General features: G+C 42.4%; 5 protein-coding genes across 27 annotated transcripts in view; 2 read left to right on the top strand and 3 right to left on the bottom strand.

Annotated features, from left to right (window-relative positions):
- The window catches only part of LOC109903872 (zinc finger protein 292), a 21,798-nt gene extending 21,102 nt beyond the window's left edge, over positions 1–696 (bottom strand). Inside the window, exon 1 of the mRNA XM_020500867.2 lies at positions 459–696. Coding sequence (XP_020356456.1) covers positions 459–608 — 150 coding nt within the window. The 5' untranslated portion in view covers positions 609–696. The remainder of the gene's footprint in view (positions 1–458) is intronic.
- A 796-nt stretch (positions 697–1,492) lies between these two features.
- Positions 1,493–2,920, bottom strand: LOC109903873 (glycoprotein hormones alpha chain 1-like). The gene is made up of 4 exons (XM_020500869.2): positions 2,856–2,920; positions 2,638–2,750; positions 2,189–2,376; positions 1,493–1,993 (listed from the first exon to the last, which is right to left on the bottom strand). The coding sequence occupies exons 2-4, from the start codon at positions 2,729–2,731 to the stop codon at positions 1,919–1,921; spliced, it is 357 nt and encodes a 118-aa protein (XP_020356458.1). The 5' UTR covers positions 2,732–2,750; positions 2,856–2,920; the 3' UTR covers positions 1,493–1,918.
- Positions 2,921–4,079: 1,159 nt separating this feature from the next.
- LOC109904497 (5-hydroxytryptamine receptor 1E-like) lies at positions 4,080–5,658 on the bottom strand. Its single transcript, XM_020501720.2, has one exon. The coding sequence runs from the start codon at positions 5,492–5,494 to the stop codon at positions 4,430–4,432; it is 1,065 nt and encodes a 354-aa protein (XP_020357309.2). The 5' UTR covers positions 5,495–5,658; the 3' UTR covers positions 4,080–4,429.
- Positions 5,659–26,670: 21,012 nt separating this feature from the next.
- On the top strand, positions 26,671–35,656 carry LOC109903874 (heterogeneous nuclear ribonucleoprotein Q). Of its 8 annotated transcripts, none has more exons than XM_020500870.2 (12): positions 26,671–26,877; positions 28,388–28,547; positions 29,314–29,432; positions 29,540–29,647; positions 29,764–29,877; positions 30,114–30,290; positions 30,399–30,534; positions 31,181–31,386; positions 31,602–31,751; positions 31,851–31,972; positions 32,159–32,529; positions 34,343–35,656. In XM_020500870.2, the coding sequence occupies exons 2-12, from the start codon at positions 28,400–28,402 to the stop codon at positions 34,369–34,371; spliced, it is 1,680 nt and encodes a 559-aa protein (XP_020356459.1). In that variant the 5' UTR covers positions 26,671–26,877; positions 28,388–28,399; the 3' UTR covers positions 34,372–35,656. The 8 variants fall into 8 exon arrangements, with proteins under 8 accessions (XP_020356459.1, XP_020356461.1, XP_031644247.1 ...); XM_020500872.2 differs by having other exon boundaries at positions 26,698–26,877; positions 32,159–32,502; positions 34,346–35,656; XM_031788387.1 differs by having other exon boundaries at positions 26,720–26,877; positions 34,346–35,656.
- Positions 35,657–36,087: 431 nt separating this feature from the next.
- On the top strand, positions 36,088–62,986 carry LOC109903875 (sorting nexin-14). 16 transcript variants are annotated; one of them, XM_031788375.1, is made up of 30 exons: positions 36,101–36,388; positions 36,585–36,707; positions 36,933–37,053; positions 38,610–38,683; positions 40,599–40,677; positions 40,771–40,814; positions 40,920–41,007; positions 41,095–41,179; positions 41,277–41,433; positions 41,656–41,731; positions 43,900–44,025; positions 44,114–44,228; positions 47,964–48,119; positions 48,401–48,525; positions 50,117–50,175; positions 50,745–50,771; positions 51,343–51,501; positions 52,090–52,222; positions 54,065–54,251; positions 58,679–58,762; positions 59,006–59,106; positions 59,592–59,703; positions 59,868–59,908; positions 60,185–60,304; positions 60,715–60,838; positions 61,116–61,280; positions 61,445–61,540; positions 61,735–61,826; positions 62,325–62,381; positions 62,672–62,986. In XM_031788375.1, the coding sequence occupies exons 2-30, from the start codon at positions 36,601–36,603 to the stop codon at positions 62,714–62,716; spliced, it is 2,955 nt and encodes a 984-aa protein (XP_031644235.1). In that variant the 5' UTR covers positions 36,101–36,388; positions 36,585–36,600; the 3' UTR covers positions 62,717–62,986. The 16 variants fall into 16 exon arrangements, with proteins under 16 accessions (XP_031644242.1, XP_031644235.1, XP_031644233.1 ...); XM_031788373.1 differs by having other exon boundaries at positions 36,479–36,707; positions 38,613–38,683; XM_031788374.1 differs by having other exon boundaries at positions 36,479–36,707; positions 62,675–62,986.
- The last annotated feature ends 7,653 nt before the right edge of the window (positions 62,987–70,639 follow it).

The following is a 70,639-nucleotide window of genomic DNA, read 5'->3' as shown; positions in this document are numbered from 1 at the left end:
GACATAATTTAAAGTAAAATATGGACGTTTACATGGATGAATGATGTTTCGTCTCGTGCAAAACCTAAAACACTAACAGCTAGAGCATGTGAATACAAGTCTGCACAAAACGCTAACTAGCTCTTCCCAGCATTAAGGAGCCTTAACTAGCTAGCTAGCCAGCCAGCATTCAACTAGCAACTCGCTAACTAGCTTGGGAAAATTAGTGATGCTCGGGTATAATTCGAAAGTAAGGGAATTAACTAAATATCGGAAAACACGTATGGTGTATATAGTTCACTAACTACTATCGTTGGAAGTTAAAACGGGGAGTAATTGTGTTTTTTTTTGGTTCTGATGTGGCTAGCGCGAGCTAGCTACATTGTTGTACCTAACGTACACGCGCATCATCAGGCTGGAAGCTGGATGGAAGACTGCAAACCACTAGGATGGGTAGTTGGAAGAAAAAAAATGCTGACCTGGCAGAATTCCTGGCAGAAACGCAAAGAGGCCTCAGACAGTGATTCCGAGCTTTCTTTTAGCGTTGCGGTCAATTCCTGGAACCGTTCTCGGAGCCCTTCGATAGCTTTCCTTGTGTCATATTCCTTCTCTGTCTCTCCCCCCGCCATCTTCACAACAATCACGACCGCGTACGCACAGATGTTACGCTGCCAGACTTGCACACGCACGGACAGGGGGAGGGGAGAGACGACGATAAAAGGGCTACATCGGTGTCACCGGCATAAGCGTGCATGACCTTATATAAAAATAAGATAAACCAAAAATGCATAATACATTACTTATTAATTGAAAGATTCAAATAAGATGTTGACAATGATGTTAATATGCCTACTAGATATAACCTAGACTACAAATTGCGCATTGCCCATCAGCCAAGACCTGTGGTGGTAATCGAATAATGTTCCCCACATGCAATCTAATACCACAAAGTTCTGAAGTATTTCAGTAAATACCATGCTTAACCTACAGCTTGTTAGGCTACTTGAGGAAATATAAACTCATAGTATGGCCACTAGGCCTACCTGAGGCTGTGTCATTATGCACATTTTATGTTGATCCATATGCTATTGAGTGTGGTGTAGTTTGGGAGAGGAACAATATTTTTATTTCTCATAAAACCATAAACCATTGGTTTTACTCAAGGCATTAGTTTCTCAAAAAAGAAGCAGAGGAGAGATCATGTGTCAAAATAATATGCATGTTAAGGACATTTGAATAATTATTCAATTTATACAGTAAAGTATTTTGTTGATCAACACAGTACAAGAATACAACTTTATATAATTGTGACCATTAGAGCACTATAAATATTCTCAGCAGACTATCCCCTTTGGTGGATCACAATGATTTCCTAATATGAGATTTCCCTTGATGGTCCAATGCAGCTGTTTTTATTGCAATATCACATAATTTCAGGGTAACAATTAAGTATCTTAATGTGATTGTTTTCAATTAAAATGGTCAAAAATAAACAAAAATAGCTTCTTAGCAAAGAGCAATTTCTCAAGCAAGAATTTGCTAGGACTGCCTGGGAGGGGTCTGAGTGGAAGGGTAACATTTTAAACTAGCTGTTATTGGCAGAGAAGTTTGGAACTCTCTTATTTGTCTATTAACTAATTTACCGTCTGGTGACATTACCAGGCAGGCCCAAATCCATCCCACCAAAACAGGCTGACATTTCAGGTGGTCTTTTCAAACACCTTACACTAAAAGGGCATTATCATAATTTTCAGTTTCACAGTATTATTCCAACCTCGTAGTGTGAAAACATATATAAAAGACAGGAAAATCACATTTTTGACTGCACTGGGCTTTTAAAACACAAGGAACTTCAGGAATGAGTTGTGTAAAATATATAGTATCTGGTGCCAAGCTTTTACTTCTGCAAACAATGAGATTTCCAGCCCTCACAGAGAGTTTATGACTTATGGTGATAACAAGTGCTGCAGTGACACTCTGTATGATTCGTCAGCTTGATGTTGTCGACCAACACCTGAGAAGAGAGAGAGAATCGAGAGACAGAGAGATGGTTTAAAAAAACCACATTTGGTAAATTTGAGTTGTTCTTAAATATTACGTTTAGATGTTATGTGATACTAGGAATGTCGTCATGTCAGATGGTCAAACTTTGTGTAGCTGAAGATATCAATCCCAACTCCTATACTGAAATAGCTTGTCATTGTCTTACCCTTTTCCCTTCTTTTGCAACGCAGCATGTGGCTTCAGAGGTGATGTTCTTTGGGACCAACATGGTTTTCTTGGACCGTAGTGGGGTTGGATAAGCTCTGGAGAAGCAACAGCCTGTACACTGATAGACAGGGGCGCCCGGGTTTGAGAAGACTTTGTTCTCCCTCAGTTTGCATTCCTCACAGCCCACTGTAAAGATAATAAAGACATAAATTAATAGAAAATCTATTGAACAGTCTGATCTGTAAACTTGATGCACCATGCAACACCAATGTGTTGTCTCTCTTAATTGTAAGCACACACTTTTTGGGAGTAAGGAGGTCATGTACCAATTTATATTCTCTCTAATGACAACCTACTCCAAGAACAACTCACCGGTCATTTTGTTTCCAAAACATGTAGACCATTAATAAAAACAGTACTTTCAAAGTAATGTCACGTAAAACGTACTGTTTGTCATGTCGCTGTTTGGATAAGAGTCTGCGATATTCAGAAGTATGGACAGGATGAGGGACACTCCAGTTAATTTAAACAAGCACATCATAGTGGCGGGTGGCAATAACCTGACAAGAAAAATGAAGAAAACCATAGTTGAAAACTCATAAACACAAAAACAGCAGTGAAACAATACAATGGAAACCCAATATATTGAGTGGAAAAAGCAATACCTGTTGTATGTGTCTCTTGGTGGAAGCCTGTTCAGTGTTCAGTGAAGAGCCTACTGCTCCCACCATTAACTTTTATACTGCTGTCCCTCTGCCCATGTGCTCAACGGGGATTAAGTGAACCCCTCCAACCTTATCAGTGATCTCTGCGAGGCATTGACCACTTAGCTACCTGCCTCATAATCCTTGAAATGAAAAAAGGTACAGCACACGCGGTCACAAGTCAAAACACACTTCCATCCTTCCATCCTGACTCTGGATGGGAGCTTTTAATCCCTTAAACAGATGGGATGCTGTTACTAGATAACTGCTGTTATGTCTCAGAGGGCGAGGCAGGGTCATTGGTTCAGTAGTTTAACTTATGTTCATGGTCTTTTGCTTTGTAAATCATTAAATCTAAAGTCATTTTTAATACTTTGAATATCTGATTCCTCTTTCCATGCAGGATTATAACCCCCCAAAAATAAGTAAATATATACACACAAAAGTGAAAGATTTGTCGTGAAATAAATGGGGTTTCTTATATAAACCATGAGGACTAGTCCCTGGCCGAGCTTTGTAATCCTCTGGGACAGAGCTAACATGAATGCAAGCAATGAATACTGTATGTGAAATAATGAACGTTGAATATTAAAGGGGCAATCTGTGATTGCGACATACATTTTTTAACTTTTATATTTGTGATAAACACTGAGTGTACAAAACATTAAGAACACCTTCCTAATATTGACCTCCCCCCTCTCTCAAACCCGGGCGCCCCTGTCTATCAGTGTACAGGCTGTTGCTTCTCCAGAGCTTCTCCAACCCCACTACAGTCCAAGAAAACCATGTTGGTCCCAAAGAACATCACCTCTGAAGCCACATGCTGCGTTGCAAAAGAAGGGAAAAGGGTAAGACAATGATAAGCTATTTCGGTATAGGAGTTGGGATTGATATCTTCAGCTACACAAAGCTTGATCATCTCACATGACAACATTCCTAGTATCAAATAACATCTAAACGTAATAATTCAACTGTTGTACCCCATCAGAACCCAAAATATAAGCTTGTTTTACTCCATTGTTTGTAAACAAAGTAATTGTAAACAAACCCTTTATAGTCTCAAAACATAGATATAACTATAATATTGATATCGTGGATGGTCAGTCCTTGCATCCATTGCTCTGTCTATGAATTTGAGTGTTTACACTTCTCCAGCCCCATCCTTCAGCTGTTTACCAAAAAAAGTGGTGGGGTGTCCGCTTTGTTATTGTTTAAACTGCTGTTTGCCCCTTTAAGATGCAGTACTATCTCTTCATCTTTCTGTTTACCGGTGTGTTTTTAAATCTCCCGGCCTTGGTTGCGTTGGAGACTAGACCTGGCAGATGTAACTCAATAAGCATTGAGGATAGCACATGAAATGTCTGAGATTTAAAGGCTCTTTTTAGCTTATGGCGCAGTCATGTCATGACTCATAAATATTCTTTACTCCACTCTTACAGTAATTGTATTCTAGGATTCAGAATGTTAATTGGCTTCTTTAATACATGTTCTACAGCCAATCAACAATCAGACCAGACACAGCCAAGAAAGCAGTCCTATTTGCGCTTGTTACATCGGAGCAGTTTCTTAAAAGCCTTTTTGAAGTCCTCATTGAAACTGGTGTAGAGCAGGGGGTTGATGAGTGAGTTAACATATCCCAGCCACGTGAGGAAGTCCGACACCTGTGCTGAGGCATGAAACACCTGGATGCCCACCAGCAACTCTTTAACAAAGAAAGGCAGCCAGCATAGGGTAAAAGCCCCCAGGATGAGGCCCAGTGTGCGGGCAGCCTTCCTCTCTCTGGAGGCACAGATCTGGGTCCTCTCATCACAAGTCCCCCAGTTCCCCGCTACCTGGCTTGGGCCGGTGGGATCGTTGACTCTATTCAGCTCTGTGTTTAGCACGGGATCCGAGGTAGACAGCTCAGACGCACAGAGAGACGTTGGTGCGATGCGGCAGCTACTGAGGCATTTGTGGCTGCTAGCTCTCCTCTTACACAGGCTCCCAGAGGAGCTCCGTTTGTGGTACAAGGTCCGGGCAGCAATGAAGATCCTGTAGTAGAAGATGAGAATGAGGGCCATGGGGATGTAGAAGGCCCCGAAGGTGGAGTAGATGGTGTAGCCAATGTGGTCATGCTCGATGATACACTTGGTGTAGTTACCAAAGTTGTCATCCCCGCTGTGCCTCCAGAACAGAGGCGGCACTGAGATGAGGATGGAGATGGTCCACACGATGGTGACCATGATGGCAGCGCGGCGCGGGGATCTCTTGCAGGCGTACTGCAGGGCGTTGGTGATGGCCCAGTGGCGGTCCAGGGCGATGGCACATAGATGCAGGATGGAGCAGGTGCAGCAGATCATGTCCACGCTCAGCCACGCCTCACAGACTACACATCCCAACATCCACCTCTTTGTGGCGATGTAGAGGACGCTTAGGGGCATCACCAAGATGGCCACCAGGAAGTCTGTGACAGCCAAAGAACAGATCAGGTAGTTGGCGGGCATGTGGAGTTTTTTGGTGTTCATGATCGCAAGTATGACTGAAATGTTCAGTAAGGCAGTGATCAGGGTCACAATGCTGAGGAGGGTCACAACCAGCACCATATCATTCTCTGGTTTCATTTAAAAGCAGCCTGCAGTTTCTGACATGCAGTTTGTTTAAACTTTTAAGCTCTAAAACTATCCATCATATATTCCTCTTTCTCTCATTAGGATACATTTGGCTGTGTCCCTAGTCCAATGCAGATCCTTTTCTCTCTCTTACTTCCATGCTTTCCCTTATTTGGAGCCAACTGTGAAGGGGAAAAAAAATATTTGGGGTTTATTATTTATTATTATTTTTTGTCTGAAAAAACATTGATTTGAGTAAGTTATGTATAACACAGTAAATTGAATAAGATACATGTTTAAGTTATTTGTACTCAAAATGTCACTTCTTCTCGATGAGTAGATCACTCAGACCTTTTTCCACACGGTGGCAGAACTGATCAGGGAATCTTTGAGCCAAGTAAATCAGTGAGCCAAATATTCAGTCATATTGGAGGCAGTTATGCTCAGCATCCTAACTCATTGCAGACCCATGACATCAATGTCAATACTCAGCATAAAGCCCTGAATGTAACAATTTTGCCCTAAACTCAATTTAGGAGTATGGGGAGCACACACAATTGTATTATTACGTACTAAGGAGCAGGAGTAGATGGCTGTTTTGCATACAGGGCTTTAAAAACCATGTTAAAAATAACACATTTCAGTCAGAGTGACACTTCCAAAGGTTTCAACTGTTGATACAAAAACAACAATTATGAAAAGACAATTGACAAACACGTCTAGCCTGATGTGTGTATCCATTGAGCAAAGGAAGCCTAATATGAACAATATTCAAATGGTTTTGTAATGCGATGCTACTAGCGGCAGAGAAGTCAGGCGCAGGAGAGCGGAAACGGATTTACAACGGTTGAGTTTAATAACCATAAACCACCGTCAACAGAATAATAATAATAAATATGTCAAACAAAACCTGTGAAATACCAGCATACCGGGCACAAGCACTACAAGAAACAATTACTGACAAGGACATGGGGGGAGAACAGAGGGTTAAATACACAACATGTAATTGATGGAACTGGAACCAGGTGTGATGGATGACAAGACAAAATCATTGGAAAATTGAAAGTGGATCGGCAATGGCTAGAAGGTCGGTGACTTCGACCGCCGAACGCCGTCCGAACAAGGAGAGGGACCAACTTCGGCGGAAGTCGTGACAGGTTTCTTGTGCATATGCCACTTTCCCTTTCAAATAAAGAATTTATATCTGCCCTGTGCAATCAAGTGTTCTTCAAATAATTGAATGGTGTCATAACTATGTAATTTCAGCTAGTAGCTCTTCAAGTTTAACCACTTTGTTGAGTAGAAATACCTGCCATTACATAGTGTGGCTTACACTATTGCTTTTCAACTACTTGGTCAAGGCAGCAGCTGAGCTGAGTTCGATTTTCATTTTGGAAGTCAATCCAAGCCGCTCTGTGGCATAACATCAATGGTCATACTGTGCCCCATACTCTGCAAACATTGTGTCCACAAGTGACTGACATGACTCATGCTAAAAAGATTGGTCATACAAGGTCATCACCCTTCATCACTTTGTCTACTGCTCAAACATACACATGCAGTTCACTCAGTCACTCCAGTTGATATATATTAAATATTTGTGCTGGGTGTTACTTGACTTTTCCTAAATTATTTTTCATTTGCACACATTGGACGTACAGGTGTTAGGACTTTAACTTAAAGTTCACATTTGTGGCATGCATGCCTTCTATTCTAGACATTGCAGCACCTGCACCACCTGTGCCATGGTGAAAGCTTGGGATCGTCTTGCTTGAGTTGGTCCTGATATTTCTCATTAAACTCAAGAACCTATATTGTAGAGGTTATTACTTACCATTTTTGCTTCTGGCAATGGCATAATGCATTCAAAGATTAAATGAAGAAGATGAAGGAGCAAAATAAAAGCACAAAAACGAGAGCTGATCCCAAACCAACATACCGTAACAACATAAAAAAAATAGGCTACATATAAATATTATATTTTATAATATGATAGTGGCATATAGCCTCATTATGATCAAATGAAACTATAAGGGGGAAAAAATCGTTATCTAATATGGTATGCTACCAAATTGGGCAATATAAGTCAGGCTACCAATGTGGGCACATAGCCTACCTTCTGAATTGTTCAATCTTCGTGTATCCATTACAACAAATGTTGTGTGTTGGTGATGGGACTCTCAAATATGTCTGAAGTCGGCAGTATTAGTCGCTAGTGCGTCCGTACCCCGAAATATTCCTCATCTCAGGAGTAAGGACAGGTCAGACGGACATCCAACACTTCAGAGGAATGCACGAAATCGCAAGTGCAGGAGTTTGACACTGTCCAACTGCCGCGCGCGCGCCAATGAGGGAGCATTTTTTTCCGAACGGAGTAAGGGTAGGGCTCTCTGTCTCCTGGAATACAAAATGTGACTTTAGGCTACTCCATAGCGTGAGATGCTGGCAACATAGCCATGTTTGTGCGTTGGTGATGGATGGAACTTTCCCGCCATGCCATAAAAGTATGTGCATAATACAGTAGTAGCATTTGTGTTCATTTGCGCATCTCATGCATATGCATGACATTACTACTAATGAACATCAACTTCATGCAGATGAGCATCAATGATCACCCATTGGATATCGGCTATTGTCAGTGTTATAGTCAAAACAGGGGTTCCCAAACCTTTCCCCCCAGGGCCCCTTTTTTTTTTACATTTGAGAAGTTCACAAAATAACCAATTGGGGAGAAAAGGGGGTAAAAAGTACCCAAAAAAATTAAGATTAACCAAGTCCAATTTCTTTGACTCCTTGACTTGAGAAGGTCTTAACTCAGCTTCTGAATGTCATGGAAATCAAGATGTTCCCCTGTGCATAAGAGTCATGTCTTCCTCTGGCATTTTACAGCGTGTTTAGCCTAAAGCATCTCGGATGTATGCAGCGTTTAAGATCGGTATAAACAATCTCAAACAATCTCTACAAAATCTCTATATTAAAATATACATCTTTAATTGAAAATCAAGGAAGATCCCGCCCCCTAGGTTGGAAATCCCTGAGTCAGAGAATCTACCCCTACAATATGCAGGTCATCCCAACCAAAGCCCAAAATAATGTTGCTGAGTAAGGTAGCTGTCTGAGTCCAGTACACTATTGTATAAGTGTATAATGTAGCTCTTTTCCCATCTGTCACTGACCTAAATGGCATCCCTGAACTCATTCTTGCCAACATTCAGGCTCTTTCTTGATGCTTAATGTTCCATAATAGCTAGGAGACATAATCGGATACATTCTCTGATCCCTGAAAAGTGTGAGTTTCCAAAACATTTTCCCCTTAGTCAGCAGTTCATGGGCATGTTGGAAAGGATAGTGGTTCCAGTCCCAGATGGTATCCTTGATCTAAGGTACTTAGTCTGAATTTCCTCAGTAAGCATCCTGCTGTATAAATGAATATGGAGACCAGTAATGAGATATAAATTGTCCATGGATGAGTAGCCTACTTGTGTGGCTACTAATCCTACTTGTCTTTGCAATGTGGGTCTTCAGAGGATATTTGATGAATACAAATTATTTGCCCCCTTGATTAATAAGAGCAAAAAAGACTGCATAAAATAAATAATGCAAAATACATTTTATGCAAACAAAGGGGAAATTATATTATACTAACACAATTGCTCTAAGAAATACTTTAGATTTTATTTAAATTATACTTTTTTCTCAAAAAGAAATGGGTCACAATTATTGGCACCCCTATTTTAAATACTCGGGCACCCTCCCCCTGCGAGGATCAAGGCACTGTGTCACGATCGTCGTAATGATTAGACCAAGGCTCAGCGTGCATAGAGTTCCACATATTTAATATAAACTGAAACTCATCAAAACAAAACAAACAAACGAAAGGAGAAGCTACTGGTGCACACAGGCACCTATCCGTAGACAAGATCCCACGAATAACAATGGGGAAATGGCTACCTAAATATGATCCTCAATCAGAGACAACGATAAACAGCTGCCTCTGATTGGGAACCATATCAGGCCACCATAGAAATACATTTCACCTAGATGACCCAACCAAGTCACCATCACGCCCCAACCAACACAGAGAATAAACAGCTTACTATGGTCAGGGCGTGACAGTACCCCCCCCCCCCCAAAGGTGCGGACTCCGACTGCAAAACCTGACTCAATAGGGGAGGGTCCGGGTGGGCATCTATGATGGATGACACAGGGCATCGGGGGCAGTTCCAGTGCGCTCCGCACTGGAACTGCCCCCGATGCCCTGTGGTCCGGAAGCTCCGGACCATGGGTCGTCGCTGGAGATACCGGACCGTGGATGTTCGCTGGAGGCTCCAGGCCGTGGATCGTCAACAGAAGGAACCGGACCGTAGATCGTCGCAGGAGGCTCTGGACTGAGAACCCCTGCTGAAGTCTCTGAACTGCAGACCGTCGCTGGCGGCTCTGGACCGCAGACCCTCGCTGGAGGTTCCAGGCAGGAGGTTCCGAACCGTAGACCGTCTCAGGAGGTTCCGGACCGTGGACCGTCTCAGAAGGTTCCGGACCGTGGACCGTCTCAGGAGGTTCCGGAATGTGGACCGTCTCAGGAGGTTCCAGACCGTGGACCGTCTCAGAAGGTTCCGGACCGTGGACCGTCGTTGGAGGTTCCGGACCGTGGACCGTCGTTGGAGGTTCCGGACTGGGAACCGTCGCCGAAAGCTCTGGACTGTGGAGGCGCACTGGATACCTGATGTGTGGTGCTGGCACTGGTGGTACCGGGCTGGTAACACGCACCTCTGGGCGAGTGCGGGGAAGAGGAACAGGACGGACCTAACTGGGGACACGCACTTGAGGGAGAGTGCGAGGAGCAGGAACAGGACACACCTGCCTGGGAAAGCGATCATGAGGGAGAGTACGAGGAGTTGGCACAGGACGCACTGGGTTGTGAAGGTACACTGGAGACCTGGTGTGTATAGCCGGCATCAATTGTTCCGGAACTTTAACACACGTTTCAGGACGAGTACGGGGAGCTGACTCAGGTGGCACCAAACTGACAACACGTTCCCTTATTCCAAATCCGTGCGTCCTCCACCAACTCAACAACTCCCCCATTTCTCTCTCCTCCGAATTCTCCTTCTTCTACCAGACTAGCTCTGGTTCACTCCTCGGTTCTGCCAACTGCTCCTCGGTTCCCCCCAAAAAAGATTATTGGGGTTTCTGTGGCCTACCTCCCCGACTTCGTCGATGTCCCTCCTTCGCTGCTTCCGCCTGCTTCCATGGCAGGCTCTTCTCTCCTGCTATAATGTCGTCCCAAGTCCAGGATGTTCTCTCCCTAATCTCCTCCACAGACCAGGATGCCATTATCTCCCGGGCACGCTGCTTGGTCCGTTGTTGGTGGGATCTTCTGTCACGATCGTCGTAATGATTAGACCAAGGCGCAGCGTGCGTAGAGTTCCACATATTTCATATAAACCTAAACTCAGCAAAACAAAATAAGCACAGACAAGCACAAACAAGCACAAACGAAAAGTGAAGCTACTGGTGCACACAGGCAACTATCCGTAAACAAGATCCCACGAATAACAATGGGGAAATGGCTACCTAAATATGATCCCTAATCAGAGACAACGATAAACAGCTGCCATTGATTTGGAACCATATTAGGCCACCATAGAAATACATTTCATCTAGATGACCCACCCAAGTCACTATCACGCCCCAACCAACACAGAGAATAAACAGCTTACTATGGTCAGGGTGTGACACACTGAGCCTTTTTCTAAAATGTTTTATGAGATTGGAGAACACATTGGGAGGGATCATAGACCATTCCTCCATACAGGAATCCGGAGACTGAGATGGCCATTTCAAAAAGCAGATTTTGTGGTCAATTAACCATTTCCTTGAGGAGTTTGATGTGTGCTTCGGTTTATTGTCTTGCTAGAAGATCCACTTGTGATCAAGTTTCAGACACCTGGCAGAAGCAACCAGGTTTTTGGCTAGGCATAGTTTATACATTTTGGACCTGACTACAGTGCCTTGCGAAAGTATTCGGACCCCTTGAACTTTGCGACCTTTTGCCACATTTCAGGCATCAAACATAAAGATATAAAACTGTATTTTTTTGTGAAGAATCAACAACAAGTTGGACACAATCATGAAGTGGAACGACATTTATTGGATATTTCAAACTTTTTTAACAAATCAAAAACTGAAAAATTGGGCATGCAAAATTATTCAGCCCCTTTACTTTCAGTGCAGCAAACTCTCTCCAGAAGTTCAGTGAGGATCTCTGAATGATCCAATGTTGACCTAAATGACTAATGATGATAAATACAATCCACCTGTGTGTAATCAAGTCTCCGTATAAATGCACCTGCACTGTGATAGTCTCAGAGGTCCGTTAAAAGCGCAGAGAGCATCATGAAGAACAAGGAACACACCAGGCAGGTCCGAGATACAGTTGTGAAGAAGTTTAAAGCCGGATTTGGATACAAAAAGATTTCCCAAGCTTTAAACATCCCAAGGAGCACTGTGCAAGCTATAATATTGAAATGGAAGGAGTATCAGACCACTGCAAATCTACCAAGACCTGGCCGTCCCTCTAAACTTTCAGCTCATACAAGGAGAAGACTGATCAGAGATGCAGCCAAGAGGCCCATGATCACTCTGGATGAACTGCAGAGATCTACAGCTGAGGTGGGAGACTCTGTCCATAGGACAACAATCAGTCGTATATTGCACAAATCTGGCCTTTATGGAAGAGTGGCAAGAAGAAAGCCATTTCTTAAAGATATCCATAAAAGGTGTTGTTTAAAGTTTGCCACAAGCCACCTGGGAGACACACCAAACATGTGGAAGAAGGTGCTCTGGTCAGATGAAACCAAAATGGAACTTTTTGGCAACAATGCAAAACGTTATGCTTGGCGTAAAAGCAACACAGCTCATCACCCTGAACACACCATCCCCACTGTCAAACATGGTGGTGGCAGCATCATGGTTTGGGCCTGCTTTTCTTCAGCAGGGACAGGGAAGATGGTTCAAATTGATGGGAAGATGGATGGAGACAAATACAGGACCATTCTGGAAGAAAACCAGATGGAGTCTGCAAAAGACCTGAGACTGGGACGGAGATTTGTCTTCCAACAAGACAATGATCCAAAACATTATTTATTTTTTATTTATTTTTATTTATGATCCAAAACATAGAGCAAAATCTACAATGGAATGGTTCAAAAATAAACATATCCAGGTATTAGAATGGCCATGTCAAAGTCCAGACCTGAATCCAATCGAGAATCTGTGGAAAGAACTGAAAACTGCTGTTCACAAATGCTCTCCATCCAACCTCACTGAGCTCGAGCTGTTTTGCAAGGAGGAATGGGAAAAAATTTCAGTCTCTCGATGTGCAAAACTGATAGAGACATACCCCAAGCGACTTACAGCTGTAATCGCAGCAAAAGGTGGCGCTACAAAGTATTAACTTAAGGGGGCTGAATAATTTTGCACGCCCAATTTTTCAGTTTTTGATTTGTTAAAAAAGTTTGAAATATCCAATAAATGTCGTTCCACTTCATGATTGTGTCCCACTTGTTGTTGATTCTTCACAAAAAAATACAGTTTTATATCCTTATGTTTGAAGCCTGAAATGTGGCAAAAGGTCGCAAAGTTCAAGGGGGCCGAATACTTTCGCAAGGCACTGTATATGTGCATTTTCAGAGTCCTTAGGCAGGAAATGTGTGAGAACACTATCATCTCTCGTTCTCTCATATACACTACATGTTGAACATCTCAATCCAAAATCATGGGCATTAATATGGAGTTTGTCCCTCCTTTGCTGCTATAACAGCCTCCACTCTTCTGGGAAAGAGATGTTGGACTAGATGTTGGAACATTGGTTCCATTCAGCCACAAGAGCATTAGTGAGGTCGGGCACTGATGTTGGGCGATTAGGTCTGGCTCACAGTCTGTGTTCCAATTCATCCCAAAGGTGTTCAAAGGGGTTGAGGTCAGAGCTCTGTGCAGGTCAGTCAAGTCTTTCCACACTGATCTCAACAAACTATTTCTGTATGGACCTCGCTTTGTGCACGGGAGCATTGTCATCCTTAAACAGGAAATTGCCTTCCCCAAACTGTTGCCAGAAAGTTGGAAGCACAGAATCGTCTAGAACAGTGGTTCCCAAACGTTTTATTGTCCCATACCCCTTCAAACATTCAACCATTAGCTGGTTACTGTCACACCTTGGTCATTGTATTTTGTGTTTTCGTTATATATTTGGTCAGGCCAGGGTGTGACAGGGGTTTATGTTATTGTATTTCGTATTGGGGTTTGTAGTATTTGGATCGCGGCTGATTAGGGGTGTTGTATAGGCTTGGCTGCCTGAGGCGGTTCTCAATCAGCAGTCAGGTGATTCTCGTTGCCTCTGATTGGGAACCGTATTTAGGTAGCCTGAGTTTCGCTTTGTCTTTCGTGGGTGATTGTTCCTGTCTCTGTGTAGTTTCACCAGATAGGCTGTAATTAGGTTTCACGTGTTTGTTGTTTTTGTATTTATTTAGTTAGTTCATGTATCGTTCTGTCATTTGTTTCATTAAAGATCATGATTAACCACCACGCTGCATTTCGGTCCTCTCTTTCAACAAACGAAGAATGCCGTTACAGTTACCCTCTAGCACCAGGGTCAGCGCAATCTCAAATTTAGTTTTTTGTCATCATTGTAAGCCTGCCACACACCCTATACAATATATTTATTAAACATAAGAATGAGTGTGAGTTTTTGTCACAACCCGGCTCATGGGAAGTGACAAAAAGCTCTTATAGGACCAGGGCACAAATAATAATATAATAATAATCAATAATTTTGCTCTTAATCTAACCATCTTACATAGAAAACCTTATTTGTTCATCGAAAATTGTGAATAACTTGCCACAGGTTAATGAGAAGGGTGTGCTTGAAAGGATGCACATAACTCTGCAATGTAGGGTTGTATTGGAGAGAATCTCAGTCTTAAATAATTTTCCACACACAGTCTGTGCCAGTATTTAGTTTTCATACTAGTGAGAGCCGAGAATCCACTCTCACATAGGTACGTGGTTGTAAAGGGCATCAGTGTCTTGACAGCGTGATTTGGCAAGGCAAGAAACTCTGAGCGCAGCCCAATCCAGAAATCTGGCAGTGGCTTCTGATTAAATTACATTTTCACAGAACCGCTTGTTGCAATTTCAATGAGGCACTCTTGTTCAGATATCGGTAAATGGACTGGAGACAGGGCATGAAAGGGATAACGAATCCAGTTGTTTGTGTCGTCCGTTTCGGGAAAGTACCTGCGGAATTGCGCACCCAGCTCACTCAGCTTCGCTATATCACATTCGACATTGTCTGTAAACTTGAGTTCATTTGCACACAAAAAATAATACAATGATGAAAAGACCTGTGTGTTGTCCTTGTTAATGGAGACAGAGAAGAGCTCCAACTTCTTTATCATAGCCTCAATTTTGTCCCGCACATTGAATATCAACTCAGCAAAAAAAGAAACGTCCTCTCTCTGTCAACTGCGTTTATTTTCAGCAAACTTAACATGTGTAAATATTTGTATGAACATAACAAGATTCATCAACTGAGACATAAACTGAACAAGATCCACAGACATGTGACTAACAGAAATTGAATAATGTGTCCCTGACCATAGGGGGGGGGTGTCAAAATCAAAAGTAACAGTCAGTAACTGGTGTGGTCACCAGCTGCATTAAGTACTGCAGTGCATCACCTCCTCATGGACTGCACCAGATTCGCCAGTTCTTGCTGTGAGATGTTACCCCACTCTCCCACCAAGGCACCTGCAAGTTCCTGGACATTTCTCGGGGGGAATGGCCCTAGCCCTCACCCTTCGATCCAACAGGTCCTAGACGTGCTCAATGGGATTGAGATCCGGGCTCTTCGCTGGCCATGGCAGAATACTGACATTCCTGTCTTGCAGGAAATGACGCACAGAACGAGTAGTATGGCTGGTGGCATTGTCAAGCTGGAGGGTCATGTCAGGATGAGCCTGCAGGAAGGGTACCACATGAGGGAGGTCTTCCCTGTAAAGCACAGGGTTGAGATTGCCTGCAATGACAACTTGCTCAGTCCGATGATGCTGTGACACACTGCCCCAGACCATGACGGACCCTCCACCTCCAAATCAATCCCGCTCCAGAGTACAGGCCTCGGTGTAACGCTCATTCCTTCGACGATAAACGCGAATCCGACCATTGCCCCTGGTGAGACAAACCCGCGACTCGTCAGTGAAGAACACTTTTTGCCAGTCCCGTCTGGTCCAGCGAAGGTGAGGACCTGCCTTACAACAGGCCTACAAGCCCCCAGTCCAGCCTCTCTCAGCCTATTGCGGACAGTCTGAGCACTGATGGAGGAATTGTGTGTTCCTGGTGTAACTCGGGCAGTTGTTGTTGCCATCCTGTACCTGTCCCGCAGGTGTGATGTTCGGATGTACCGATCCTGTGCAGGTGTTGTTACACGTGGTCTGCCACTGTGATGACGATCAGCTTTCCGTCCTGTCTCCCTGTAGCACTGTCTTAGGCGTCTCACAGTACTGACATTGCAATTTATTGCCCTGGCCACATCTGCAGTCCTCATGCCTCCTTGCAGCATGCCTAAAGCATGTTCTTGCAGATGAGGCCTCTTTAGTGTCCTAAGTTTTCATAACTTTGATCTTAATTGCCCACCGCCTGTAAGCTTAGTGTCTTAACGACAGTTCCACAGGTGTATGTTCATTAATTATTTATAGTTCAGCGAACAAGCATGGGAAACAGTGTTTAAACCCTTTACAATGAAGATCTGTGAAGTTATTAGGATTTTTACGAATGATCTTTGAAAGACAGGGGCCTGAAAAAGGGATGTTTGTTTTTTTGCTGAGCTTATTTACTTTTATAGTAAATCTTCTTAATTTAAACTCTTGAGATGTCTGTTAAGAAGTTAAATATCAGCTCTTTATGACAGAATGTTAAAATTAAGGTTAAATAAATTGTTATTTTTGACAATATTCATAGAATGATCCAGTTCTATAAAGCACTGAATGAAAATACGTATTGGCAAACTGACTGAATAGAGATCTTGACAAAGCTGTCTGCTTTCATGTCATAAACACTTACTAATTGTGATGCATGATGAACATTACAAAACCCTGTCTCTCTGCATCACCGTGCCGTGGTGAATCCTGCCCCTTCCGAAGGTATTCGCCAAGGCCTCTTTCATTGACTTCAGAGTAGGTTTCCAGGCTTCGGCTGCATAGCGTGTCCATGTACTTGCACTTGCTCGATTGAGGCTGTCAGTGTGAGGGAAATAGCTAACCTCTCTAATTTTATACCACCTCCAGCCACAGAGTAGAGGGCTCAGGCATGAAATATCATACATTAAACTGTTTCAACAGCCCTTTGCCTAAAATTCCATACTCATCGTTGTGGATGATGATGAGTAGAGTTGTGGTTAATTCAATTAAGGGAAGCTTTTGTCACCTATATCAATCACAGCTATCACTCAGCTCAATGATAGTGTCTACTCCTGTTTCACCCCATTGGGTCTGAATGAAATTAGTCATTAAATGCATGGATTATTACTTTTTTCAGAAGTCATGGACAAGGAATTATCTATATCCTATAATTGTGGATGTTGGCACGACCATGCATATTTTATATAGCCTAACCAAGGTGTTACTTCAACTTTGCTGCTTGATAATGTTGCGATTTGAGAAGGACACAAAGAAGTCCCAATTTACAGGGACAGCAATGCTTAGATGAATTTGGTTTGGCTTTGTTCTGTCGAATACATGGGTCCCTACATCCCAAATGTAATCCAGAAAGTCTAAGCATTGGTGGAGATGACACAGCATGCAGTTAGGAGGCCCATCATTCTGCCAGTACATTAAGAGCCACTTCAGATAAAGAAGAGAATATGCTTCCCTTGACAGGAACAGCCTGTTCTCCTGATGAAATCCAGTTTGAGTTATGTTCGTACCTCAACGTCAGGTGCCATTAAAAGTAGATGGCAGTTGGCCATTACATCAACCATTACATTAACATCAAAGTTCCAAGACCTTTTCATTCGAAGGTCACCTAGGAAGAAATTTGTAGGTCAGTGTGATTACCCAAGTGCCCCCGGGACTGGCCATCAGCAAGGGTAAATGTTTGTTTCTGACATGGAGACAACAGCACTGCCTCTGGCTCCCAGACTTCCAAAGACTTTCTTGGATCAGTGAGGAGGTACTGCCAGTATAAATCAGGAGAGGTTCTGTCATCTCTCAACTTTATATGCTGACTTGTAGGCAAAGCTCTTTGAATTGCTGGAGCTAAACTCTGATGTCCTTCGATCACCTTTAGAGGTCTTCTTTTAAGAGTTGTTCTTTGCATCATTGATCTTGGTCCAGTGTTCTTTCACGTTAGATAAATTATGTTCCATCATGTTCCCAGTCTATCAGCTCTGTAATGTAAATATCCCCACTGTGCCTCAGAAGGCAGCAGACATCTTGGGGTTGGCAGTTCAATTAAATTCACATTATTATAATCTTATACACCAAAAATTAGTTCCTAGCCAAATAGCCTCATGACTCAAAAACATTTTTATCAGCAAGGCTTTTAAACTTCTCAATATTGGCCTACGTTGGGTCCAGGCATTCATTGAGTTTGTATTCACCTAGATCTCACCTATTTCCTCAATAAGTTTGTTTGAAAGGAACAGAATTTCAAAGGAGTTTCACATTACTGGAATGCATAAAATGTGATTGGACTAAGGTTTTGTGTAATGTATTCATCATGAAGCCACGTCATGAAACAGAATCAGTGGTTATGATCAGCCTCAGCTTTGTATGTGTTATGTTATTCCACCACTAAATTCATTTAGTGATGACTAGCCCAGACAAGAGCCCAAAATCATGTGGGCTGTAGTGACTTCCCACTGGGCACACACTGGTTGAATCAACGTTGTTTCCACATCATTTTGACGTTGAAACAATGTGCAATAGACTTTAAATTGACGTCTATAACCAGTGGGTTGAGACTGTAGTTAGACCTAACCCCTAGTCCCATATAATTTAGAGGTAATTTGTATCACAGAAAGATATAAAACATGAACGGAAAGGTGAACGGAAAGGCTCTGGAGCAACGAACCGCCCTTGCTGTCTCTGCCTGGCCGGTTCCCCTCTTTCCACTGGGATTCTCTGCCTCTAACCCTATTACAGGGGCTGAGTCACTGGCTTACTGGGGCTCTCTCATGCCGTCCCTGGAAGGGGTGCGTCACCTGAGTGGGTTGATTCACTGATGTGGTCATCCTGTCTGGGTTGGTGCCCCCCCCTTGGGTTGTGCCATGGCAGAGATCTTTGTGGGCTATACTCAGCCTTGTCTCAGGATGGTAAGTTGGTGGTTGAAGATATCCCTCTAGTGGTGTGGGGGCTGTGCTTTGGCAAAGTGGGTGGGGTTATATGCTTCCTGTTTGGCACGGTCCGGGGGTGTCCTCGGATGGGGCCACAGTGTCTCCTGACCCCTCCTGTCTCAGCCTCCAGTATTTATGCTGCAGTAGTTTATGTGTCAGGGGGCTAGGGTCAGTTTGTAATATCTGGAGTACTTCTCCTGTCCTATTCGGTATCCTGTGTGAATCTAAGTGTGCGTTCTCTAATTCTCTCCTTCTCTCTTTCTCTCTCTCGGAGGACCTGAGCCCTAGGACCATGCCCCAGGACTACCTGACATGATGACTCCTTGCTGTCCCCAGTCCACCTGGCCGTGCTGCTGCTCCAGTTTCAACTGTTCTGCCTTATTATTATTCGACCATGCTGGTAATTTATGAACATTTGAACATCTTGGCCATGTTCTGTTAAAATCTCCACCTGGCACAGCCAGAAAAGGACTGGTCACCCCACATATGCTCTCTCTAATTCTCTCTTTCTTTCTCTCTCTCGGAGGACCTGAGCCCTAGGACCATGCCCCAGGACTACCTGACATGATGACTCCTTGCTGTCCCCAGTCCATCTGACCGTGCTGCTGCTCCAGTTTCAACTGTTCTGCCTTATTATTATTCGACCATGCTGGTCATTTATGAACATTTGAACATCTTGGCCCTGTTCTGTTATAATCTCCACCCGGCACAGCCAGAAGAGGACTGGCCACCCCACATAGCCTGGTTCCTCTCTAGGTTTCTTCCTAGGTTTTGGCCTTTCTAGGGAGTTTTTCCTAGCCACCGTGCTTCTACACCTGCATTGCTTGCTGTTTGGGGTTTTAGGCTGGGTTTCTGTACAGCACTTTGAGATATCAGCTGATGTACGAAGGGCTATATAAATAAATATGATTTGATTTGATTTGAACATTAATGTCAACAATATGTTAATATGACTCAATACTTGGATCAATTTATGATGTGTCATGCAGCTTCAGGCCCAAATATGGCCTGGATGGTACAGTATCTTCGGGCTGTCCTTCAATGTACTTTCTCAGTTTATTATTTTATTTATTTATTTCACCAGGTAGGCAATTTGAGAACACGTTCTCATTTACAATTGCGACCTGGCCAAGATAAGCAAAGCAGTTCGACACGTACAACAACACAGAGTTACACATGGAGTAAAACAAACATACAGTCAATAATACAGTAGAAAAATAAGTCTATATACAATGTGAGCAAGTGAGGTGAGATAAGGGAGGTAAAGGCAAAAAAAGGCCATGGTGGTGAAGTAAATACAATATACACTGCTCAAAAAAATAAAGGGACACTAAAATAATACATCCTAGATCTGAATTAATTAAATATTCTTATTAAATACTTTTTTCTTTACATAGTTGAATGTGCTGACAACACAATCACACAAAAATGATCAATGGAAATCAAATGTATCAACCCATGGAGGTCTGGATTTGGAGTCACACTCAAAATTCAAGTGGAAAACCACACTACAGGCTGATCCAACTTTGATGTAATGTCCTTAAAACAAGTCAAAATGAGGCTCAGTAGTGTGTGTGGCCTCCACATGCCTGTATGACCTCCCTACAACGCTTGGGCATGCTCCTGATGAGGTGGCGGATGGTCTCCTGAGGGATCTCCTCCCAGACCTGGACTAAAGCATCCGCCAACTCCTGAACAGTCTGGCAGGCCAGTCCATAGCATCAATGCCTTCCTCTTGCAGGAACTGCTGACACACTCCAGCCACATGAGGTCTAGCATTGTCTTGCATTAGGAGGAACCCAGGGCCAACCGCACCAGCATATGGTCTCACAAGGGATCTGAGGATCTCATCTCGGTACCTAATGGCAGTCAGGCTACCTCTGGCGAGCACATGGAGGGCTGTGCGGCCCCCCAAAGAAATGCCACCCCACACCATGACTGACCCACTGCCAAACCGGTCATGCTGGAGGATGTTGCAGGCAACAGAACGTTCTCCATGGCGTCTCCAGACTCTGTCACGTCTGTCACATGTGCTCAGTGTGAACCTGCTTTCATCTGTGAAGAGCACAGGGCGCCAGTGGCGAATTTGCCAATCTTGGTGTTCTCTGGCAAATGCCAAACATCCTGCACGGTGTTGGGCTGTAAGCACAACCCCCACCTGTGGATGTCGGGCCCTCATACCACCCTCATGGAGTCTGTTTCTGACCGTTTGAGCAGACACATGCATAATTGTGGCCTGCTGGAGGTCATTTTGCAGGGCTCTGGCAGTGCTCCTCCTGCTCCTCCTTGCACAAAGGCGGAGGTAGCGGTCCTGCTGCTGGGTTGTTGCCCTCTTGCGGCCTCCTCCACGTCTCCTGATGTACTGGCCTGTCTCCTGGTAGCGCCTCCATGCTCTGGACACTACGCTGACAGACACAGCAAACCTTCTTGCCACAGCTTGCATTGATGTGCCATCCTGGATGTGCTGCACTACCTGAGCCACTTGTGTGGGTTGTAGACTCCGTCTCATGCTACCACTAGAGTGAAAGCACCGCCAGCATTCAAAAGTGACCAAAACATCAGCCAGGAAGCATAGGACCTGAGAAATGGTCTGTGGTCACCACCTGCAGAACCACTGCTTTATTGGGGGTGTCTTGCTAATTGCCTATAAATTCCACCTGTTGTCTATTCCATTTGCACAACAGCATGTGAAATTTATTGTCAATCAGTGTTGCTTCCTAAGTGGACAGTTTGATTTCACAGAAGTGTGATTGACTTGGATTTACATTGTGTTGTTTAAGTGTTCCCTTTATTTTTTTGAGCAGTGTAGCAAGTAAAACACTGGAATGGTTGATTTGCAGTGGAAGAATGTGCAAAGTAGAGATAGAAATAATGGGGTGCAAAGGAGCAAAATAAATAAATACAGTTGGAAAGAGGTAGTTGTTTTTGGCTAAATTATAGATGGGCTGTGTACAGCTGCAGTAATCTGTGAGCTGCTCTGACAGCTGGTGCTTAAAGCTAGTGAGGGAGATAAGTGTTTCCAGTTTCAGAGATTTTTGTAGTTTGTTCCAGTCATCAGCAGCAGAGAACTGGAAGGAGAGGCGGCCAAAGGAAGAATTGGTTTTGGGGGTGACCAGAGAGATATACCTGCTGGAGCGAGTGCTACAGGTGGGTGCTGCTATGGTGACCAGCGAGCTGAGATAAGGGGGGACTTTACCTAGCAGGGTCTTGTAGATGTATTATTCTTATTGGTTGGTAGAAAAACTGTTAATGCATAGCACATACAGTACATTACTCCATTGGCCAAAAAGCTGGAGTAATGCATAGCCCTCTCGTGGACAATAGTTACCTTTAGTGTCTACTCATGAAGGTATCTTCTGTCTGGAAGAGTTTTGTTAAGAGTCCCTACGCGCATTCTGAGCATTAACACGCAACGCTTGCGGTGCGGTTTTGGAAACACAAGGAACATATCTTTCATATCACTGAGAAATATATATTTTTTAAACTAAAAGTTCAATTACTACACACCTTTATAGAGTTAGGGTTAGTTTTCCCACACTGCCATATCTCCATGTTGCAGCGCTTGTTTACGGAAGACAGAGACGACCACCTGTGCTAATGAGCTATCTAACGTGCTTGAACACCTGTGTGTAAGTGTAGTTCCTTGGCTGGAGGCACACAGCCATATGCAGGCTCTAGCCTTTTGGGGGCCCTAAGCGAGATTTGGTTGGATGGATCTGTGCAAACCTGCTACAATAAATGTATATTTTTTATTTGAAAGATTCTTTCTCGCTGTTATGAAAAAATAAGTTACATGTTTCAAAAGCCGTATCGCAAGCAATGATTATTGACGTTTCTAAATGTTAAAACAGAGCATTGGGATCGTAGTTCACATGATCCCAACGGTAAACTGTGCTTATAGCTGAGAACCTTTGGGATGAAGCAGAATGCCTTGTTAATGCCTTGGGTTCTCGAGAGCAAGAGTAATGCACTGCCTTGGGTTCTCGAGAGCTAGAGTAATGCATATCAGAGCCAACACGCTCATTACACATAATAGAGCTGACAACTTTCAAGGAACTCTTTGACTTTCATGCTATTTATTATGTTTTTTAATCTAATGTAAAAGATCAAAGGGGACTTGAACAGAAACTAAAAGAACTAAAGCCCTTCTGCCAAATCATCATTTAAATTACAAATGCACAGCCTAAACTGTAAGATGAGGAGAGTAATGATTAATGATATAGCAAGCCCATAGCATAGGGGGAAAACATATTAATCAAATCTATTTATCCTACAATACTTGAAAATAGTTAATCACTTACTTTCTCTACACAAATGACTTGTTCATAGTAGTGATGGGGGGGCAAAATCGATATTTTTCACGATATATTGTATCGTATCGTTTATACAATATCGGAATATTAGTTTTGCGCTAGTTTGCTGTACCTGCACCAAAACTCCAGTATTTTCCCTTCATACGCTATATATACAAAAGTATGTAGACACCCCTTCAAATTAGTGGATTCGGCTATTTCAGCCACACCAGTTGCTAACAGGTGTATAAAATCGAGCACACAGCCATGCAATCTCCATAAACAAACATTGGCAGTAGAATGGCCTTACTGAAGATCTCCGTGACTTTCAACGTGGCACTGTCATGGGATGCCACCTTTCCAACAAGTCAGTTCATCAAATTTCTGCCCTACTAGAGCTGCCCCAGTCAACTGTAAGTGCTGTTATTGTGAAGTGGAAATATCTAGGAGAAACAACGACTCAGCTGTAAAGTGGTAGGCCACAAAAGCTCACAGAACGGGACGTCTGAGGCACGTAGAGCTTAAAATTAGTCTGTCCTCGGTGGCAACATTCATTACCGACTTCCAAACTGCCTCTGGATGCAATGTCAGCACAATAACTGTTTCTCAGGAGCTTCGTGAAATAGGTTTCCATGGCCGAGCAGCCGCACACAAGTCTAAGATCAACATGCGCAATGCCATGCGTCAGCTGGAGTGGTGTAATGCTCACCTCCATTGGACTCTGGAGCAATGGAAACACATTCTCTGGAGTGATGAATCAAACTTCACCATCTGGCAATCCGACGGCCGAATCTGAGTTTGGCGTATTGCCAGAAGAATGCTATCTGCCCGACTGCATAGTGCCCACTGCAAAGTTTGGTGGAGGAGGAATATTGGTCTGGGGCTGTTTTTCATTGTTTGGTCTAGGCCCCTTAGTTCCAGTGAAGGGAAATCTTAACGCTACAGCATACAATAACATTCTAGACATTTCTGTGCTTCCAACTTTGTGGTAACAGTTTGGGGAAGGCCCTTTCCTGTTTCAGCATGGCAATTCCCCTGTGCACAAAGTGAGGTCACTACTGAAATTATCTGTTGAGATCGATGTGGAAGAACTTGACTGACCTGCAAAGAGCCCTGACCTCAACCTTTGGGATGAATTGGAACACTGACTAATGGCGCAACATCAGTGCCCGACCTCACTAATGCTCTGCGGCTGAATGGAAGCAAGTCCCCGCATCAATGTTCCAACATCTAGTGGAAAGCCTTCCCAGAAGAGTGGAGGCTGTTATAGCAACAAAGAATGGACCTACTCCATATTTAAACGTCCATGACTTTGGAATGAGATGTTCGGCGAGCAGGTGCCCACATATTTTTGGTCATGTAGTGTAGCTTGTTCTCCATCTTCTTTTTAAACAGGGAGACAAATTATTTTCAGCCCTTTTATTTCCATGACTGATCAAAACCCGTTTTCGCATGTCTCTTTGTCGTCCGTCTGCAGCAGACATATCGTGAGCAATATGTTTGGAACATCGAATCGCAAATATCACAGTATCGAATCTCAACCCATAAGAATCGTGATAATTGCAATACATATCCTATTGGTATCGTGAAAATATCGTATAGTGAGATCTCTGGCAATTCTCAGCCCTAATTCGTAGGTACCATCCTAAACTGTCCAAACAGTCATACTTTTAGCTTGTCATACACAATATAAACAGTTCGTAAATGACAAAACTAAACAGCTGATGGAGAATTGTATACTTTTGTAATTGAATAACAATGCTGCAGTTGTTAATAATTAGTGTAACTAATGCTTTGTAATAACTAGAGTATAAAACAATGTTATACCTACGGTAGTACAAACTTATGCTTAGCTCTATCTGTGCAAGGATTCCCATTCCAGAGGGACGGTGGAAAGCAAACCCTAGGAGATATGGAGAGTTTTCGGATATGATTGCTGTAGAGTCAGGTCACCAAGCTCAGCTTTACCTGTCGATAAAGCACTGCGGTGTGGGGGCATATAGTGGGCCTATGTGCATATTTATGAAGCTCAGAAAGTCCTTCCAACCACCCCTTCCAGCAACGGAAATTGATTATGAGTGTGACATATTCAGAAAAAATGGCATATTTTACAATGACGGCTCCTTTATCCATAAGGCTTCTGTCTGCCAAGTGAATAAATTAGGTACAAACCTATCATTAGGGTCCTGTCTTCCTCAAATGGTGATCCTAGAGCTCATGAATGACAAGGGCACTGCATAATGACATTGGTCATGCCCTTTGCTCATGCTCCATAGCTTATGAATGAGGAAAGGTCATGCTAAAAATTGCTCTGGTAAAATATGAAACTCTGGGCATTCGAGCCAACTCCTCATAGCAACAGTAAGTGATAAGATTGTGGTGGAGTATCATGCAATCTTGATAGGATAGAGGCTAGGATAAAAATTTGATAAAGCCAAGCATTAGCCTTACTGAGAAAAGGTCTGTCGGAGGAGTGAAAAGCATAAATCCAGCATGTGCTCACAAGTGCCAGTTCAGCAGGTTTTTTAAATATTTTTTTAGAACCAATGACTATCAAAGCTGTTCATCCGCAAATCCTCATCTACTCAAACTATACTGGGTTTTGTGAACACTGTATAGGCCTGGTTGTTTGTTTTGTTGAAGTTCTTTGTTCACATCATAAGTGTATGAAACAAGCCAATGAAGAGGGTGACACGCTGTGGTGGAAAAAGGCATTTTCAAGGGTGTTTCTTTACTACGGCTCTCTCTCAACCAATGATGATTTCAACTCACTAGAAGCAGGGTCATATTCATTATAGGCACCAAACTGAAGAAAACAGACTGAACTTGTCCAATAAGAAACAGGTGTTTTCCGTTTTGCAACATTTTCAGTGTGCACTGGGGATTAAAACCCATGCTGATTTACCAGGACAGTTTGACTGAGAGAACAATACCGGCCTCTACGCCTCAGGGGTTTGCACAAATCAGTGTGCCTGATTGTTCTTCTAAAATATTCAGTGGAATTCAATAGAATCTGAACTGTGTAAAAACATAACTGAGACACTATTTGAGAAACTAGTTATGTCTAAAAAATTGTAATAAAGTTAGCCCATCACAATGGTCTCAAGAACAGCCAACCAGTTTATAAAATATTTGAAAAGGGTTAAGGTTTATTAAATGTAAAATCTGGCATTTCAGGAATAGTTTCAAATTTTAATTCAAGAACTGTAAAGTTCCACAATTTAAATTTCATTGGATATTTTTAAATTCCAAAACTTCCTGAATGGACCCAAAACATAAAAAGACTGATATCCTGTTAACAAATATTTAGAATTCTAACAATACTTTAGGCTAAGGTGCTGAACATTGTTATGATAGCCTATTGTTCAAAAGCTATCTTTACAGAAATGTTGAGTTTTAATCCTCGCCTCTCTCTTGTCATTCAAGCCATTTGATGCAAAATCAGAGGCAAAATATCACTGTAGCACTACATACAAATCATTTCCCAATCTACTGTAGAGTAAAGGCATAGAAGGCAAGCCCGTGCATGGGTGTCTAAGAAACCCCATTGACGAGACAAAACTCGCAGCGTGAACGTGGCAGCCATTTTACATCCTCAAGAGTGAATGAGTGGAGCCGAACTAGTGCCGGGAGTTGTACACTTTTCCTCTTGTAATTATCAAAATTTCCTTCCGAAATAATCAACACCATACAAGTTGGTGATCCATCGGCAGGTATGATGAATACTACTAACTGGTCACGTGATCATAGCACAATTTATAGCTAAAGTAGTTGAGCGTGTGGCGTTTCAAACAATGTGGAAACGGGTGGTTGGGACGGGTTCTCCAGACCGGCTTTTTGAAAATGGACTCTCCCTATGTGGCGGCACGTTGACAAACCACGAAGCTAGCTAGTTACCATACTACAAGGCCTCTCTCTGCTCCACATATGGACATGTCGAGCCGAATTAAGTCAACCATCAAACTATATATGAGCTTTCGCGGTTTTAATGGTGTCGCTAGTTAACTCAGCCAAGTGGGATAATTATGCTACATCATGAATGACTTGATCGTTGTCACTACCTAACTGAACCAGCCAACCAGGGAGCTAACCTCTGAGCGTGTAAACTTCGAGATAATTGCCTTTGTCAGATAGTTCGCGAGTTGAATCAAAACTAACGTTAGTTTAGCGTAACCAATTTGGCTAGCAGAACATTTGGTCGTCACTCCGCTAACGCTGCCTAGCTAGTATGGATAACTAGCTAGGTTTGTTATTGTGACTTGACAGGGTTGGAGGACCGTGATTATTTAACTTGGCGTGCTATTATTTAGCTGGCTGCTGGGTAGCTAACGTTATGGATAACGCAGCTAGGTGACGTTGGCTAACAATGTCTGAACACTTGTGGTTATAGCTAGCTAAATTATTAAGTTAAATATGAAAACGTAACGATGTTGCATGTCAGGTTTAGCTAGAGAATTGGGTAACCGTTAGCTAGTTCGCAAACGTTACGTTAGTTGGCTGCAATTAATACTTTTTGCATGAGCACAAACTGAAATGGCTTCGCGTTAGACTGCTTCCTTTTCCCTAACTAGCCAAATTTGCTATCAGTGGTTTGCGACACGTTATCAAAATGTTTAACTAGATAGATGTAACGTTAGTCTACCACACCATGTAATTTGCTCCTGCACAAATACTTGCGGACTGCCTTATTAGTTACCGGAAACGGCTGGCTTAGAAACTCTGTCGCGGTACTCTACCGAAGGAACACGTGTATCAGCTAGCTAGTTAGTGCTGAAGTCTGCAATCAGTAGGCTAATTTATAATTTAGCAATCAGGCCATGCCATTGTACGCAGCGGGAGATTAACGTAATGTTAGCAGCCATAGTGTTGTGCAAAGTTGTTATTCTAACACAGTCAAAGGCGGGAAATGTGTCATTACGTGTACACATTTCACCATGTAGCCTATGCTAACTCTCCTCATACATTGCACATGCAAACGAAAATAAGTATAAGGTATGCAGTTATCATACATAGCAATTGATACTTTTATTGGGTGTCAGCATTTTCAAAATTGATACAGACTTGCAAATTCCAATATCGTAATTGAAATGTGACCTGATTCCACTCTTAATGGACCACATGAACCCACATGTGTGCCTGTTGCACATGACACCTCCCCCCCAAAAAGCTATCAACAGTCTTGCACTTGAACCAGGATTAATTTGGCTCATTGCATTTGCACAGATTTCTGGAGACATGGCCACAGAACATATTAATGGAAATGGTCCAGAAGAACCAATGGACACCACTGCTGCAGTTACCCATTCTGAACACTTCCAGACTTTATTAGAAGCTGGTTTACCACAGAAAGTTGCTGAAAAACTAGATGAAATTTACATAGCAGGTAAGGCACATTGAATATCTAGCATATTCGTACACAAATTATACTTTTGCTATTGCATGTGCTGTCATATTTTACATTAACTTTGAATGTGGGAATTGGGATCCTCAAGCAACTTTTTGTGGTTTCCTACCAAAATGGGTACTGCAGTGTAATGGACAAAAGAGAATTCATACACCACCAATATCGATGTGAAATAAATGTTTTTGGTACATGTCCATTGTCTTAAAGGTATATCTGGGCAGAGCACTGGTGTCACGGACACTTTGTGTTCTCAATAATTAAAGTGTATCAGCACAGATGAGCAAAGAGTTAGGCCACAGTTCAGCGGAGGTCTCTGGAAAGTCTCAGGCAGAGAGTGCAGCCAGATGGGCACATGCAGCAACAATGGCAGCAGCTGTCGGTGGCTGGGACAGGTGATGGGCCCTCCAAGAGCAGAATGTGCACAAGCTCATTAGGGGCGTACAGTGCACAGGACTGCCATATCAAGTTAAAACATCACGTCTGTTGTGATGAGTTCTGCAGAGGTTGAAGAAAGTGCTTTTACTCAATGCACTTTGTCCATTTTAAAATATCGGTCTCCTGAGATGGTTCCTTTTCTCTGATTATGTTATGCAAATTATTCAAATTTAAGCAATCCGTAAAGAAGTCACAGAAATAAGTTAACTTTGATACCCCCAAACATGCATTGTGGCTAGACCCGTTTGAAAAGATGTCATCCCGTAGTTCTGTTCCTGCTAGTAACCAATGTTTTTTTGATGTCCCTCAGGTTTGGTATCACACAGTGACCTAGATGATAGAGCGATTGAGGCTCTGAAAGAGTTCAACGAAGAAGGTGCTCTGCAAGTTCTGTTGCAGTTCAAGGACAGCGACCTCTCACATGTTCAGGTATGTAAGGCGAGGGATGGTGGATTGATTGCATATGGGATCACGTCTTGAAATCAAATGCTACCATTTCGCCCTCTAAAGTGTACAGATTTTTCTTTCATCGGCAGAACAAAAGTGCCTTTCTTTGTGGAGTTATGAAGACATATAGACAGAGGGAGAAACAGGGTACCAAAGTCTCAGACTCCAATAAAGGACCAGATGAGGCCAAAATCAAAGTACGGTTTTAATGAACATTCTTGAAGTGATAATGGAGACATGTCATCATTATCATATACTGTGCAGTTGTTCTCTGGAAGGCGTTTGACTTCAATCATGTTATTTCAATAAACAGGCCCTGCTGGAGAGAACTGGCTATACGCTCGATGTAACAACAGGTCAGCGGAAGTATGGAGGCCCCCCTCCAGATTCTGCTCACACAGGGGCACAGCCCACAATTGGTACAGAGGTATGTCTCTACAATAATTCAATGGTGTATTTGATTAGTGTGTTATAGTTTACTTAAGTGTGTATGATAGTGTTTCTGCATTCTGTCCAAATAATGAAAATGTGTCATTTTTCCTGGAGTAACTCAGATTGTGCCGTTTTACTGCTAAGATCTGACTGTATTTTGGGGATTTATTGCGTAACAATGGCCCAATGTTTCTTTCACACCAAGTTAACCTAATTTTGCTTTCATCTCAGATTTTTGTTGGCAAGATCCCTAGAGATCTATTTGAGGATGAGCTGGTCCCTCTGTTTGAGAAAGCCGGGCCCATTTGGGACCTGCGTCTGATGATGGACCCCCTCAGTGGCCTGAACAGAGGTTACGCCTTTGTCACTTTCTGCACTAAAGAGGCGGCGCAGGAGGCTGTCAAGCTGGTATGTACCACTTGTTGAAATCCTCTCTCATGATAGGAATGGAGAATTTAGCCCACCCAATCATGACATGTCATGCACTCTCTCATACCCACTCCTCTCTTTCCACAGTGTAACAACAATGAAATTCGACCCGGCAAACACATTGGTGTGTGCATCTCTGTGGCCAATAATAGACTATTCGTTGGCTCCATCCCCAAGAGTAAAACAAAAGAGCAGATTGTGGAAGAATTTGCCAAAGTCACGGGTAAGCAGCACCTCTTTTTGTTGAATGATCTTCTGGGACAAATTGACATTTTGCTTGGCCAGTCATATTCGGTCTTGACAAAGATTTATATTTACTTTGACAACCGTGTTTAAACATTGCCTTATGTTACTGAATGCAGCAATCATGATCAACCGCTAGTGTGTTAGATTGCATTTAGTCTGAGTTTGGGTTTATGTATGGTATGCTATGTAAATCTGGGCTATATTTGCTCAACAGTTTAATTGCTCATTTCCAATGTCAGGGTTCAGTGTCTAAATGATGAAATACATCTATTCTATCCTGGAGTAACTCTGGTTACGCTGATAGTTTACCGCTAAGATCTGACTGGACACTTTGCACTTAACTAGGCACAAATCCATGGTCTCAAGACTTGTCCAAAGAGAACAGCTGTGTCAAAGAAAGGGGACACTAAATGTTTTGACTAAACCGAAGGAAACATTCCATGAATGTGTGATATTTTGTTCTGCTGCCAACTGTTTTAGTAAGGTACTCTCTAGAGTAACTCTGTTCCATTCCTTTTTGCTTAGCATTTTGCATGGAGATGGAGCAAGCTTTCTTGTGCACTGGTCACTGTTCAGCTAGGATACCTTTTTATGCCTTTCCCCTTCTGCCTCTCTTTCAACAGAGGGTCTTAACGATGTCATACTGTACCATCAGCCAGAAGACAAGAAAAAGAACAGAGGCTTTTGCTTCTTGGAATATGAAGACCACAAAACTGCCGCTCAGGCCCGCCGCCGGCTGATGAGTGGCAAGGTCAAGGTGTGGGCGAACGTGGTGACTGTGGAGTGGGCTGACCCCATAGAAGACCCTGATCCTGAGGTCATGGCCAAGGTAAGTGGAACAAAGTTAACAGGACTCATTTCGCCTGTGATAAATAGTTTTTTTATTGTCCATCCATTAAACTTGAAATATTTCTGAGTTAACATTGATTTGATTTCGATGTTGTTTACCAGGGAGTAAGAATGGAAGTAACCACCAGTGTATGAGACAGGACAGAGACACAGACTTTAAGTGTAATTGATAAGCCACTACCATTTTCCTTCCAGGTGAAAGTGCTGTTTGTCCGAAACCTTGCGAGCACTGTAACGGAGGAAATACTTGAAAAGGCCTTCAGTCATTTTGGCAAGTTGGAGCGGGTGAAGAAGCTGAAAGACTACGCCTTCATCCACTTTGAGGAGAGAGACGGCGCAGTCAAGGTACATGCTGGAGTCTTTATATTACTCTCACCAATGTATCACAAAACTGGTAACAATGGCTGTTTTTTGTGTAGTTATTCAACTTGCCTCTTTTGACAGGCTTTGGCCGACCTGAATGGGAAAGACCTGGAGGGAGAGCACATTGAAATAGTCTTTGCAAAGCCACCTGACCAGAAGAGGAAAGAACGCAAAGCCCAGAGACAAGCGGCTAAGACACAAATGTAAGCAAAGACAATTGATTTTCAATTACCTGAGACCTGCAAATACGGGTCAAAATTATAGTTGCGTTGTTGGGCGGCCTTTCACCATTGATTTCTTTTGAATGATTGAATAGAAAAGTTAACGTGATCTAACAAGCGCAAATGCGTCCTTTACGGTTACTAAACAAGTGCATATCCTCTCCCCAGGTATGACGATTACTATTACTACGGCCCACCTCACATGCCACCTCCCACAAGAGGCAGGGGACGAGGTGGCGGCCGAGGAGGCTACTCTTACCCCCATGACTACTACGGCTATGAAGATTACTACGATTACTATGGCTACGACTACCACAACTACCGGGGTGGCTATGAAGACCCCTACTACGGCTATGAGGACTTCCAAGCTCCCAGCCGAGGACGAGGAGGAGCCCGAGGCGGAGCCCGTGGTGGTGCCACCCTATCCTCCCGGGGCCGTGGAGCTGCCACACCCAGGGGCAGAGTGGGTGGCTTTTCTCAGCGAGGTGGAAGTGGCCCTGGATCGAGCAGAGGTGTGCAGGGGACCAAAGGGGCACTGGGTAAATAGGGACTAGATGTGTTGGCAAATGGTTGCTATCAGCTACACAAAAATGCAAACATACTATTTGGGCAGGACTTACCACCCCCCCCCCCCAGACGCACACTTGAATAACCTTAAACTAATGTTTTCAGCCTGCATTCATTTCTTCCTTATGGCATAAATTGACCGTAGTTCGCAATTTGCATTCTGTGTAAAATATAGGCCTTGAAAGTAAGGAATCATATAGATGCAGACATGCCAACAGGCATGTATCTTGCGTACCATGCATGCAATTTGATGTCAAAGTACGCTGGTACAAAAAACAACCCTAAAATAAATGGGCTTCTAGTTGGCACATTGTGGTTTTTGACAACTGAACCAATCCACTTCATCCATTGATACTACTGATGTGTGAGGGGAAAATGGAGAACGAACTGTTTGCCGACTACATTTTCCAGAATTGTATGTGTTAGTTACAGCGTTTAGCAAGAACACTTTCTTGGTCGCACATGCTTTGATCTCTGCAAAGGTAGTAGGCGCGAGCGCATTGATGAGCAAGGAAACGGTGAAGTGTTTTTGGTAGTTCGCTGTGTGGATGGCAATAGACATAGCAGAGAGAACTGTTACGCTAATACCGTCCTTCACAGAAAGTTATGTTCAAGTGTAGTAGGCCTATGTTAATTAGTCAGTTCTTGGTCTGTCCTCTAAATATAGCTGTCAACAGTAGGCTGATAATGACGTGCTAATAGGTTTGTTCGCCAATGACCAAGGTATGTTGAATGAATGGCAGCCAGTAGTCCGACCGAATTAAGCCCGTTTTACACTTTCACTAGACTATCCACACAAAGACACCTATTAATTAGAATAATCAACCCCCTAAATTTAACAGATTTTTTTATATTTTAGGATCAAACAAGACTTCTGTTGACTACATTGTTTGATGTACTTTAAGGCTATGTTTCAGGAAATAGCAGTTACAGGTTTTTCAAAAATGATAAATCCTCTAACTTCCTCTGGACCACCCCCTACCCAGCCTACATCAGCACCACCTTGTCAGAAAATCCTAGGGAGAGCCCTGATTTTGTACATTTAAACATATTTCTAGTTATCTTCTGAAGAGCAGCCACTTACCAAGTACCCATAACAGTCTAGTCTACCATTCCTACTGAGCCAGTCTTCTGCCAACATTAGCAACAAAACAAAAGAGGCGCATTTGTCTATGATTTGAGCAGTGTGGGTGTCGACGCGTGCTGTAATGGGAGCTGGGGGTGCCGCCGCCACGCTGAAGTGGTACTTGTAAAAATGATTCAATGTTGGCAGGTCTGCAGACGTCACCATTTTATTCCTTGTCTTTTGAAAGCTGAGCCTCCCATTCAATTGGTAATTTTCAATGTACAGATATGTATTTGGCTTTCAGTGTCCAAATGATGAAATAGATCTATTCTATCCTGGATTAACTCTGGTTACGCTGATAGTTTACTGCGAAGATCTGACTGGACATGTTTGATATTTTTATTTATTTCTGTCCATGTCTTTAGAAGACTTCCTCAAATTAGTGATGGGTATTAGTGATGGGTATGTATGCGTAACATTTGAAAACACACCTGACTTTTGACCTTAGGTCGAAACCTTGACAGGTGTCACCTTTCAGAGCACCAACTGAAAGGTCTGCTCCTCTGCAGATTTAGGGTCACCCTAATCTATTTTTATTTTTTTTAAATGTAATTTTACATGATTGGATGTCATTAGTCATGTTTATGTTCTGTGTTGTGATTTGTTTTTTATTATTATTTTGAATTCCATTCCAATTCTGTCTCTATTTGCTTGGTCAGCAGGGAAAAGGGGTCGAGGCCGGTCCTGACCTGTCACTATGAAGACTGACTTACTGTGTTGGGTTACACCAGAAGCTGCAATGGATACGGATGGAAAAGTCAGCAAAATGGTCCAATATTCCAGCCTTACAGAAGCATCTCCCCCAAACTGCCACCTAAACAATCAGCGGATTATTTAGAAAAACTTGCCTCCCCCTGTATGCCCACACCCCCCAAAAAATGCCATTTTAAATAATTATTGAAGAATTTGCACTTTTTAAGTTTCTTAGTTTGAAGTGGCTCAAAGGAGCTTGATGCTATTGTATATTTTTGTGCTAATCACAATTTTTATTGTTGGAATATCCCTGTTAATCTTAATCGTTTGATTTGGATGTTTGAAGAGAACATTTGCAGGTTTTAGGTGTAACCACCTGGCATGGATAAGTCAGGCATTCCAGGAAAGTGGTTCTTTTCAGAACTTGTCTTTTTTAAAGGGTTGGTTAACTACCTCAGTACAGAGGATTAAACTACCCGGCCTGTACTGTAAATAGGGAAACTATATTGATGAAAGCAGGGCTTGTTTCCTACAAAATATGCACAAGAGCAGCAGCACAACCGAAAGGACTTGCTGCAGCTCTGACATGGCAAACAGTCAAACTGGGCATGCAAAAATAATCTCATATGATGAGCCTGAACAAGCCCTGCTTTTATCCTATTTTGAACTGAATAAGCCACCTTGCTTCTTCAGATTATTGTAGTTACTGGTTGTATAGTTTGGAAAATGTTACTTTTGTAAAGGCTTGAACATCAAGAAGGGTGTCAACTGCCTTTGAAAAAGCCCTGCAGTGTCCCTTTGCCACTCCCAATGATTTTTTTTATTGTTTTTAGAATAGATCAGAATTATGTTCAGTACCACCCCCTTTACTGTAAAATAAATATCCCAATCATGTGACATCTTGAATGATCCCTCTAACTCTAAGCCAGCTACTATGTAATCAAGTCTTTTGATTAAAAAGGAATTGCCATACTGCCCAGCCAGCGAGCATGTGTGCCTGTAGCTGTTTTGAAGGGGGTCGTGATCATACAGTGGTAAAAGGGATACTGCAGCTGTTATTCGTATTCCATGTATAGCGAAAAGGAGACTGAACTATTCATCCGGTTTTGTACACTGTTAACTCCCTCAATAAAATAATTACAACCACCTTTTGAAAAAATGTTAGCAGTTTTAAACTATTGTTGGTGGCCAACCACGTTTTTGCATTCCTGCAAATAAATTGTTTTATACTGTAAAATGGAGGTGAGTGTAACTTATTTTTGTAATAAAGTTTTTGATTTCTATCTGTGTCTTACTCTCTGTATGACATCTTGTTAAACCATGTCACACATTTTATGCACTGATTATAGTGTAAATACCCTGGGTTTATAGCTTTTTTTAATAGCTTTCTGATGCGCATCACACAATCACTTTCTCGTTCCCAGGGAGGCTTCAACCAGAGGCGCATGTGTAACGTCACTATCCTGTGATTTCAATTGAATAATTACATTCAGTTATTATAAGCACTTCGCTGACAGTGAGTACTGCTGCCACGCATGTTAGTCGTTTGCTTCTAGACTGCCACAACACGAAATCAGTACTATAGCGATGTGATTACATTTTGGAATACTGTATATTCACCGTTTTGTTGGCAGGTGAAATGGGCTATAAAAAATAACGGGCAAGAATGTTGCACTATCCCATAATGAACCGGATGTGACATCAGCCCGACGACGACTGACTCCAGTTATTTTAACGACGAAAATACGTACACATGGTGAGGTTGGGTGGACATTGATAATAATGATATTCAGAAGTATATAGTGTGAACGCATGAGAAGCCTTTACTGACTCGACTGGTTACACAGATTTACGGCAGACTGGCGCGTGCCCTGCACACGTCAAAGACCGTGCGCATGTCTATGAGCGCGCTGCGTGCAGTATAGAGAGAGGATGTTGACGTTTGGCTAGCATGATGATAGCGTTTCATACATCAACTATCTAGCTTGACTAATCCTGCATATTGGATTGTGGTGAGTATAGACGACAAATGATCAAATTGCACCGTTATTCTGCATAGCCTAGGTATATGACGTTTCTAACATCGCACTTATTTGTCGCAGTGTTTATCATGGAAGGTCCTCCATTGCTCTCCAGTGAAAGTGCAACATAATTACGTGATTATAATTACTTGTGTACGTTGTCCATCCTGACAATGGGATGCATCAGAGTCTACCTGCAGAAGATGAGGCACAGGATGAAGCTGGACCTATTGAGAGAACTGGGCCGCCAGTATCCAGTATTCTGCTTCCTTCTACTTGTCTTGCTCTTATCCACTGTTTTGTTGAACAGGTAGGTACAAATAGGCCTACTGTATGCTTACAATGTTTCACACGTTTACAGATTGTAGGCCTGTCTACAATAAAACAGACTATTGCATGATGCTCAGAATCACGAATAGGCAGTATTTGCATCAGTTTGAGTTAGCATATCGATTTAGCAATGACTGAGGTAGACTAATGAGTCACAATACATTCCCAATGTAAGCATATGTGTAAAATGTTATTGAATTCACAGATATCTGCACATTATTATGGTTTTCTGGTCGTTCCTGGCTGGAGTTGTCACATTCTACTGCTCTCTTGGCCCAGACACTCTGTTGCCTAACTTCTTACTGTCTATAAAGCCAAAGACCAAGGTAGGTTTACCTTATGTACAGAAAATATACACCTGTAACTAGAGGTCGACCGATTTTATGATTTTTCAACGCCCATACCGATTATTGGAGGACCAGAAAAAGCCGATAGCGATTCATCTGACAATGTCATCTTTTTATATATATTTTTGTATATGTAAAACAATACTCAATGAACACTTTTAACTTTAATATAATACATCAAATCTATTTATTATCTCAAATAAATAATGAAACATGTTCAATTTGGTTTAAATAATGCAAAAACACAGTGTTGGAGAAGAAAGTAGAAGTGCAATATGTGCCATGTAAAAAAAAAAACTAATGTTTAAGTTTCTTGCTCAGAACATGAGAACATATGAAAGCTGGTGGTTCAATATTCGCAGTTAAGAAGTTTTAGGTTGTAGTTATTATAGGAATTGTGACGTGTCGCCTTTCTCTCTATAGCATTTCTATTTCATATACCTTTGACTATTGGATGTTCTTATAGGCACTTTAATATTGCCAGCCTAATCTCGGGACTTGATAGGCTTGAAGTCATAAACAGCGCTGTGCCTCAAGCATTACTAAGAGCTGCTCGCAAACGCAGTAAAGTGCTGTTTGAATTAATGCTTACGAGCCTGCTGCTGCCTACCACCGCTCGGTCAGACTGCTCTATCAAATCATAGACTTAATTATAATAAACACACAGAAATACAAGCCTTTGGTCCTTTGATATGGTCAAATCCGGTATAGTCGTTCAGTGAAATACAGAACCATTATGTATTTTGTTGAACAGTTGGCAACCCTAAGTCTAAATATTGCTGTTACATTGCACAACCTTCAATGTTATGTCATAATTAAATAAATATTCTGGCAAATTAATGATGGTCTTTGTTAAGAAGAAACACTGTACACTGAAACACTAAGAAGAAACAAACGAGCAGGCGGCCCAAACTGTTGCATATACCCTGACACTGCTTGCACTGAACGCAAGAGAAGTGACACAATTTTCCTAGTGACTATTGCCTGCTAACATGAATTTCTTTGAACTAAATATGCAGGTTTAAAAAAATATATACTTCTGTGTATTGATTTTAAGAAAGGCATTGATGTTTATGGTTAGGTACATTTGTGCCAGGATTGTGCTTTTTTTCGCGAGTGCAATTTTGTTAAATCATCACCCGTTTGACGAAATTGAAATAGGCTCATTCGATGATAAATTAACAGGCACCGCATTTGATTATATGCAACGCAGGACAAGCTAGTTAACCTAGTAATATCATCAACCATGTGTAGATTGATTGTTTTTTTTAATCAGATAAGTTTAATCCTAGCTAGCAACTTACCTTGGCTCCTCGCAGCCACAAGGTCCTTTTGATGCTGCACTCGCGTAACAGGTGGTCAGCCTGCCACCCAGTCTCCTCGTGGATTGCAATGTAATCGGCCATAATCGGTGTCCAAAAAGGTAGATTACCGATTGTTATGAAAATTAGGTCCGACATCAAATTAATCGGTCGACCTCTACTATATATTTACTTATAGTCCAGGTTGATAGAGGGTGGTATTGTATCTGTTAGCAGGACCAACAAGAGTTGTTTCCCTTGGGTCACAGCTGTGCAGTCTGCGGGAAAATAAAGTGTAAAAGGCACAGGTGAGATCACTGCTCCAAAAATACTGCATGTGAATGAATGTTGATTAGGATGTTGGCCTTATTGTATTTATGTGGGATTGAGAGTGAATAATACTGCTTGATGTTCCTACTGTTGGGTCTCTGTGAGTTTACTGTTCATCTCTCTCTATTAATTTGACAAAATAGCGCAGGAATTCCATACAGCTTACTATTTTGATGTTCACATTCATTGACTGGAGTTGTTGATTTTGTCTATCACCAGTGCGTTTTACTGCACCCCCAGTGGCAAAATGGTATACTGGAGCACATAATGGAATTGAAAGTGTCCCACATTGGTAGTTTTAGTAATTTGGCTAGATGAGACAACAGAATGAACTCATGGTTTTATCAATATTTCAGACTAATTGAAAACAAAAAGTGGAGTTAATTGCCATTATGTACAGTACCAGTCAAAAGTTTGGACACACCTACTCATTCCAGGGGTTTTCTTTATTTTTACTATTTCTACATTCTAGAATAATAGTGAAGTCATCAACATTATGAAATAACACACATGGAATTATGTAGAAACCAAAAAGTGTTAAACAAATCAAAATATATTCTATATTTGAGATTCTTTGAAGGAGCCCTATTTGCTTTGATGACAGCTTTGCACACTCTTGGCATTCTTTCAAACAGCTTCATGATGTAGTCACCTGGAATGCATTTCAATTAACGGGTGTGCCTTGTTAAATTAATTTGTGACATTTCTTTCCTTCTTAATGCACTTGAGTCAATAAATTGTGTTGTGACAAGTTAGGGGTGGTATATAGAATATATCCCTATTTGGTAAAAGACCAAGTCCATATTATTGCAAGAACAGCTCAAATAATCAAACAGAAATGACAGTCCATGAGGACTGCCACAGGAAAGGAAGACCCAGCGTTACCTCAGCTGCAGAGTACACATTCATTATAGTTAACTGCACCTCAGATTGCAGCCCAAATAAATGGTTCACAGAGTTCAAATAACAGACACATCAACATCAACTGTTCAGAGGAGACCGCGTGAGTCAGACCTTCATGGTTGAATTTCTGCAAATAAACCACTACTAAAAGACACCAATAATAAGAAGAAGATACTTGCTTGGGCCAAGAAACACGAGCAATGGACATTAGACCGGTGGAAATCTGTTCTTTGGTCTGAGTCCAAATTTGTGATTTTTGATTCCAACCGCCGTGTCTTTGTGAGACGCAGAGTAGGTGAACGGATGATCTCCGCATGTGTGTTTCCCACCGTAAACCATGGAGGAGGTATGATGGTGTGGGGGTGCTTTGCTGTTGACACTGTCTGTGATTTATTTAGAATTCAAGGCACACTTATCCAGCATGGCTACCACAGCATTCTGCAGCGATACTCCATCCCATCTGGTTTGGGCTTAGTGGGACTATCATTTGTTTTTCAACAGGACAATGACCTCCAGTCTGTGTAAGGGCTATTTGACCAAGAAGGGGAGTGTTGGAGTGCTGCATCAGATGACCTGGCCTCAACAATCACCTGACTTTCACCCAATTGAGATGGTTTGGGATGAGTCAGACCGCAGAGTGACGGAAATGCTACAGTAAATGTTTTACAGTGCAGCCAGCAAGTGCTCAACATATGGTGGAACTCCTTCAAGACTGTTGGAAAAGCATTCCTCATGAAGTTGGTTGAGAGAATGCCAAGAGTGTTCAAAGCTGCCATCAAGGCAAGGGTGGCTACTTTGAAGAATCTATTTTCATAACTTTTTTCTTTTTTGGTTACTACATGATTCCATGTGTTATTTCATAGTTTTGATTTCTTCACCATTATTTTACAATGTAGAAAATAGTAAAAAAATAAATAAAGAGAAACCCTTGAATGAGTAGGTGTGTCAACTTTTGACTGGTGCTCTATGTAAATAATGTTCTATTGACAGACCAACATTATTATTGGAGAACTATCAACCATGGCTGGACTTGAAAGTCCCCTCCAAAGTGGATGCCTCTCTATCAGAGGTATGGGACACTGAAAAAAATCATTTTATTTTGTGCCTTCTGGAAAGTGCTCCTGTCAATCTAAGATGTGATATGTTTTTGCTCTGTTTCAAGGTTCTGGAACTGGTTCTTGAAAACTTTGTGTATCCCTGGTATAGGTTTGTTACTGTATATTACTCACAAGTGCTCCATGTTGCACTAAATACATCCTCTGGCATGGTATATGCAGACATATGACCATTTTTTTTTTTTCTCCTGTGAAGGGATATCACAGATGATGAGGCGTTTGTGGATGAGCTGAGAGTGACTCTGCGTTTCTTTGCCGCTGTGCTCGTACGTCGAACTCAAAAGGTGAAACGGGATTTAGACTATTCTAGATATCAGATTTTTTGAAATATATATATTTTTATAATATTTATGTCCTATGTTCTTTCTCAGGTTGATATCCCAGGTCTTATCACGGCCAAACTGCTTAAAGTTTCCATGAAGCACATTGAAATAATAACCAAAGCAAGGCAAAAAGGTAATCATCTTAATTTTTAAATATCTTTTACTGCCAGAGTTCTTTCCAAAGAGTGGAACTTTGACCAGCGGACCCTTGACTTGTTTCTACCCCCTAGTGAAGAACGCTGAGTATCTACAGCAAGCAGCACTGGAGGAGTACGGCCCTGACCTGCACGTGGCACTACGCAGTCGCAGAGACGAGCTCCTCTACCTCAGGAAGTTGACTGAGATGCTCTTCCCCTATATTTTGCCCCCCAAAGCCTCTGACTGCAGGTAACATGGCACCATATTTCTTGAGGCAATATAGGTCATTGTCTCCTGGGTTGAGTTCATTAGGGCACACTTATGACAGAAAACAAAATGTAGCATTTCTTATTAGTTGTTCAGATAGTGCCTTCTTGTTTCGGGGAGTTTCTGTTTCATGCTAACTGTATATGAACCCGGTCTCTGTTTTCCCATTTCTCTCTTTCATACCCGTCTCTCCACTATCCTCAGATCGCTTACTCTTCTGATAAGAGAGGTGTTGGCTGGCTCTGTTTTCCTCCCCGCCTTGGACTATCTGGCTGATCCTGTAAGTGATTTGTAGTCATGAAACATGTTTAATTTAGAAAACATATGTAAAAAAACCAAAAAAAAGATTTCACCTTTATTTAACCAGGTAAGCTAGTTGAGAACAAGTTCTCATTTACAACTGCGACCTGGCCAAGATGAAGCAAAGCAGCGCAACAGAAACAACAACAGAGTTACACATGGAATAAACAAGCGTACAGTCAATAACACAATAGAAAAAAACAAAAGTCTATATACAGTGTGTGCAAATCGCGTGAGGCCATAGTAGCAAAGTAATTACAATTTAGCAGATTAACACTGGAGTGATAGATGAGCAGATGATGATGAGCAGATTATGGTGTGTAAGTAGTGATACTGGTGTGCAAAAGAGCAGCAAAGTAAATAAAAACAATATGGGGATGAGGTAGGTAGATTGGGTGGGCTATTTACAGATGGACTATGTACAGCTATGTTTGATATGAGTCTGGAAGAAGAGTTTACAGTCTAGCCAGACACCTAGGTATTTGTAGTTGTCCACGTATTCTAGGTCAGAACCGTCCAGAGTAGTGATGGTGGGCTGGTGCTGGCAGCGAACGGTTGAAAAGCATGCATTTGGGTTTGCTAGCATTTAAGAGCAACTGGAGGCCACAGAAGGAGTGTTGTATGGCATTGAAGCTCATTTGAAGGTTAGTTAACACAGTGTCCAAAGAAGGGCCAGATGTATACAGAATGGTGTCGTCTGCGTAGAGGTGGATCAGGGAATCACCCGCAGCAAGAGTGACATCGTTGATGTATACAGAGAAAAGAGTCGGCCCGATAATTGAACCCTGTGGTACCCCCATAGAATGCCAGAGGTCCGGACAACAGGCCCTCCGATGTTACACACTGAACTCTATCTGAGAAGTAGTTGGTGAACCAGGCGAGGCTGTCATTTGAGAAACCAAGGCTATTGAGTCTGCCGATAAGAATACGGTGATTGACAGAGTCGAAAGCCTTAGCCAGGTCGATGAAGACGGCTGCACAGTACTGTCTTTTATCGATGGCGGTTATGATATTGATTAGTACCTTGAGCGTTGCTGAGGTGCACCCGTGACCAGCTCGGAAACCGGATTGCGTAGCGGAGAAGGTACGGTGGGATTCGAAATGGTCAGTGATCTGTTTATTAACTTGGCTTTCAAAGACTTTAGACCTATGCATATAGGTCTGTAACAGTTTGGGTCTAGAGTGTCATCCCCTTTGAAGAGGGGGATGACCGCGGCAGCTTTCCAATCTTTAGGGATCTCAGACATAACGAAAGAGAGGTTGAACAGACTGGTAATAGGGGTTGCAACAATGGCGGCGGATCATTTTAGAAAGAGAGGGTCCAGATTGTCTAGCCCAGCTGATTTGTACGGGTCCAGGTTTTGCAGCTCTTGAAGAACATCTCCGATCTGGATTTGGGTGAAGGAGAAGCTGGGGAGGCTCGGGCAAGTAGCTGCGACGGGTGCGGAGCTATTGGCCGGGGTTGGGGTAGCCAGGAGGAAAGCATGGCCAGCCGTAGAGAAATGTTTATTGACATTTTCGGTGGTGACTGTGTCACCTAGCCTCAGTGCAGTGGGCAGCTGGGAGGAGGTACTCTTGTTCTCCATGGACTTTACATTGTCCCAAAACGTTTTGGAGTTAGATCTACAGGATGCAAATTTCTGTTTGAAAGCTAGCCTTTGCTTTCCTTACTGACTGTGTGTATTGGTTCCTGACTTCCCTGAACAGTTGCATACCGCAGGGACTATTCGATGCTATTGCAGTCCGCCACAGGATGTTTTTGTGCTGGTCAAGGGCAGTCAGGTCTGGAGTGAACCAAGGGCTATATCTGTTCTTAGTTCTACATTTTTTAAGAGGGGCATGCTTATTTAAGATGGTGAGGAAATTACTTTTAAAGAACGACCAGGCATCCTTGACTGACGGGATGAGGTCAATATCCTTCCAGGATACCTGGGCCAGGTCGATTAGAAAGGCCTGCTCGCAGAATTGTTTTAGGGAGCGTTTGACTATGATGAGGAGTGGTCGTATAGCTGATAGCTGATCCATAGCTGATTCGTATAGGATTGTTGTTTTCAGGCTTGATGTGATTTGCAAGTCTTTCCCAGGACATAAACAAGCCAGAATGGGCATAGATTTTCTGTTGTAAATCAATACTCATTCCTATTTTAGGACACCGTGAACCATTTGCTTCTCATATTCATCAACAACTCTCCTCCCGAGGCCGCCATGGAGCCCAGCTCAACCTTGGTTCCCTTCCTGCACAAGTACTCTGACGTTCGCAACAAGAAGCCCTCTGTAAGTAGCCATGTATCCCATCCTTTCCCACCCTCTTCTCCCCATATACTGCCCTTCCAAACCACTCATCTTCTCCCCTCTTTCTCAGGTGCTGAAGCTGGAGCTGAAGGAGATCAGGGAGCAGCAGGACCTGCTCTTCCGCTTCATGAACTTCCTCAAGCAGGAGGGGGCCGTGCATGTTCTCCAGTTCTGCCTCACTGTGGGTAAGCAGGCTTTGGCCATTTGCCATTATCCCAGATATAGATGAATACAGACTGACAACTATGTCCTGGCCCAGAAACTCCCCCCTTCCCAGTGTTTGGACAGTCTGAAGGAAAATGGATAAGTGTAGGGTGTCCAATCAAAAAAGCATCTTTTGACCAATGGTTAAAATATGTTAATTGTGTAGATACTTTTCTAAGAAAACAAATGGTCCAAAACTCATGTCTGTATCATGATTCGTTCAAAGTTATTGGAGTTTTTACCCGTGTAGGATGACCAGAATTAGGGTTAATAAATCAATGGAGGCCAGAGGTAAAACATGTTTGTCAAAAATCTGGAAAATTACATTACTGGCTATCTGACAGGCTCACTTTCCTGTTGATCGTTCTTCTCAAATCCGCAGGACATAAAACAATATAGAGGTAAGATGGATATCGATTTGAGACTTGACCATTAGTACACCCTAATAATTAAAAGTAATACGCTATGAAAGCGACGTGTTATTTACGAGCAAGATGGTGGCATAGGAGTTTTGCTCACTCTTCTGCAAAGTTTTTAAATGGTAATTCTAGTGTTCTTTTGACCGTTTGAACTAATCACGTACAAGAATGAGCGCTGAAATGCCTGCCAAGAGAAATATCAATATGTTGGAGCCGGCTACTCCGTCTCCGTCTACAAATCAAGAAGATACGAAATAGAAGCTGTTAGCATCCCTCTGTACATGGGTCTACAGGGACGCAGCTCCCCGTCAAAGAGGAGTTGGTTCTATCTCACTTGCTCCTGATGTCGGGAAGGCTTGCTGAGCTAAAAGAGTCTATCCGAAATGTGCACTGATGTAAAAACGACTAAAGTCACAGTGATCGCCATCTTCACAGACATTGAATCATTCAAGATGAAATTCACTCAATGTGAGATTGAAATTGCGAAGGTAAACCAGTCTGGCACAACACAATCAGCCCGCACAGACACAATACAAGCGGAACAGCGTGAACACCATGATATCAATATCGATGCGGAGAACATCCAGGGCATGACGGATTTTTTTAGCCGAGATGGAGGATTATTCATGCCGCTCATCCCTACGCCTGGTCTCGCTTTCTGAGACCCAGGAGGGTAGCGACGCTATATCATTCCTGCAGAAGCCGCTACCTGTTGTGCTCTTCAGCCTATTATCCCGCGGGGTGATTGAGATGGAATGCAAACACCGCATCTACACTAGACCTATACTGCATTGTGGTAATACTATTTTCCCTAAAACATACCATTTCATCTGTATGGGTCATTTTCTTTTGCTCATAGTCTTTCATTTTGAGGTCTGAGCATGAGAGATAAGTATCATCGAGTATTCTAAAGTCTTCTATTTATTATAATAAAATTGCATGCCTTTATGTGAACTTCCGTTTTTGCTGCTTCACGGCATCTTTTCCTTGGAGTCTTGAGGCTGGTTTATATTACGAGTGTAGCGGTTTCACTCTGCAGTGGATTTTGTTTATATCTAATATAGAGAACATTATACCTTTTTTGTTGTTTATGGTTTGCATGGTGTTCCCATATTGTCATCATATGGGGGTATCTGGTGCCCATGGGGGTGTGACTCGGCATCTGCATATCACCAATGCATGGGGAAAGGGAAAGAGCAGGCAGCATTAATGGATTGTTGTGTGACCTACACTGAGTGTACAAAACATTAAGAACACCTTCCTAAGGCCTCCCGGGTGGTGCAGTGGTCTAAGGCACTGCATCGCAGTGCTAGCTGTGCCACCAGAGATTCTGGGTTCGAGCCCAGGCTCTGTCGCAGCCGGCCGCGACCAGGAGGCCGATGGGGCGACGCACAGTTGTCCGGGTTAGGAAGGGTTAGGCTGGCAGGGATTGGGATCAGGGACCCTTGTCTCATCGCGCACTCGCAATTCCTGTGGTGGGCCGGCGTGCAGTGCACACTGACCAGGTCACCAGGTGTACGGTGCATTGTGTCAAGAAGCAGTGCGGTTGGGTTGTGTTTCGGAGGATGCTTGGCTCTCGACCTTCGCCTCTCCCGAGTCCGTACGGGAGTTGCAGCGAGGAGACAAGACTGTAACTACCAATTGGATACCACGAAATTGGGGAGAAAAAAGGGGGTAAAAAACACCTAATATTGAGTTTTGCCGTCAGAACAACCCCATTCATCGGGGCATGGACTCTTCAAGGTGTCAAGCATTCCACAGGGATTCTTGCCCATGTTGCCTTCAATGCTTCCCACAGTTATGTCAAGTTGGCTGGATGTCCTTTGGGTGGTGGATCATTGTTGATATACACGGGAAACTGTTGAGTGTGAAAAACCCAGCAGCTTTGCAGTTCATGACACAAACCGGTGCACCTGGCACCTACTACCATACCCCGTTCAAAGGCACTTAAATATTTTGTGTTGCCCATTCACCCTCTGAATGGCACACATATCTTTTTTTTTTTTGCCCCTTTGGGATTCCAAGAAATCAAAAACTGGAACTAAGCAAGCACTATGTCTTGATTTTATTCAGAGGAAAAATATTGATATTACTTTAATACAATAATCACATCTGTTGAAAGAGGATGTTCATAAATGTAGCAGTACCCTTTTCAATGTAGTAGCTTCTTCTGCCCTTAGTAGGGCAAGAGGTGTGTGTGTGGTAGTTTGTAGAACTCTCGATATCAGCATTATAGACTCCTGGAATGACAGTGAAGGCAGGATCCTTTATCTCTCTGTATGCTCCAGCCATATTTGATAAAACCTTAATTTCACTATCTAATATATGGATTCAATTGTCCTTTTATTATATATATTATTATTTATTTATTTTAAAATTTGGTCAAAGAAGCACACATGCCTGCAGTTATTAACCCATGTTTAGATAGGTCCAACCGAAAGACCGGAAAATCCATCTTCTAAAGAGTTTACTTTCTTTTATCAGAGACATCAGTATTACTCAAGGATTGATTACATTTTGTCCTCTGTCACTATGTCCATTATTACAGAGCACTTAGATCCTCCATTCTACTTTATCAGATCACCATGAAAACTATTGTATTTTAGATTTCAACTCCCAAAACCTGAGCACCTTGTTGGAAATTGAACATATCTTTACTCCAGAGTTCATTTCTTTTCATATTAATTCAGTAGTTGATTGTCTGGGAGGCTATTTTAAATTATTTGTAAAGGACAATACAACATGGTTTTGCACCCCTTCTGAATAAATCTAGAACGACGAGAATATCTGGTTTAGAAAATAAATATTAATCTCTGGATTTAACCCAGCAATCTTCCTTTTGTAATTCAAAGGCTCTTCAGCTCCGTCTTTAAGAAGCAAGCGGAATTCCTTACTCAGGCATCAAGTCATTTTTTAAATTTTTATCCAGAGGTCATTGCAAAACCATTAAAGTAATGATAGCCATCTATCACATCTTCTAACCATTAAACTCTGTTTCTAATGAACGGCTGCCCTCTCGTCAATTAATTCTCAAGGAGACATTGTTACTGTTTACATTCACAATTAACTACATATTGTCTGATTTACTTTGATCAACTTCTTAAATCTGAGTTATAGCTTTCTACAGAGATTTTTTTTTTAAATAAAATAACCTGGGCCCGATGGAATCCGTGTGGATATGTATTTATTTTTTTGTTGCTTTGGTAGGTTGTGCGTGTACTATTAGTTTGCTTCCGATTTGTTGCCTAATCAACCCTGGGTTAACTCTAGCTGGACCTTTCCCTTTATCCCCACCAGAGGAATTCAACGACAAGATCCTATGTCCGGAGCTGTCGGACTCTGAGACGCTGATGCTCCACGAGGAGGTGAAAAAGATCTACGAGACCTACTGCCTAGATGAGAGCATCGACAAGATCCGCTTTGACCCCTTCATTGTCGAGGAGATCAAAAATAGTGAGTCATAGGGACTTGTTTGACATTTCCCGTTTTAAGGCACGATCATTGTATTCGTCATGGCTTTTGTCATTGCTCAGTCATAGCTTTTTGTTATTTTCTCTTTGAGAACTTATAATACTGTATCCTCTCCTTCAGATATGGATTTTAATATTGTATCTTCAGCCTTATCAACAGAATGTTTATAAATAGCCATATTAACAGTTTTATTAACAGAATGTTCATTATTACAAATGGCAGCTTGGTTAGGTTATGCTCATGTGGTAGGTTTCCCTCCCCAGTTGCTGAGGGCCCTTATGCTGGGGTGGTGAAGCTGCAGACCATGCGCTGCCTGTTCGAGGCATACGAGCATGTCCTGTCCCTGCTGGAGAACGTCTTCACCCCCATGTTCTGCCACAGCGACGAGGTCAGGACTCGGGTTGCAAAGGGAGGGTATATTACTGGAAACTTTCAAAGTCTACCAGAATTTGTGTCTTTCAAGGATTTTATGTAATCTATCACAAGACATCTAGTGGCCCTTTTGGGTACTTCAGATTACCACAGGTGTCTATCATGTCTCTGGCCCTCTTGTGTGGCCTTATCACATGTACTCTGAACAAAAATATAAACGCAACATGTAAAGTGTTGGTTTCATGAGTTGAAGTAAAAGATCCCAGAAATATACACAAAGCTTATTTCTCTCAAATTTAGTGCACAAATTTGTCTGCAACCCTGTTCGTGAGCAGCTCTCCTTTGTGACGATAATCCATCCACCTGACAGGTGTTTCATATCAAGAAGCTGATTAAACAGCATGATTATTACACAGGTGCACCTTGTGCTGGGGAAAATAAAAGGCCACTCTAAAATATGCCGTTTTGTCACACAACACAATGGGAGCGTGCAATTGGCATGCTGACTGCAGGAATGTCCATCAGACCTGTTGCCAGAGAATTTAATGTTCATTTCACCTACCATAAGTCACCTCCAACGCCGTTTTAGATCATTCTGTATTACATCCAACCTGCCTCACAACCGCAGACCACATGTATGGCTTCATGTGGGCGAGTGGTTTGCTTATGTCAACGTTGTGAAAAGAGTGCCCCATGGGGGCGGTATGGGCAGACATAAGCTACAGACAACGAACACAATTGCAATTTATTGATTGCAATTTGAATGCACAGAGATACTGTTACACTGCATGAAGCAAATTAGGCACTACATACTGACTGCTTTTCTGATCCACAACCCTTTTTTGTTTAAGGTGTCTGTGACCAACAGATGCGTATCTATATTCCCAGTCATGTGTAATCGATAGATTAGGCCCAATTTATTTATTTCAATTGACTGATTTACTTATATGAACTGTAACTCAGTAAAATCTTTGAAATTGTTGCGTTTTATATTTTTGTTTAGTATAACATTTACATATAAGGAAATATAAAAAAAAAATATATATATATAAATAAATTATTGAATACCATTGGTGTTTTAATATGAGGGTCTCACCATAAAATATACTTTTATATTTGTTTTACACACCTGGGGATTAAAAAAACAAACAAAAAAAAAAAACGATGTATTTGTTGTCAATGTTTTGGCGTCAAACTGGTTGCAGTTGGTAAATTACAGGTAGCTTTGCAACCCTGGTCTCTCACACACAAACACACGTGAGATCATGTCATCAATACTGGACACACGACTGACCAATGAGCTCGTGCAGCAAGTCATCATGCATTACACTATACAGATTTTCTCATTTTATTATCATACTGAAACATGAGGTGAAATAGTGTCGGCTTCTACCGATCCCTGAATACATAGAGTATCTGGAAAGTAGTTATTCGTAAGAGTCTTTAGATCTCATGGTTATGGCCTGGTGTTTTTCCTGTTCATGTCAAATGATCAGGAAAAACGCCGGGACCCGCCCACGGTACTTTGTTCAGTGTTAAATAGATAGTCAGGGAGGGGAGGAGGTCCTAATATGTGTGACTGGTTTCCTCCCTGCCCCTTTTCCCAGTATTTCAGGCAACTGTTGAGGGGGGCCGAATCCCCCGCCAGGAACTCTAAACTGAGCAGGTGGGTGCTGTTTTTCCATGGCCATAGAACGATGTTTGTCTCTATATTGTGTCTATGTTCTGTCTTTTCTTAATGTAGGCTTGTCTTTACTGTGCACCCGTGGTGTCGGTAGACTAGTTAATCTCTAAGGCACAGTTGATCTTTTCGGATCCTTTTTGTGCTCACAAGTACGTAAATTCTCCCATCAGAATTTGGTTTTGGACCAAAAGGGAAATCTGAAGCTCTTCTGTGCCATATTACATTCACCAGGGTTTCTATCACAGGAGGTTGCTGGCACCTCAATTGGGGAGGATGGCCTCGTGGTAATGACTGGAGTGCGAAGGTTGAATGGCATGAAATACATCAAAACGCATTGATGCCAATCCATTCGCTCCGTTCCAGCCATTATTATGAGCCGTCCAGGTGTGTACAGACTTAAAATTGGACTTATACTACTCAAGCTAAATAAAGATGAACTTTTATCTGTACACACCTGTCTCACAGTGGCTAAGTTCAGTCAGTGTCTGTCGTCTGGTAGTGTGTTTGAGTGGCCTGTCATCTTTAACTCCTTGTGCCTGCTATTATTTCAGAAATAGCCTGAGTTTGGATGACATCCGGTGAGTATGCCCCCTCAGTATGGTGCTCAGCAATGGCTGTCCATTGCTTAGTTAACACTGCACGCAAGATATGTAACTATACTTGCCTGAATGCAGTCTGAGGAAAAGAATACTGCCTTTGTAACAAACTCAACAAACCCTGGTGGAGTTTAGTCAACTGCGCTATGTATAAACAATCCCCTCCTTTTTATAACGCACATTGTTAAAGATCACATTTTGCACAGATCTGTGCTCCCTTGCAGCAAAAAGGAAGGTAGGGTGGGGAATAGTTCTTGTTCTCTCGTAGGAACAGTCTTTGTTATAAAGGCAGTGGTCAAGGCAGCATGGACTGTGAGGTTGTCAGAAAGGAGGAGGTGAACGAGGAGAATTTTTAAAGTAGAGAATGGCACTTTCTGCTTCGGCACCCCATGCGTGAACACTGGCCCTGTCGCTAACCCCCTCCCCTTGTCTGTCTGTCTCTCTCTCACCAACTGCTCGCCTATATCCACCATCTTGGACAGTGCTTGTTTTTTTTTTTTTATCCATCCATCCCTCTGGATGTTCCATGCCTTACACACTGATGGCTCTAAAGCTCCTGGGAGTGGGACTATGCCCAGAGCCCTGAGTCCCCGTCCAGCACCCCTGGTTCCTCCTCACCTGCATCTGCTAACCACCACCTTCATGTCCAGTCCATTGTAGCCCTCCCATCCGGCTCTTATGGCTGTCTAACCTCACGCCCTGGCTCGCTGAAGTAAGTCGGGGTCCATTGCGAGGCCTGTGTGTATCCTACATTCCCCCTCTATAAATCGCCCCTCGCCTCCCATCTCCTACGCATGGGTACTTGTCTTGTGGTGCTAATGTTTCTTGATTTGTTCCCCTACCAGCATGGCATCCTTGTTTGTGACCGTTCTGGGTCTTGATTTGAATATGTCAATTTTGTGTTGCCTTTCAGTGTTAATTTTTTGTTTAGGGTGACTACACAGTGTGTGGTTTCATCAGTCATTCACAAAGTGTCTGTTGTAATTGTACTTTTTTACTTGGCTAAAGGAACATTAGTTTGTTTTCCAATGAGTGTGGTTTGAGTGTATACCCCAAGCCACTCTCATCCTATAATCTCATCAATGATTTTTCATCCACTTCTATTTTATAGAAGTGTTCACTGTTATCTGTGGTCTGGTGTGGCTACCCTGGCTTCTACCTCCCCCACCTCAACCCCAAACCATATACAGTATCCCTTCTGTCTTCCAGTCCTGCACCCACACTGCATGTGATGTGCTGAAGCCATGCACAACTCCTGCATTGTCACAAAATTAAACAATCTCTCTTCTTTGGCCTGCAGGAACACCTCGAAGCGGGGCGAGTCGTTTGGGATCGGCCGCATCGGCAGCAAGATCAAGGGGGTGTTCAAGAGCACCACCATGGAGGGAGCCATGCTGCCCTCTTACGGACTGGTGGAGGGAGAGGATGACATGGTGAGTAGTGTGTGGCCACTGGGCTGCAGTGTGGAGCCAGGATTAGTAAGGATCGCACACTCAGGAAATGAAGGATTCATGGTAGAGGTGAAACTATGGAAGTCTTGGTAGATATGGTTTCTGTTGAATCAATATGGTATATGATGATGTCATCCCGCAGAGTGTACCTTGAATATGAAAGATGGGCTTGGGACTCTACTTTTTTGAATTTTGAAATGAATTCGCCAGAGACTTTATGAAGCAATACTGATTGCCAAGAGGAATCATTTTTTAAGGTTGTGAGTTTTCACTAACCTTTTAATTGGAAATCTGGTTAATAGATTACAATTGCACGGTCAGGTAGATAAATAAACTGGAATGGGGGGCCTGTTGACCCAATTTCAGCATCAGAGGTACTCTTTTTGTTCCTTGTCCTCTGGCCCAGTGCCCATATACATCGTACGGTGTTGTACTGGCCTGTATGTTTGCTTTTTCAATACCATGATGTGTTTCTTTCTTTGTACTAAACAGACAACAATTAGGTTGAACTTTTTGTTGGTATATAATTTCTACTTGATGTTAATGGTGAACACCCTGCAACAAATTCACCAAAGGGGAAATATTTAACATTTCTGCTCAGAAAATATATAATGTTGAACTCAACTAAAAATGGTTTATGATCATGTTTGATTCACTGACAGAGACCACTGCCCTGCCCCCTCTGACTAGGTATCATCATCATTCCCACACCATTGCACAGCCGACCTCAGTATGTTTCTCTTCTTCTTCTCCCAGAGCCTTCCGTAGCTGACCCACTAGATAGTTCACATTCTAGCTATATTTTACCCCCATTAGAGCTGCTGTCACTGAATACATCTCCCATTTTACATCCTGTACTTTGTTGTTTATTCTAGTATGTCTTGTATATGTCACTCAATATCAGTGGACCTTTGCAGTGTGTCTCCCTTTTTACCTTGTGGTTCTGTGCGGCTTCACACAAGCTTTACCATGTATGGGACCACAGACCAGGCACGTATTCACAAAGAGTCTTGGAGTAGGAGTGCTGATATACATGCACCAGACAGTTTATTAGGTACACCTGTCTAGTACCGGTTCGGACCCCCCTTTGCGTCCAGATCAGCCAGAATTCTTATATATAATACATGCTATTTAGTAGACGCGGTTTACAGACATGCGTGCATACATTTTACATATGGGTGGTCCTGGGAATTGAACCCACATTCCTGGCATTGCACGAGCCAAAGCCATGCTCTACCAACTGAGTTAGAGGACCAATTATTTTGGACATGGATTCTACAAGGTTTCGGAAACGTTCCACAGGGTTGTTTGTCCATGCTGATGAGATGGCATCACGCAGTTGCTGCAGATTGTATGGTGGTACATTCATCCTGCGAACAGCCCATTCCATCTCATCCTGAAGATGCTCTATTGGGTTTGGGCAGCAGCAATGTTCAGATACACTGTGGTGTTCAATTGGTATCAAGGCACGTAATGTGTGCCAGGAAAACATTCCCCACACCTCTACACCACTGCCACCAGGCAGGATGGATCCATGGACTCATATTGCTTACGCCAAATCCTGACTCTGCCATCAGCATGACGCAACAGAATTGGGATTTGTTGGACCAGGCAATGTTTTTCCACTCCTCAATTGTCCAGTGTCGCGTGCCCACTGAAGCTGTTTCTTGTTTTTAGCTGATAGGAGTGTTGCAATAGCCTACTCTGAGAACCTTTTTGTGAATAGAGGCCCAGATTCCATACCAGACTTTGACTGTCATTCATTGTTTTGACCTTCACCCTCTTATCTCTGACCGCCCTCTGTCTGTGGCTGGGCTCTGTCAGGTGGAAGAGGCCATGATGGTTCTGGAGGATGACTCCCCCATGGAGGCCGTCAGTACCCCCAGCACCCCTCGCAATCTCTCAGCCTGGACCATCACCATCCCCTACATAGACTTCTTTGATGATGACATCAAGAGGGAGAGGATCCCAGTGTTCTGTATCGACGTAGAGCGCAACGACAGGAAGGCAGGTGAGATTCACAGGATGCTCTGGGATCTGTGTGGCTCACATGTGAAACTAGGCCCAGGGGCTTAAGTATTACCTACAGGCTGGTCTGGGATCAGTGTGGTGTACAGGTGAAACCAATACTGCTGATACTGTACAGTTGAAGTCGGAAGTTTACATACACTTAGGTTGGAGTCATTAAAACTCGTTTTTCAACCACTCCACAAATTTCTTGTTAACCTCTGGGATCGTTCGGGATGCTAGCGTCCCACCTCGCCAACAGCCAGTAAAATTGCAGGGCGCCAAATTCAAACAACACAAATCTCATAATTATAAGTCCTCAACCAAAAAGTATTTGACACTATTTTAAAGATACACTTCTCGTTAATCCAACCACAGTATCCGATTTCAAAAAGGCTTTTCTGCGAAAGCAGAACATATCATTATGTTAGGTCAGCAACTAGTTACAGAAAGCATTCAGCCATTTTCCAACCAAAGAGAGATGTCACAAAAAGCAGAAATATAGATAAAATGAATCATCAGATGACACTCCCAGGACTCAATGTTACACAATATATGTGTAACATTGTTGTGGAGTCAACAAAAGTCATAAATAGCATTATAAATCTTCACTTACCTTTGCTGATCTTCGTCGGAATGCACTCCCAGGACTCCCACTTCCACAAGAAATGTTTGTTTTGTTCGATTACGTCCATATTTATGCCCAAATACCTCAGTTTTGTTTGCGCGTTTAGGTCAATATTCCAAAGGCACAATGCGCGAGTGCAAAATCCAGACACATTTTTACTATGATTAAATGTCAGGAATTGTGAAAAAATTATGTATTTTGCTAAGGTGTATGTGAACTTCCGACAACTGTATATGGGTCTAAAAGGGCTTTTTTGAATAGGTTTAAATCTACAATGGCTAAACAAGGCTGTTCTATACTCCATTAGCACTGGATGAAATTCGGCTTCATTATCTATCATCATGCTGCCTGTTGCTGACATAATGCAAGTCATTCGATGACAACTCTAACTCTATTACATAACTTCCTCTGTGTTCTGTCAGTCATCAACTTTTTCTTTCCATCAAATATTTCAAATAACTTATAAGCTTCCCATTTATAACAAAACAGATACACAAGGGATGATTTTGCCGAGATATTTAGAGTATGTAGGCCTACTGTATTCACATCCCTTGACTTTTTTCACATTTTGTTGTTTCAGCCTGAATTTAAAATGGATTAAATGGAGATTTGTTTTGTCACTGGCCTACACACAATACCCCATAATTTCAAGGTGGAATTATGTTTTTCTTTTCTTTTTCTTTTTTTTTTAAAAGCTGAAATGTCGTGAGTCAAAATGTGCTTAATAAGTTGCATGAACTCTGTTTGCAATAATAGTGTTTAACATGATTTTTGATTGACTACCTAATTTCTGTAACCCACACATAACATTATCTGTAAGGTCCCTCAGTCGAGCAGTGAATTTCAAACACCGATTCAACCACAAAGACCAGGGAGGTTTTCCAATGCCTCGCAAAGAATTTCGCCTATTGGTAGATGGGTAAAAAAGCACACACATCCTTTGAGCATGGTAAAGTTATTCATTACACTTTGACAGTGTATCAATACACCCAGTCACTACAAAGATACCAGTGTCCTTCCTAACTTAGTTGCCGGAGAAGAAGGAAATCGCTCAGGGATTTCACCACGAGGCCAGTGGTCGCTTTACAACCGTTTAATGGTCACAATACTAACTTAATTGACAGAGTGAAAAGAAGCAAGCCTGTACAGAATAAAACTATTTCAAAACATGCATAATTTTTCCAACAAGGCACTAAAGTAAAATTGCTAAAAAAAGGTTTCAAAGAAATTAACTTTATGTCCTGAATACAAAGCTTTATGTTTTGGTCAATTCCAATCACTGAGTACCACTCTTCATATTTTCAAGCATGGTGGTGGCTGCATCATGTTATGGGTATGCTTGTCATCTGCAAGGTCTAGGCAGTTTTTTAAGATAAAAAAATGAGCTGAATAGAGCAAATACAGGCAACATTTTAGAGAAGAACCTGGTTGTCGGCTTTCCAATAGACACTGGGAGACAAATTCACCTTTCAGCAGGACCATACACAAAGCATAAAACACCATGCCCAAATATACAGTGCCTTCGGATAGTATTCAGACCCTTTGATTTTTTCCACATTTTGATAGGGTACAGCCTTATTCTAAAATTGATTCAATTGTTTTTTTCCCCTCATCAATCTACACACAAATACCCCATAATGACAAAGCAAAAACATTTTTTTTAAATACATTTTTACTAATTTATATTTAAAAAATATATAAATATCACATTTGCATACAGTACCATTCAAAAGTTTGGACACACCTACTCATTCCATGGTTTTTCATTAGTTTTACTATTTTCTAATTGTAGAATAGTAGTGAAGACATCAAAACTATGAATTAACACACATGGAATCATGTAGTAACCAAAAAAGTGTTTTAAATCTAAATATATTTGAGATTCTTCAACATAGCCAAGCTTTGCCTTGATGACTGCTTTGATCACCCTTAGGATCGAGACAAACTAGTCTCCCAGTCCCTGCCACTGAAAAAAAAAAAACACAGCATGATACTGCCACCGCCATGCTTCACCGTAGGGATGTTGCCAGGTTTCCTCCAGACGTGACACTTGGCATTTAGGCCAAAGAGTACAATCTTGGTTTCATCAGACCAGAGAATCTTGTGTCTCATGGTCTGAGAGTCTTTAGGTGCCTTTTGGCAAACTCCAAGCGGGCAGTCATGTGCCTTTTTACTGAGGAGTGGCTTCCGTCTGGCCACTCTACCATACTGGCCTGATTTGGTGGAGTGCTGCAGAGATTGTTTCAGTATGATATGTTAGATAAAGGAATAAAGACAGACCCCAATGTCAGGTTCAATAGCCTTGTTTGTGCATTGTACAAATCCCTACAACTGGAGTCCGGGGAACAGTCCGGCTAGTCGATTACCTATCAACTAGACTCCGTAACAGAGATGGTTGTCGCTCTAGAAGGTTCTCCCATCTCCACAGAGGAACTCTGGAGCTCTGTCAGCGTGACCATCGGGTTTTTGGTCACCTCCCTGACCAAGGCCCTTCTTCCCTGATTGCTCAGTTTGGCTGGGCAGCCAGCTCTAGGAAGAGTCTTGGTGTTTCCAAACTTCTTCCATTTAAGAATGTGTTCTTGGTGACCTTGAATGCTGCAGACATTTTTTGATACTTGCCCTTATTTGTGCCTCTACACAATCCTGCCTCGGAGCTCTACCGACAATTCCTTCGACCTCAAGGCTTGGTTTTTGCTCTGACCTGCACTGTCAACTGTGGGACCTTTTAATATAGACAGACATGATTTGGAAAAGCACATATCTAAACAATTAAATTTACCACAGATGGACTCCAACCAAGTAGTAGAAACATCAAGGATGATCAATGGAAACAGGATTCACCTAGAGCTCAATTTCAATTCTCATATCAAAGGGCCAGAATACTTAAGTAAATAAGGTATTTCTGTTTTTTATTTTGAATAAATTAGCAAAAAATTCAAAAATATCTGTTTTTGCTTTGTCATTATGGGATATTGTGTGCAGATTACTGAGTATTTGATTTGATCCATTTTAGAATAAGTCTAAAGTAACGAAGTGGAATAAGGCAAGGGGTCTGAATACCTTATGAAGGCACTATACACTGGTTATTTACAAGATGACATTGAATGTTCCTGAGTGGCCTAGTTACAGATTTGACATAAATCGGCTTGAAAATGTATGGCAAGACTTGAAAATGACTGTCTAACAATGATCTGCAACCAACTTAACAGAGCTTGAAGAATTTTAAAAAGAATGTGCAAATATTGTGCAATCCAGGTATCCAAAGCTCTTACAGACTTACCCAGGAAAATTCACAGCCATAGTCACTGCCAAAGGTGACTCTAACATGTTGGGGGTTGAAGTCGGAGGTTTACATACACCTTAGCCAAATACTTTTCAACTCAGTTTTTCACAATTCCTGACATTTAATACTAGTAAAAAATTCTCTGTCTTAGGTCAGTTAGGATCACCACTTAACAAGTCCTAACCGATTTGCTAAAACTATAGTTTGTTAACAAGAAATGTGTGGAGTGGTTGAAACACTCAGGTTGCAGTCATTAACTTGTTTATGTAAACTTCCGACTTCAACTGTACTTATCTAATCAAGATAGTATATTAGTGTTTTATTTGTCATTTTGTTAGACTTTTTCTTCCACTTTGACATTAGAGTATTTTGTGTAGATCGTTCACAAAAGAAGACAATTAAATCCATCTTAATCTTACTTTGTAACACAACAAAATATGGAGAAAGTCAAGGGGTACTTTCTGAAGACCGTATGTCCACTCTTTAATATTGATGTATTGTTCCCCTTTGTTTTTCACAGTGGGTCATGAGACCGAGCACTGGTCTGTGTACAGAAGATATCTGGAATTTTATGTCCTTGAATCAAAACTCACTGAGTTCCATGGTAAGTACATGTTTTAGATGATTTCTTCAGGTTTCAGTCCCTGTAACCACTCATCGCATCGTCCATTGTAAATCGACAGCCAGAAGACATGAATCTCGAACATTGGCCATATGTTTCTTCTCCCACTGAATAATTCCACCCATTTCTAAGAATAGTTATAACAGTATTTTCACATTGTTTTGATTGTCTTCAAGCCTTCTCATCCAGGATTAGTTTTTATTTTGTGCTCCTCTGTCACAACAGGCTCATTCCCAGACGCCCAGCTGCCTTCCAAAAGAATCATCGGCCCCAAGAACTATGAGTTCTTGACCTCCAAGCGGGAGGAGTTCCAGGAGTACCTCCAGGTAGGTAGTCATTATGGACTAAATAAGCGCCGGGGTGACGTTTCCCATAGGTACAGATGTAGGATCAGCTTCCCCTCCCCGAATCCTAACCTTAAACATTAGTAAGGACAATACAAAATTGACTCAAGATCAGCGTCCAGGGGAAACTTCACCTTACAACAGGGAGGCCATGCTTTAGGAAATAGCTGGTCTCTCCCAATGGATCTATGTCAGCTCATGTAGCCGATGTAGAGGCTAGAGAGGTATTAGCAACCAGAGGGTTTATGGTTCAAATCCCAGGCCTGCTGGGTTCAGAATCTACCACCAAACCCCAAATATAGGGTTACTGTGGTTGACCCTGAACTGGTTCCAGCTTCTCAAGTATGTGTGCTGCCTAGGACACGTTTCCATTGTTACAAATGAATAACAAAGTGCTATTCTATGCCAGCCCTCACTGAATATGTCAACAAAGTGAAGATTGTTGAATCCTTCTGTTTATTTTCCAGAAACTGCTCCAACACCCTGAGCTGAGCAACAGTCAGCTGCTTGCAGACTTCCTCTCCCCTCACAGTATGGACTCTCAGTTTGTGGACAAGATGCTCCCTGATGTCAATCTAGGTATGCAACACTGGCTAAGTAGCCTCGTCTCAGATACGTTTGTGCCATCTTGCTGACTCCTATGGTCATTGTAACGTGGCCAAGAGTTCTATGTTAGTAACATCTCTCACAACCTGCTCTCCTGTTGAACTCATTTGAGTTTAACATTGTTTATTTTCCGACAGGGAAGATCATCAAATCAGTGCCCAGCAAACTGATAAAAGAAGTAAGTCATCCATTTTCGACATGGGTTGGGAAAGAACGTTGTGGCGGCATCCTTGTAAAAGAATTCCTGGGATAGTCATTTAGGAGTGTAAGCCACACATGGCTGTGGAATCCACGTATAAGTAATGTCAGCTATGTTATTAGAGTATGCCAGTTGAAATAAATGAATGAACAGCAGGGATCCAGTGACTCAAATGTCAAATAACACATTTAACTGTTTACGAGTGCTTTCACAGTAACCTATAAGGAATCTCCCCTGTGTTTTTTTCCATTTCAGAAAGGGCAGCATTTGGAGCCATTTCTCAATTCCTTCTTTAACTCCTGTGAATCGCCCAAGCCCAAACCCAGCCGGCCAGAGCTGACCATCCTCAGTCCCACGTCAGAGAATGATAAGAAGGTGGGCTTACACTACACCTGGGTCTAAAGGGTATTTCATTTCTTTCAAATATTTTAGGTGCGCTTGATTTGGCTTACCTAGCCTGCTGAGTTGGGGTGGGGGAAGGTTCGACTTTGCACTAGTCCATTGGTTCTATTAGACTGGGGAAGCTAATTCAAATGCACATGAAATATTTGGAAGAGATGCAAATATTTTTTCGATCTGTGTCTGGCATGCTTAGACTCCCATACTCACACACGCTTACCTTAGTTGACAAGTGTTTTGTGTTTCTAGTTAGGAGAGCCACTTAAATGCTCAGCCAAATTGGAACAGATCCTTTAAATATAACTGCTGGGTGTGTTTTCACATGTTGTTATTTTGTTATTCCCATCCATTTTAAAGTGTTGTTGACATTTGCTTGAACTCCCTAGCTCTTCAATGAACTATTCAAGAACAACGCCAACCGATCAGAGAGCACGGAGAAGAAACATAACCAGAACTACTTCATGGAGATGATCACTGTGGAAGGAGTGTATGACTACTTGATGTTTGTGGGTAAGTCGGCCCCACCCATAGCATTTGTCTATCCAGCGACAAAGTAGTGCAGGAATGTAACGCTCAATACTAAATTGGTCTCTACTAGGCACTAGTGGAGATATGAGAGAATTAAGTAGGTGTAAACAATATGGTGGAAATTCTATCTAGCCAATCAGAGGGTAAATCAGTGTTATTGTCACCTTACGTAAATCCTATACCTATTTAGAAAATCAATAATTGATTGGAAGTAACCTAGCATCTCATCACTCTCCCACTGCTTGACTGTCATTGGCAGGTCGAGTGGTCTTTCGCATCCCTGATTGGCTGCACCACCTGCTGATGGGCGGGAGGATCCTGTTAAAGAACACCCTGGAGGCGTACACAGACCACTACCTGCAGCATAAACTGGACAAGGTGTTCCAGGAGCACCGCCTCATTTCTCTCATCACCCTGCTCAGAGGTCGCTAGCTTACCCCCGACCTGTTTTCTTCTTCCAATTTCTACTTTTTCTACATTTTATTTCTATTATTTTCTATCATTATCCTTCTGTTTTGTAAAAAAAATATATATACTAAAGCAATGAGTGATATGACTCTTATTTTGATGTTTGTCCTTGTGTACTAGATGCTGTGTTCTGTGAAAACAGTGAGCCACGCTCCTTGGCAAATAAGCAGAAAAGGGCCAAGAAGACCTTTGAGGAAATGACGAAATACATTCCAGGTCCTTAGTAGATCTCTTAGGTTCAGATGTTTTCATGAAGTACATCTCAAGTTAAAGTGGGAAACTTGGCGAGGACTATTAGCTCTTATGTAGTTGAAAAAGTGTTTTTAATTTTTGCTATAAAGTCAAGAAAAAATGTATTATTAGAAGTCAATTGATTTGACCCTCTAAGATGATGAGTGTTTTCCCTTCAGAATTCCTGGGCAAGTGTATTGGAGAAGAGGCCAGGTACGAGGGGGTCCGCCTGCTCTTCGATGGACTACAACAGCCTGTTCTTAACAAACAGGTACGACAATGCAGCGAGGCATCTAAAGTTACAACTAGCATCACACAAAGTACAGGAGAATGCAGGGTTGAAAAGAATACTATCATATATCATTGTTTCAAATGCACGAAAACTGACTTGGTTGAAAGTGTGAAAGCTCATTAGCGTCCTCAGGCATTGTAGTAGTTGGAGGCTAGTGAAGGCCAGTTAGTCAGTGAATTTTTATCCTACATGTAAACACCAGAAAGGCAGCTTATTATTATTATTATTATTATTATTATTATTATTATTATTATTATTATTTCAGACAGACCATGTGTAACATCAGTATAAGGTTGCTCCAAATGAGCTACGTATGTAACTCATGGGCAGCTAACCTAAAACATAATGAGAACAGTGTGTTTAGTACAGTACTGTATGATTTAGACAGCAGTAAACACATTTTAGATGAGTGATGAAAAATCCAATTTAGGAATTTTGGAGTCATTCTAATGATCCTTCTGCATCATTTTTCCTCAGTTGACCTATGTCTTACTGGACCTTGCTCTTCTAGAGCTGTTTCCTGAACTGAACAAGGTAAATGGATTATTTCAATTTAACTTCAAAAGGGAGACGCCCGCATATCTGGTAAGAGGTGTGCTGGAACATGAAATTCGATTTACAAGACGTTTCTGTACACTACTTACTTGAAATGTTTAATTCACTTAATTGAAAGGCCAACATTTTGGTCTACCGACCGACAAGTCTAAGTGCATTGTGTAAAAAGCCTGAACCGTCATCCTATTATCATTCCAGCAGTAATCATTGTGTTATACATTGTATACATATTTTTAATTCATGGATTTGATTGATTTTTTTTCCACCAGCAGCCGGGACAGAAGGAGACTCCTAACATGGCTCCATGGATGTAGCAAGAGGATGGGGACTCGCTTTAGCCTTTGCTTTATCTGTTGCATGTGCAATAGACGGTGTACATACAGCACTTAAACCATTGATACCGCTGCACTTGTGATCATTTTTACTGTAAGCTGTGCTTAGCCTGTCATTTTTTTACCATTGACAATTTCCTAAGATACAGATTCGTAAAAGTATAACACTGGAAAAATGTGTTTTGAAGATAAGCATGATTATGCTAATAAAATATTTATTGATAAAATAAAAAAAACTCCTGATGTTCCTGACTGTCAAGACTCATAACATTAATCCGACTACGCTTGTCCAAACTTGGTCACTGATTTTTGTCAACTTCCCCACGTGGTTTCTGGTTTCCTGTCTGGCCTATATCAATACGTGTTCAGATCCATGACTCATTTGAGTCTGCACTCTGCGGTAGTCATTAGCAACATGCAGTCTTCCCTTCTCGGCAAGCCTTCGAAATAGGGACGCTTTAATAACATGGGTATTTCAGAAAGGGATGTGGAACAGGATTCTTTAGATTCCTCCATCGGTCTGTCAACACTTGAGGTGAAACATAATGAATAATAATAATGAATATCAAAGTTTTTGCCTAAAATATTTTATATTCCTTTATGAACTTGTCAGTCAACATGACTGAGTGGAAAAAAATCTGCAAGAAATATACAGGGCTCTAGAAAAGTGACAAAACTAAATTTTCTTGGCAGTTCTTCCACTTAGCTGTACTTATAGGTAACTGACAAAATAAATTAAACCCTTGTAAATTAAGAATACAAAGTGTATTGAAAGCAGGTGCTTCCACACAGGTGTGGTTCCTGAGTTAAATAAGCAATTAACATCCATCATGCTGAGGGTCATGTATACAAATGCGAAGTTACCCATTATTTTGGCTAGAAGAGATCCCAGTGACTTTGAAAGAGGGGTCTCAAAGGATCGTAGGGGTTTAAATGGTGTGTTTGTGTCAGTCACCAGATCTCAACCCAATAGAAATTCTGGAGTGGTGCCTGGGAGTGTTTTCCACCACCATCAACAAAACACCAAATGATGGAATTTCTCGTTGAAGAATGCTGTGGCATCCTTCCAATAGAGTTCCAAACACTTGTCAAATCTATGCTCAGGTGCATTGCAGCTGTTCTGGGGGCTTGTGGTGGCCTAATGGTGTATTTACAGTGAGGCAAAAAATTATTTAGTCTGCCACCAATTGTGCAAGTTCAAGGTCCTGGAGTGGCCTAGCCAGTCTCCAGATCTCAACCCCATAGAAAATCTTTGGAGTGAGTTAAAAGTCTGTGTAAATAGATACTTATTTTCCACCATAATTTGCAAATAAATTCATAAAAAATCCTACAATGTGATTTTCTGGATTTTTTTTCTCATTTTGTCTGTCATAGTTGAAGTGTACCTATGATGAAGTTACAGGCCTCTCTCATCTTTTTAAGTGGGAGAACTTGCACAATTGGTGGCTGACTAAATACTTTTTTTGCGCCACTGTATATACTCTAGTGTTGCTTTCAATTGTCTTTGGTTGTGCAAAAACAGTCCCCGGGAAGCCTGAATTTCAACTTACAGTGCCGGTGGGCAAAACAGTTGGTCATTATGACGGGGGAATTTGAGACAAAATATCTAAAGGATCATATTATTAAACAGACTTTTCAAATGTGGGTCTGTTGTAAGACCAACCTCTCAGCTTACCTCATGTCAAAATAAAAGTCCTGCAAGTGTGCCATATGTGGACAAAAAAAGGTCCTTTTATATATTTTGCCTCAAATTTCCCCCGTCATAATGACCAACTATCCTACCCACCGACAGTTTGTGTAACCCAATACAATTGAAAGCAACGCTAGTGTATGCAAATACACTCTTGTTGCTAAAAGCACCTACCCAACGCCCTATTAAGACACTTCATGTTGGTGTTTCCTTAATTTTGGCAGTTACCTGTACCGGCATATGAAAAAAATCTATAGTAATGCAGATAAAAATACATTTGATTGATATAGTATACTTTGCTTTCTCGTAAACAGCAGTCTTTTTACAAAAGTAGAAAAACTGGTATGTGCCACACCACCACATAAAGCAGACATATTGTAATCTTGTGGACAGTGTCTCTCAGGCGTGTGGATAGGCCCCATAGCAGACCTAGCAGTAACAGAGTCAGACAGTTGGTTGCTAAATTTATTGAGGCCCTCCACGGTTGGGTAAGCCAGCTTCATCTCAGTGATATAGTTGGAGAAAACAGAGCGGTCCACATCACCTATAGGCAAGAGTAAAGAAAAGTGGAGGTTAATCTTTTTGCTATAGCAAGGTTTGATTAGAATCATTTGATTTCAAACGCATGCAGTACAGTAATGGTTCACTGTGTGGCTTGGGGTCAGGCATCAAGGTTGTCACAGACAATATTAGCTAAAAAGATATTCATTAACGAGGTCATTCTGTTAAGATGTTTAATGCATTTTAATGGCATATTTTTTTTAAGCCTGTGTGGCACATAAGCAAAGTCGGCCAGTATTTAAAACCTGTACTCGTGAAGCGATAATTCACTTCTGGGATAATTCACTTCTGTCAACTACTCAAGTGTTCCTATAACTAGGATGCTTTATTTATAAGTCTCTTCACAGATATTTACTGGAAATCGAAGGCCATTTATTTATTATCTGTAATGTCATATATTACAGTCTTAAAACAGCAGATCCTGAGGTGACCAATACAGAAGTTTCTGTCAAAGACCTGCATTGGGTCTGAGAAACAACTCTGAAGTGTTTAACAGGGCCAGAGTACCCACAATGCTAATGAATTCTAACACCAGCTGTTACTCTTCAGTGACACTCACTGGTCGATTTCTCATTTGGGACTTTTCATTCGGATGTTAATCTTTGAAAATAGTTACTACATGATCCTATTTGCCATTTATCATGAGGCACAGGGGATCTTATTTTTCTCATACAATGTCTATACCAACAGGGCCTCAGTACATTTACAATTGTGCTAATCATGTACAGTATATTCAGTGAGGTGAAATGTAATCATTAGAGTTCACGTAATTCCCTATTTTACATGACAATTTCCATGTGAATGTTCTGTATCGTTGCACCCTCCTGAACAGTCTCCTGTTCTGTTCAAAACTAACTTCTGCCACCCTGCCCAATGAGCTCACCAGCATCATGTGTCAGCTTCTCCTCCTTGATCATGGTAAAGCCAACCTGGGCTTAAAAATTAAGTTTAGTAATTTAACATCGGAAAATGTCAAAACAGGACCCCGTTGCCCCCTATGGGCATGACGCCTCTGCCAGCTCCACGGACTGTCATCAACCTTCTGGGACGAGAACTGAGGACCCCGGTCGGAGACCCTGTCCATTGGCAGTCCATGGATCCGGAAGACATGCTGCACCATGAGCTGGGCCATCTCTTTGGCAGAGGGTAGCTTGGGGAGAGGAATGAAGCGGTCGGCTTTGGAAAACTGATCCACTACAGTCAGGATGGCGCTGTTGCCATCAGACGGGGGAAGACCCGTGACAAAGTCCAGGGATATGTGAGATCAGGGGCGGTGAGGGATAGGCAGAGGTTGAAAGAGACCAGCCGAAGCTTGCCGAGGAGTCTTGTTCTGTACACAAATCGTGCATGCAGTGACGAACAGGGAGACGTCAGGAACCATGGTAGGCCAGTAAAAGCGTTGTCACACAAAGTCCCGGGTGGCAGGCAAACCTGGAGAAGTGTGCCTGCTCCAGGACCAAGGAGCAGACCGTGTCAGGAACGAACATCTGGTTATCTGGGCCTCCCTGGGGTTTGGCTGGGAAAGCTGCGCCTCACGAACCTTCTCCCCTATTCCCTAGCTGAGTGCAGTCGTCAGGCATGAGGTGGGAAGGATGGTCTTGGTTTCCGGGTTTGAAGCCATGGGGCTATAGCGGCGTGACAGCTCATCCGGCTTGACATTCTTGGATCCCGGCCGGTATGAGAGAGAGAAGTTGAACCGGGTGAACAGCAGGGCCCACCTAGCTTGCCTGGAATTGAGGCGCTTGGCGGTGTGGAGATATTCCAGGTTCTTGTGGTCAGTCCACACAATGAACGGATGTTCCACCCGCTCCAACCAGTGCCTCCACTCCAATGCCATCTTCACTCCAAGAAGCTCGCGATTCCCCACATCATAGTTCCTCTCTGTGGCATTGAGGCGGTGGCAGAAGGCGGAGCAGGGATGTATAACTTGAGGTCCAGGGCAGAACGCTGGGACAGGGCAGCCCCCACTCCGACATCCAAAGCATCAGCCTCCACCACAAACTGGTGGGACGGGTCAGGATGAACGAAGATGGGAGCTGTGGTGAAGTGGTGTTTTAGATCCCAGAACGCCCAGTCAGAAGCTGGGGACCATTTGAACAGAACCTTGGGAGAGGTGTGCAGACAGAGGGGGAGCCAGGGTGCTGTAACCCCGGATAAAGCAGCGATAAAAGTTGCTGAATCCCAGGAAATGTTGCAGTTGCACCCTGGATGTAGGGGAGGCCAATCCACCACAGCTCTCACCTTTCCGGGATCGATCTGTACACTCCCTGAGGCGATGATGTAACCCAGAAAGGGGATGGTGAAGCGATGGAATTCACACATCTGCTTTTACAAAAAGCTGGTTCTCCAGGAGGCATTGGAGAACCTGTCGGACGTGGAGCACATATTCTTGGGTGGAGCGGGAGAAGACAAGGATGTCATCTAGATAGACGAAGAAGAACCGGTTCAACATGTCATAGAGAGCATCATTAACCAGAGCCTGGAACACAGCAGGAGTGTTGGTAAGGCTAAATGGCATGACCAGATACTTGTAGTGACCGCTGGCCGTGTTGAAGGCAGACTTTCACTCGTCCCCTTCCTGTATCCGCACCAGGTGGTAGGCATTCTGTAGGGCCAGCTTGGAGAACACGGTGGCCCCCTGGAGCGGTTCTTCACCATGATGTCATTGAGACCCCGGCAGTTGATGAACGGGCTTTGTCCTTCTTCTCCACAAAGAGAACCCTGCGCCGGGTGGGGAGGCAGAAGGACGGTTGAACCCTGCAGCCAGGGAGTCCTCAATGTAGGTCTCCATAGCCTTGGTCTCCAGACCCGACAGAGAGTACAGTCGTCCCCGGGGTGGAGTGGTGCCTGGGAGAAGGTTAATCCTGCAGTCATATGGTTGGTGCAGCAGAAGCGAAGTGGCCCGGGCCTTGCTGAACACCTCCCGGAGTTCCAGGCGGAGAGGTCCGGGGCAACTTCCGAGCCTCCAGGAAGATATCCCGGGGCAGGCTGCGCTGACTTCAGGCAATGGGCGTGGCAGAACGGGCTCCAGCCCATGATGGCACCAGCAGACCAGTCAATGAGGGGATTGTGTTGCTGGAGCCAGGAAAATCCCAATAACACGGGAACTTGAGGAGACTTAAAACCTCTTAAGGATCTGCCCCTTTTTTTCAAATTTCACCTAAAATGTCATACCTAAATCTAACTGCCTGTAGCTCAGGCATTTAAGAAAGGATATGCATATTCTTGATACCATTTGAAAGGAAACACTTTGAAAATTGGTGGAAATGTGAAATGAATGTAGAAGAATATAACACAGATCTGGTAAAAGATAATACAAAGAAAAAAAAATGTAAAAAATGTTTGAAATGCAAGAGAAAAGCCACACATTCAGCTTGGAAGCTGGAGGTCATTTAGATGGTGTCCACAAGAGGGCAACAGTATATGTGCAAAGACTGATAACTTCAAGAATGAGTAAGCTACATGATATTTAGTTTGAAGTCACCCAGGCGTCCTTCACGATTTGCCCAAAATTACCCAAGTGACCGAATTGGTAAATTGATACATTTTCAAGAACATAACTTTAGAAAACATACAAAAAAGCTACGCTACTATAAAATACAAGTTTACACACTCCCAGGAATGTCACACATTATGGATCATTAGCTTCCCTACATAAATTGTACTAACAGGAGACGTGACAAGAATGCTGATCCAATGTCTCCAAACATAGAAGTTAAATATTTAAATAAAGGTTACAATAATAAAATAATTGGTGCACACTTCACCACAGTGTTCTCCACTCTATATAATATAGGTTTATAGATGTGGTGTTTATTTGATGTATTGCTAAAATAAAGGTTGAATAAAATAAGTAATAAGCTTGAGTTCTTACTGATATACATATTTTTTAAATCTTCAATAGTGATAAAGACGGACTTCGAAGAGACCACATCTAAATCCTCCATCCCCCACTTAGTCTGACTGCTGTTCTCTCTGGCTCCACTACAAACACCCACCCGGCCATCTAGAGGTGTGAATACCCAGCCAGCCTACAAGTAGAGGATGGTAAGTGCTTTACAGCAGAAAGAGACTTGGGACTTGGGACCAGCAGCACAATCTTGTGTAGAGGGTGTTCTAAAAACTGTAATTGTAAATAGTGTGTACATTTGATTTATTTTTACTTTGTGTGTGTGTGTGGTTTGTGGTGTGTTCACTTATGACATTAGATCAGTGTTGGCTGCTAACTTGGCCCTTATCTTAACTAGGCAAGTCAGTACAAATTCTTGTTTACAATGACGCCTAACCCGGCCAAACCCGGACGACGCTGGGCCAATTGTGTACCACCCTACTGGATTCGAACCACAGTGCCAGTCGGGAGCCCAATGTGTATTCTATGTTGACTTTGACATGTTGTGGCTTTCGAGTGCCTTGTTAGCTATTCATACACATGTCATTAGGGAATATATATACAGTTGAAGTCAGAAGTTTACATACACTCAGGTTGGAGTCATTAAAACTAGTTTTTAAACCACTCCACAAATTTCTTGTAAGTGAAATAATCTGTCTGTAAACAATTGTTGTAAAAATGACTTGTCATGCACAAAGTAGATGTCCTAACCGACTTGCCAAAACTATAGTTGTTAATAAGAAATTTGTGGAGTGGTTGAAAAACAAGTTTTAATGACTGTAACCTAAGTGTATGTAAACTTCAGACTTCAACTGTATGTGTGAGTGTGCAGGTAGAGTCTAGTGAGTGTGCATAGAGTCAGTGTAAGACTGCAAAAAAGTGTCAATGCAATAGTTTGGGTAGCCATTTGATGAACTGTTCAGCAGTCTTATGGCTTGGAGGTCCCAGACTCGGTGCTCCAGTACCACTTGCCGTGAAGTAGCTGAGTGAACAGTCTATGGCTTTGACAATTTTCCGGGTCTTCCTCTGACACTGCCTGGTATCGGTGATGCAGCCAGTCAAGATGCTCTCAATGGTGCAGCTGTCGAACTGTTTGAGGATCTGAAGGGCCATGCCATGTCTTTTCAACCTCTTGAGGGGGAAGAGGTGCTGTCTCACCTTCTTCAAGACTGTGCTGGTGTGAGAGGACCATGTTAATCCTTTTCATTTGCAGATTTAGACACTGTACGCAGCGGCTGTACAGTAACATGCTATAGATAACGTCAGAGCTCAGGGTCTCCGCTTCACAGCGCTGTATGGGTTTCGACTGACAGCCATTCTGAACTTGAGCACTGTTGCCCCCCTCCCTTTTGCATATGTTTTGTTGTCTGAGTGAGGGAAATACTGTAAATTAAGCAAGCCAAATGTGCATATCATAAAATGCATGTAATATGCAGCGTCAACGTTTATGACCACTATGTTTGAATTACAGTTACAAGATGACATTGTGTTATACCCAGGGTTGTCCTGAACAGAATGAGCCTGTTTGTTGTATTGTAAAAAGAATTGCTGCGGACCGCGCATCTGAATGCACCCATGACTCCATTCTATGTGCAGCAAAATTAGAATCTGCTCCTCTGAATTTTCCTGTGAATGCCTAACACTGTAAGATCATATTTGTTCATTTAGCTAGTCATTTTGGCAATAGAACAAGCTTTTAAATGATGCCCACCTGATCCAGATTGCGATTTATAAATGGACTGTTTTTGGATTGCGTAAACAACAA

The sequence above is a fragment of the Oncorhynchus kisutch genome, linkage group LG14 (assembly GCF_002021735.2).
Source record: "Oncorhynchus kisutch isolate 150728-3 linkage group LG14, Okis_V2, whole genome shotgun sequence".
NCBI lineage: Eukaryota > Metazoa > Chordata > Actinopteri > Salmoniformes > Salmonidae > Oncorhynchus > Oncorhynchus kisutch.
This window is presented reverse-complemented; position numbering and strand designations above follow the sequence as displayed.

What these genes read in the sequence shown, in the direction of transcription:
- LOC109903873 (XM_020500869.2), bottom strand. Translation starts at nt 2,731, where the DNA reads ATGATGTGCTTGTTTAAATTAACTGGAGTGTCCCTCATCCTGTCCATA. An exon ending in AAACAGCGACATGACAAACA is followed by an intron (nt 2,377 to 2,637) that starts GTACGTTTTACG and finishes TTATCTTTACAG; the next exon opens with TGGGCTGTGAGGAATGCAAA. An exon ending in TTGCAAAAGAAGGGAAAAGG is followed by an intron (nt 1,994 to 2,188) that starts GTAAGACAATGA and finishes CTCTCTTCTCAG; the next exon opens with GTGTTGGTCGACAACATCAA.
- LOC109904497 (XM_020501720.2), bottom strand. Translation starts at nt 5,494, where the DNA reads ATGAAACCAGAGAATGATATGGTGCTGGTTGTGACCCTCCTCAGCATT.
- LOC109903874 (XM_020500870.2), top strand. Translation starts at nt 28,400, where the DNA reads ATGGCCACAGAACATATTAATGGAAATGGTCCAGAAGAACCAATGGAC. An exon ending in CAGATGAGGCCAAAATCAAA is followed by an intron (nt 29,648 to 29,763) that starts GTACGGTTTTAA and finishes TTCAATAAACAG; the next exon opens with GCCCTGCTGGAGAGAACTGG. An exon ending in CAAGCGGCTAAGACACAAAT is followed by an intron (nt 31,973 to 32,158) that starts GTAAGCAAAGAC and finishes TCCTCTCCCCAG; the next exon opens with GTATGACGATTACTATTACT.
- LOC109903875 (XM_031788372.1), top strand. Translation starts at nt 36,571, where the DNA reads ATGGGATGCATCAGAGTCTACCTGCAGAAGATGAGGCACAGGATGAAG. An exon ending in TTTGTGTATCCCTGGTATAG is followed by an intron (nt 40,815 to 40,919) that starts GTTTGTTACTGT and finishes TCTCCTGTGAAG; the next exon opens with GGATATCACAGATGATGAGG. An exon ending in CCAGCAAACTGATAAAAGAA is followed by an intron (nt 59,909 to 60,184) that starts GTAAGTCATCCA and finishes TTTCCATTTCAG; the next exon opens with AAAGGGCAGCATTTGGAGCC.